Genomic DNA, 72,089 nt, shown 5'->3' on the forward strand with positions numbered 1-72,089 from the left:
CGATTTTATTGGGGAAATCGTAGTTTTTATCACAAAACATTGTCAATTGCTACAACATTTTTCCTCGTGGGTTTTTTTTCCTTCCAAAATTATCTTTTTCAATTTTTATTTAATATTAAATTAATAGAGAATTTAACTCTGTAACTTTTTTGTCTTTTATTAACAGAAAAGCTAAATCATGTTGGGAAAATACTGTATCTTTCTTCATATAACACTATGAATTGCTACAAATTATTTTGTTTATTTTCTAAATTTTTGATCGTCAGTACAACTTTTTTTTCCATCATAAAATATTTGGTCCATCATATCTTTAATTTATATTACTTATTTAATACTAGTTCATAATTATAATATTATTAAGTATATTTATTTTATAAGCCCATATCAGCACATGGACATGCCACCTAGTGTGTGTAAACACACACACGTGTCCAGTGTTTTTTTTGTCAATCAATTCCCTTCCATGGGAAGGAAGGTCTCTTTTCTTTTTCTTTTCTTATCTCGTGATTTTCAAGAGAAAATGTCAAGTTTGATTTTTCCGAAGTGGTAAGGCACGAGTCATCTTCTTTATATTTATACTGTATTTTTTTGGTATAGATAATTTCCATACTTTATCTGTTAAGCTATTCGTATCTATATAGATATTTATTTTATAATTATTATTTATTATTCAATAAAAAAATAAAATAGTAATATATATATTTGAAGCATATATATTAGTATATATAATTCTCAATTTATTTTATTAATTATAAATATAAACTTTTTAATTTATAATTAAATTTTTTCTTGATGAAAAAAAAAAAACACTCGGCACTCATTTTTTAGGTTGATAAAAAAAACAAAATCCTCCCTCTCACAGCAGCGTAGCGTTAAAAATAAACAAGTAATAATAATAATAATAATAATGTTTTAGATAGCTACAAAACATGTGTTAGCTAGGAAATGAATTTAGGCAGTTAATGTCTTTTAGTGACTTTAATAATCTAGTAACAAATATTTTATATAATTTAATTTGTTAATAAATATATGATATTATTTGGTAAATATAATTTGATACAAGGTAATTTATTGTAAAAATGTAAAGTTGTGAGGGTAAAATAATAATCTTATTTACATTTTCAATGAAATATAATAAGCATATATTATAGAAAAATTTTGTTTCAATTAAACAAAACGAATATTATATATGAAGGAATTGTTTCAAAAGCACATTTAATAATTTTTAGGGATGTTAGAGAGTATAATAGTAATTACTTTTGAAAATATATTTTTTAAAAAAATGTATCAAAATAATATTTTTTATTTTTTAAAATTTATTTTTGATATTAACATATCAGAACGATCTAAAAATAAATATATAAAAAATTAATTTTAAGTAAATAAAAAATAAAATAAAAATTCTTTTTTTTCAAAAAATAAAAATATAAAAATAAACAAACCCTTCTTTTATATACACACACACACACACACACACACACATACGAATAAGAAAAAGGAGACAATAGCACTTGAGGTTTTGGCCTAGCGGTGGAAGGGGCTTGTTCCCTTCCTCTGCACCAGGGTTCAAGCCTCACTGTGCACGCCTGTCACCCCCGCGGTGCCTTACATGCTCACTGAGTTTGCAAGATGTTCAGTGGGCCGTGGGATTAGTCGTGGTGCGCGCAAGCTGGCCCGGACACCCACGTAAATAAAAAAAAAAAAAAAAAAAAAAAAGGAGACAATACACACACACGAATAAGAATAAGAAAAAGGAGACATTTTTGTTTTCTAATACTTTGAAATTGGATAGCCTACTGCTAGCTCATGTTCATAATTAATTATCTTTATTTTCTAGTTTTAATTCAACAATATGATTTGATTTATGTGGTTAATTAGTGATGTAAGAAACTTTTAGTACAACTTATTAACTGTGTGCCCTAATTTAGAAATTCCTTAATTTAATGAAATCCTAAATCAAAGTGTGAGGTGAATATATGCTCCACCAAACTTCTCCAACAAGCTTACCTATCGTTACTCTCTGTTTTTGTTCCTAGGGGCTCCACCAAACTTTGAAAGAATACTATTCCTCCTACCAAGAGATGCTTTATGGCTAACAAATTCCAACGCATTAACTTAATGGAATAACTTAAAGCGTTTTTGTTTTTTTAAAATGTGACTGTTATTATTTTTTAAAATATATTTTTTTATATAAATATATTAAAATAATATATTTTTTATTTTAAAAAAATTATTTTTAACATTAGTGTATAAAATGATCTAAAAATACAAAAATATATATTAATTTAAAGTAAAAAAAATATAAAAATTTTCAATATTTTTCAAAAATATTTTTGAAATGCAAAACAAAAACATTCAGTTCGGTCTAGTAAGTTAATCTGAGATTCATGATTAAAAATCAAGTTTTTAATTAAATTAATTAAGATATTAACTTGATAAAATCTATGGTTGTAATTTTTAATGATCTAGTTAATTAAATAGCTAAATATAGTAAAAACAGGAAAATAAAAACATAAGGGAGGGAGGGATCTAACTTCTAACATAATTGCAGCTGTATCATTATCCATCAAAACAAGTAAAACAACTTCAAATGTAATGTGGAGTCAAGGTAAGGTGCTTGAATGGTAAGGTGGTTGGGTTTTAATAAACATGTCAATTAAGGGTTTTTATATTAATTTTTTTATTTATTTATAATTTATTTTAATCATTTTAATATTTCTTGTTAAAATTGTTTTATAGAAAATAAATTTCATTAATGTTTTAACTCTAAAAGTGAGTGAAACCCACTTTAAATATATTCATTGACTATATTTTATTAAAAAAAAATTAAATATCCCCTAAAAAACTTGAGAGGTTTTAAAAAACTCTTCTAAAAAAAAACTAATAAAATTCATAGGATGAATTAAACGAAATAATAGATTAGCAAATTAGTACTCTAAAGGCCACACGATTACTTTATAATAATAAACCCAAATCCAAGTAATATGTTAGCAAAAACACTAATCCAAACCCAAATACATGATTTAAGACTAGGATCCAAAAAGTGGGGACTAAAACCCTACCTCAAGTGGAGCACCTGTATTTAGGTTAAATCAATACCATATTATTTAGGTTTATTTATGTCTCTACAACTTCCCCTTAAATAAACTTCAAGACAACAATGTATATTTTCTATGTGTGATATAAATTTTTGGGTTTTAATAAACATGTCAACCAAGAATTTTTAGATCAATTTTTTATTAACTATAATTTATTTTAATCATTTTAATATTAATTGTTTAAGAATTTTAGTAGAAAAATAATTTCCAACAATGTTTTAACTCTAAAAGTAAATGAAACTCACTTTAAATCTGAATTTAAATATGTTCAATAACTATATTTTATTAAAAAAAAATCTCAATATCCCCTCACTTGAATGAAATTATCTTACTAATATAAAAGACTTAAATATATATAGAGATAATAATTTGAGGAATCACTGCGTAAAGATGAATAACTTTTGGCTTTAATCTTTATTATTGAAATAATTTCAACATGACCCACAGTTATTCAAACAATAAATTCCTTTTTTGTTTGAATAAAATTCAATGGACAAGGGAAGATTAAACTCTCAACCTTCCATGTTTTGAATTTTGAATAAAATTCATTAGACCATGGAAGATTGAACTCTCAACAAATCCTGGGTGGCTCACTTGGCACTGGCAAGCTGGGTGCGGAGGAGCTTGGCAGCATCAACCATGTTCTTGAGAGCTGGCTTCACCTCGGTGTACTTGCGAGTCTTGAGTCCACAGTCAGGGTTAACCCATAAGATGTTTGTCTCAAGCACTGCAAGCATCTTGTTAATTCTGTCAGCAATCTCCTCGGTTGATGGTATTCTAGGAGAGTGGATATCATAGACACCAGGGCCAATTCCAGCACCATATTTCACTCCCTCACGGAAGACTGAGAGAAGCTTTTCATCGGAGCGAGAGTTCTCAATGGTGATCACATCAGCATCCATGTCGATAATTGATTGGATAATGTCATTGAAGTTGGAGTAGCACATGTGAGTGTGGATCTGCAGGAATTAAAGAGATTAAGCGAGTGCATAAATGAAAAGCAACTGGGAAAGAGACGCCTAACATGAATTTGAGTTGTGAAATTCCGAGTTAAGTGGATGACAAACCTGAGTGGTGTCCTGTACGCCACAGTTGGTGATCCTGAAGGAGTGGACTGCCCAGTCCAAGTAGAAAGCTTGCTCAGACTTCCTAAGAGGCAAGCCCTCTCTCAAAGCAGCCTCGTCAATTTGGATAACAGTGATGCCGTTCTTCTCAAGATCCTCCACTTCATCCTTAATGGCCAAAGCAATCTGGTAGCAAGTCTCATATCTGAAAATTGCAAAATGTATTCACATTATGAAAGATAAACCAGCTAAAAGCAACATCTTTTTGTATCTTATTTTCCCTATCTTGCTCCTTCTATGTTCTATACCTGGGTTGATCATTTCGAACAAAGGACCAGTTGAGAATGGTGACAGGGCCTGTAAGCATTCCCTTCATTGGGCGGGCAGTCATGCTCTGAGCCAAGGTAGACCAGAAGACGGTCATTGACTTGGGGCGGCTCACATCACCATATATAATTGGTGGCTTCACGCAGCGAGAGCCATAAGACTGCACCCAACCATTGGCAGAGAATGCAAAACCTGACAATTGCTCTCCGAAGTATTCAACCATATCGTTTCTCTGCAGTAATTAATGACCACATAAGTTGGATGTTCAAGATTAGTAGTTGAAGATACAAGCAATCTCTAAAGAAAGAGTTTTCTGTAACAGAGTGATCACCCAATAATGCTTATACTATATGAGTGTGTGCGCGCGTGTGCGTGTAAAAGTAAAAAGGCTAATTTGATGAGAAAAATTCACCTCAGGCTCTCCATGAACCAAAACATCAATATCAAACTCCTCTTGAAGTTTGACAACTTTTCTAATTTCCTCCTTGATGGCTTTGACATAGTCATCTTCAGATACCCTAAAAGAAGAATCATAAAAGCACATTGATAAACAAATTCTCGCCATAAAAACCAAACAGGTATGAAAATAACGAAACTTTAACTCACTTTTTGGCTTTGTATTCACGGCGGACTTTCCTTAGTTCCATGGTTTGTGGGAAGGACCCAATTGTGGTGGTTGGTAGGATGGGAAGGTTAAGCTTCTTTTGCTGAGCATCAAGTCTGGCACTAACATTTGTAGCACGGCGGTGATCAGAACCCTTCAAAGCAGCAGCCTGCAAAGGCCAGAATAGAAAATCAAAAATAAATACAAAAGAATGCCCCTGCTTGAAAGCATCAAAGCAAAAAAAAATATCTAGCGAAGTACATACAGCCTTTTGAACAGCCTCATTGGTGACTCGTGGGGAGGACTTTCTTGAGGCCAGGGCAGCAGCATTAGCAGAGAAGATTTCCTGAAAATTGAACCACAAAAATGAGACTTGCTATGATGATAATTTTTTTTTTAAAAGTATATAACAAGAAAACAAACTCTACGAGCCAATCTAGCAACGAATTCTTCATAGTTGTTCAAGCATGGATAGAAGGAAGATACCTCGTCCTTTTGACCGGCCAAAGCCTTGGCCAATGCATTTACTTCAACAACTTTCTGAGCAGCAAATGCAAGCCATGATTTGATTTCCTTGTCAAGCTTGGTCTCATTGACAAGATCAACAGCAGTGTGGAGAAGTGAGCAGGAAGTGGAGACTACAAGCTTGTCTGTGTAGATAAAACATGAATTAGTATTATGTCTTCAAACATATTTATCATTGTGCCAAAAATGCATGCAAGAAAAAGAAAAAAAATTACCTTTTCCAACAATTCCCTCAAGAGTTTGGAGGGTGCTGAAAGAAGCAGCAAGATCATTAGCCCAGATGTTCCTTCCATCTACCACTCCAGCAAAGAGATATTTTCCCTTAGGGAAATCACCCTTGATCAAGTCAAGGGTCTTGGTTCCACGAACCAGATCAAAACCAAATGCGTTAACACCCTTCAAAGAGGTGAGGGTCTTGTATTGCTCGGCAGGAATATCAGCAAAGTAGGTTTCGATAAGAACATTCAAGCCAGATAGAGTTGACTCTAGTGCAGAGTAGGCCTCAGTGAATGCTTGCAATTTGTGAGATTCAAGATCCATCACGAGTGTAGGCTCATCAAATTGAATCCAGGATGCACCAGCTTCTTTAAGCTCTGAAATAACCTCCCTGAAGATAGCAATGGAATAATTACACCATTAAACATATAGAGACCCGATCAATGATAAATGTAGAATATCATTTATTTACTTGTAGATTGGAAGGATTTTTCCGAGAAGGGAGAGGAGAGAAAAGCTTTTCTCCACACCCTTTGCAGGTTTGGATAGCAACAAGTAGGAGACTGGGCCAATAAGGACTGGTACAGTGTCTACTCCAAGCTAAATAAGAGACAGAAAAACTATCAGTTTAAACGGAATTTGTCAGGTAGTGCAATCAGGAATTTAGTATTAAGAAGCAAGTATAATCATGGTGAGTATAGGCTCTCTAAATTCCATATCAATATCAGGCCATTCTGAAAGTTAGATGGCTTTAAATAGACCAACTAAAAGATTTCAAAATGATTCTATCAACATTTCAGCAATATTTTGAACTTCGATTTTTAGATTGAAAGCAAATCAATACCATTTTGCAAACCTTGCAGCTGTGCCTTAACTCTGTTTCTGTTGCATTTATACTAGCAGTTGACAGATCATGATGATTAATTATCTAATTTATTAATGCATGAGCTATTAGACGTCTAGCACTGATATTATATAGAAAGACGTCAGCAAATGAAGGTAGAACAAGAGCACTTACTGCCTTAGCCTCCTTGTATTCAGTCACTGCTTTGTGAGAAGCATACGAGAACTTGACATCAGGACCCAATTCGGGGACAATGAAATGGCTGAATCAAAACATCATCAAATAGTTCAGTAACCTTTTCTCTTTTTTTTCCCTTTTTTCAGGAACATAATTCAAAACACAATTATTATATCAAATGCAGAACTAGTCACAATACCAAAGTACGAAGAGGAGGAATCACTTACTAGTTGGTGTCAAACCACTTGGTCATTTCCATGGCGGGAACAGAGGCATTTCCTCTAGCCATGGAGAAATAAACATCGAATCCAATCTCACCACCATTCCAGCCATATCTTGGTGGAACTGCACCGAGCATTGCGGTGGTGTCGAGCATCTGGTCATAGTAAGAGAAGGTGTTGCTCGGGATGTATTTGATCCCAGTATCAGCCATCTGCTTCCAGATGGATTCCCTGAGATCAGCTGAAACCTTTTGCAAATCCTCAGCACTGCTCTTCCCATCCCAGAAAGATTCCAGTGCAAACTTGAGCTCTCTCTTGGGGCCCATACGAGGATATCCAACAATGTGTGATGCCATTTTTCTGCTTCTTATGCCACACCAAAATCAAGATTCAGTTTTTCTTGATCCAAACATTCAACTTTCATAGATCTATCAAAATTAAGCTCTAAAATAACGATTAAGCTGCAAAAAGTAATCCGGTCCATTACATAGAAAACGATTTCCAATTAGAACAAATTTCAGCTACTTTGTTCATTATATAGAAAACAGTTTTCAATTGGAACAAATTTCAGCTACTTTGTTCATTATATAGAAAACATTTTTCAATAGGAACAAATTTCAGCTACTTTGAACAAGACTGCCAGTCACTAGTAGCAAACAATAAATACAGATCTAACACTCAACAAATGTTGAGAAGCACAACAAAGAAATGAAACCCAAAATGCAATCAACTTCTAATACGTGAATTAAGGAATGGTTTCCTCTAAGATTGAAACTTTATAACTTGTTGTCTGTTTTTATCATTTGCTCTCTCGACAATAAGCAGAACCCATGTATCGTGCATTCATTCTCGCTTTTCTTCTTAAACACCACTACCCAAAAAAACCACTTACTACTTCAAATCAGATCCAATGCAATAAAGTAAAAGATTGAATCAGAATGAGATCAACGAATCCCAGAACGACAGGGGAAAAAATCGGGCACTTCAAACATCGTTAAAGTCCAAATGGGCATGAGAGAAAACACAGAAAAACATATTTGCATGAAACAAAGCAGTAAAAGCAGATCTTGTATACTACTTACGTTTTGTTTCAATTGAAACTTAAGTTTAAAGAGAAAGAAAGAAACGCAAGAGGGAGAGGGGGGAAAGGAAAGCAATAGGGGGCTGTCAGGTGGTTGTCGTTGTTGGTTTATAATTGCATGGGAAATGACGGAAGAGGAGAAATAAAAGGAACCGCCTTACCTTACGGAGATAGAACAGGAAAGGTGATGAGACTTGTTCCTTCCTTCCTTTGTTAATATAAGAGAGAGAGAGAGGAGAGCTTGGCACGAAGAACGGTGTTTGAGCCTTTGGTTATAAATAGAGGGAGGGAACTGTTCCTCTCTGCAACTGGTACATCTGTGAGAAGTGTTTCTCTTTTCTTTTCTTCTATTACTAATTTACTATTAGTTTATGGTTATTTTTTATTTATTTTTTCAAAATGTCTTGCCATCCACGCGCTATTTGTGTTTGGTGAGGCACGTAGGTATAGTTTGGTGTAGATCTTGTGATCCCATTATAGAATTGGCTAGAAATTTTTTTTTCTTTTTAATTAGTTTACTCTTGTGGTTGTATTTTTATTATTATTATTATGTTGTTCATGTCATGGATATAATACATGCTAATTAGCAAAGAAGCCTAGGTTAAATTCACAAGTCAACAAGTACAATTATTTTTACTAAAAATATACTGCTTTATTTCAATATATATATATATATATATATATATATATATATATATAAAAAGAGAGAGAGTTGACCTGACCAAGTTTGGATAGATTAACCACGTCACGAGCCAACCCGACTAGGCTAACCATGTTTTATCAAGTCAATATATTTTTCGGGTCAAACTTCGGTCATAGGTTTTCTAAGTCAACTTGTAAGGGCAAGTCAAGTCTAACTATAGTTGTTCTTGTTGTGGTTCATTTGATAGTAATTTCTTTTAGTTATGTATGGTAAATTTTATATTAGTGAAAAGAAATAGTAAAATAGAGTGAACTTAATAATAACTATGATTAAATAATTTATCTAATTAATATTGTATTTGTATTTTTTTTTTTGTATATACACCAATAAATGATGAATTTTTAATTAGTTATATCAATCACATTAGTATAAGGTAATAATTTGTTGCTTTCTAGGCATGCAAATAGATGTTTGGTATCATTTGGAAATGAAAATTTTCGATGCATTTAGATATATGTTTAAAACAAATTAGTATAAGCTAAGTAAACTATAATAAAAATGCATTTGTTTGTACTAGCATTTTAAAATCAATTATATTGTTTTGAACCTAGTTCTATACTCAGTCTTTTCAACCTATGTACGAAGTTGATTGATTATTTTAATACAAGTACATTTATCAAAAAGAGTTGAACTAAGCTATTCATCATTACTTAATGAAAAGGAGAAAGCATCAGATTATATTTAAAAAGATTCAATAAGAAGATGCCCAAAGTAGAAGACTTGTTTGAACCAATTGCTACAAAGGCTCTAATTAGAGGAATGCATAACTACTTCTTATTAGAAAGATTATATGCTCTCCTAGATAAATCTCTTCTCAAAATCAACTAGCAATAAAAAAAACCATATTTGGATAAAAGCAACAAGTGCAACTAGATAAAAGTACCTATGTTTTCACAGACAAAGAGATAGTCTCCAAAACAAAAGTGACCTCCTGTCACCTTTCATGTATTCAAAGGTAACCTTAAAGGTCTAGTATGAATTAGGTTGATATATCATGAATTAATAACCACTCCTTCAAATACCACCAAAACTAAGGAATTAACAGTTATCAGAGGAAAAGACTTTGTCCATTATCCATCACCAATGAAGGGAGATGTTGGTAAATAAATCCTAAGAATATTTTTTTTTCCACAAAGATAAAGGGATATGACTGAGGAATGTTACTCTTAAAAAAAAAAGATAGAGAGACTTATCATCAAGGGATAATTCTAGTAATTTATAGAAAAATAAATAGAGTATAAGAAGTAAGGAGAAGAAATTAACCTTTCTTATGAGGCATTACTAAATATCAACGTGATCTTGAAAAGAATATCAGCATGAGAAGATTCTAATGGGAGCTAAAAAGTTTATGAGAAGCAAATGTTATTCTCCTTGTGATTTCAAAATTCATAGCATGAACCTATTATTTTCACTCTATAAGATATCAAGGGAGTAACCTTTTCTCATAAGGATATGTTAGCAATTACAACTTTTCTTTTTACCGATAAGGTGTATAAGGTGTTAGTGGATGATGAAAGTGTTGTCAACATTGTCTTAAAAGATGTAATGATACAAATGGGTGTTGATCCATCTAAAGTAAAGCTAATAAAGACTCCTTTCATAGAGATGGAAGGAAAATATATATCAATAGAAGTTAAAAAGCTCATAGAAAGTAAGTATTATTCTCCATGTGATTCCAAAATTCATAACATAACATATTATTTCCACTCTAAAAGATGTGGAGGGAGTATCTTTTTCTCAAAAGGATACATTAGTAATTACAACTTTCCTCTACAACCATAAGGTGTATAGGGATTTAGTGGATGATGAAAGTGTTGCTAACATTCTTTTTAAAGATGCAATGATATAAATAAGTATTGATCCATCTAAGTTAAAGTTAGTAAAGGCCCTTTTAATATGAATAAAAGAAAAGGGTGTACTGATAGACAGTGTGCTAAACTTACTAGTCATCATACATACTCATCCCAAGTGTCATACGTTACAACAAACTCTTATGATGATTTAACTGGATTTAGCATATAACATTATACTTGTATGACCTCTTATCCACAAGATAAATATCATGATCAATACCGAGTATTTGATAGCAAAGTTTCTAATAAATAAAAGAGTTGTGATTGTCAGATGGAATCAAATGATTAAAAAAATACACAGTCACTTGTTTGAAAGAAAAATACACTTTGTTTGTAGATTGAGAAGCATTTCTTAAAGAAAAAATGAAAATGTAAAAGAAAAATTATGAAAGATTTTAAAGAAGTCAATATCCATTCTAAAGAAAATGTTATCACTAAGATTGGATTTATTTTAGACAATGGGAAAGAGAAAACCCTCATAAAGCTCTTTAATATCTAAAACTATAATTTTACATTCAAACTGCCAAACATATCAGGCATCAGCCCAAAAATAGTTTGTCACCATCTAAATATATGTTTATCCTTCTTTCTAGTACAATAAAAAAAAAAATTTGATGAGGAACAATATAAAGTCATTTTAGAAGAGATAGACAAATTGCTTAAAGCTATGTCTATTGGTAAGGTAATGAACCTAAAATGGCTCACCAATATGGTAATGGGGAAGAAGTTAAATAGGAAATGATGCATGTGTATGAACTTCACATACCTTAATAAGACATATTCGAATTATAGTTCCCATTGCGTAAGATAAATAGAATGGTGGGCACCACAACAAGATCTTAATACTTAAACTCTATGGACACCAACTTAGGGTATCATCAGATACCCTTGTATTTAAAAGAAGAAAATAATATTTCATTCATCACTAATATATGAACATTTTACTATCGAGCCATGTCTTTTGATTTGAAAAATACTAGAGCTACTTACTAACAAATGATAAACAGAGTCTTCAAAGGTTAACTAGGCAGGGACATGAAAGCTTATATTAATAATATGTTGATTAAAAGCATGGCTTTTTGACAATATTTTTAGGATTTGTAAGAATTCTTCTCTTTCCTACACAATACTAAATAAGATTAAATCAAACTAAGTGTGCCTTCACAATGAAAGGAGGACAATTTATAGGTTTTTTTTATTATTATTAACAATAGAGCGACTGAGCCCAATCCTAAGAAACTCCATGCCATCATATACATGGATCCTTCCTAATATGTGAGAGATGTACAAAGGTTGACAAGGATAACTACATCCTTAAATAGGTCATCTCTCATTTGAGATTACGCTGTTTTTTTTTTTTTCTCAAGACTTTAAAAAACATCTCTAGCTTTGAATGGATCCTAGAATATCAACAAGTTTTTGAAGAACTCAAGTTTAATCTAACCTTTTTAAAACTACTCTTTTAGCTTAGGCAAGAAAAAGAAATATTTTTTATATATAGAAAACTTAGTAGTTAGTATAGTGCTAGTATGGGGAGAAGAAGGAATATAAAAGCTACTATATTATTCTAGCATATTTTTCCATAATGTTGAGACCATTTCCTTAAAAGTAAAAAGATGGTCTTTATGATTGCTCATTGTTGCTTGGAAAATAAAATCATATTTTCAAGCACATTAAGTGATTGTGTTAATTGATTCCCTAAGACATAAAAGGAGTAACTTTTTCTCAAAAAGATACATTAGTAATTACGGCTTTCCTCTCTAACCATAAGGTGTATAGAGAGTTGGTAAATGATGAAAGTGTTGTCAACATTCTCTTTAATCAATGATATAAATGGGTGTTGATTATTCTAAGTTAAAGTTAGTAAAGACCTTTTTAATATGGATAAAAGAAAAAAAAGAGTACTGATAGAAGGTGCACTAGACCTACCAGTGACCATACATATTTATCCCAAGTACCGCACTCTGTAATAAACTCTTATGATAATTAAAATGGATTTAACACATAATATCATACTTAGATGACCTCTTATCCATAAGGTAAATGTTGTGATGAGTATCAAGTATCTGATAATGAAGTTTCTAATAAATAAAAGAGTCATAATTGTCAGAGAGAATCAAATGATTTAAAAAAAAAAAATACACACTCACTTACCTTAAAGGAAAATATATTTTATTGGTAGATCAACAAACATTCCCAAATTAAAATGAAATATATAAAAAAAAAAGCTATGAAAATTTTAAAAGTAGTCAATCTCCATTAAAAAAAAAAGTTTTCACTAAGATTGGGTTTACTTTAGATGTTGGGCAAGAGAAAAAACCTTATAGATCTCCTTAATATTTATAAATATAATTCTATATTTATATCATCAGACATGTTAAGCATCAACCTAAAAATAACTTATTACCATCTAAATTTATGTTCATCCTTATCCCTAATACAATAAAAGAAAACAAAAATTGATGGAGAATGATAAAAAGACATTTTAGAAAAGACAAACAAGTTGTTTGAAGCTAGTTCATTCACGAGATAATATACCCAGAATGGCTCGCCGACGTGGTAATGGTAAAGGATAGTTTCTCACTACCTAAGATAATAGACTTGTGGACTTTGTAGCTCCCTAAACACTAACCCAGGATAAAATTAGATACCCATGCATTCAGAAAATAAAGAGAAAACTACGTTCATCACTGACAAGAAAACATTTTACTATCGAATCATGCCTTTTAGTTTAAAAAATATTAGAGCCACTTACCCATGAATGGTGAACACAGTCTTTAAAGGTTAGCTAGGAATAAATATGGAAGCTTATATTGACAACATATTGGTTAAGTGCATGACTTTTGAACAACATTTTCAAGATTTATAAAAGTCTTCTTTATCCTACATCAACATTAAATGAAGTTAAATCTTGCTAAGTGTGTTGTCCTAATAAGAAAAGAGGAAAGTTTTTAGGTTAATTCTTTACTAATAATAGAGGGATTAAGTCCAATCCTAAGAAACTTTAGGCCATCATAAACATGGATCCTCCCTAATAAGTGAGAGACGTACAAAAGTTGACAAGGAGAATTACAGCATTGAATAAGTTCATCTCTCACTTGAGATAACCTTAAAGAACATCTCTATCTTTGAATGGATCCTAGAATGTCAACAACCTTTTGAAAAACTCAATTCTAATTTATCCTCCCTAAAACTACTCTTTTAGATAAAAAAAAAAAAAAAAAGAAAAAAAAAAGGAGCCTTTTCTCTATATAGGAGTGACAAACTTAGTAGTTAGTGTAGTGATAGTATGAAGCAAAGGGAATCTAAAAGCTAGTATATTATACTAGCATACTTCTCTATAATAATGAGGTCACATACCTAAAAATTAAAAAGGTGGCATTTGCGTTGGTTAGTGTTGCAAGAAAATTAAAACCATATTTTCAAGCACATCAAGTGATTGTGTTGATGGATCAGCCCTTAATATAAATTCTCCATGAAATAGAATTGTTAGGATTCCTATTTAAATGGGTTATGAAATTGGAGAAATTTGGACTTTAATACAAACTTTGACCAACCATCAAGGTGTAGGCTCTTACAAATTTTATTATTGAATATACATTTACAAAATTATCTTTAACACCTAAACAACACATGACAATAAATTATAACTTGAGCTTAAAACCATGAAGACTATATAGGTATTCTAGCATTACTAAAAGCAGAGCTAGAATTATATTAAGAAGTCCTCCTTTTTGGAAACTTTTTTAATATAAATTTTTTTTTAAATTTCATTCCTTTAACAATATGGTAAAATATGAAGCATTATTAGCTGGTCTTAGTTTGGCTAAAAAGTTTAACGACTGCTCTCTCCATATGTATAGTGACTCTCAACTTGTGGTAGGATAATTTTAATGACCATTCAAAGCTAATGAGCCTTCAATAATCATTTAAACTTAAATAAAAAAGAAGGAAAATCAATCTCCATAAAAAAGATTGCATGATATAAAAATGACAAGGTTAGCCTCCTTTAAAGACTTTCCAGTAAGAACATAATTAAGCTACCTTATAATGTTTGGAAAAAAAAATATATATATATATATATATATATAAGAGATAGTGATCATCATTATATAAATAGAAAAAAAAATATATTAGATTACTCTACTTAAGTAGTACTTGCTTAGAGGAGAATTATAATTAGACATGGTAGAAATTATTAGATTAACGGGGAGAGTAGCTGGATACTATTTTCTAAATGGTAAGTTATATAAAATATAAACCACATCTTATTTATTAAGATGTTTGTCCCTTAAAGAAAGTGGAAATATGTTGTAACAAATTCACAAAAGAATTTATAGTATTCACATAGAATCTATGACCCTAACTACCTAAACCAAATAAGTATGCTTTTATTTCCCACCATTTTAAGGGATGTCATTGATCTAGTGAAGAAATGTGATTCATGTTAGAGATTTTCTCTTTTGCCTCATTAACCCTTAGCTAAACTGACCATCATTACATCTTTCAATGAAGAATGGATACTCTAAGACCATTCTATAAGACTCTAGGGGAAAAAAATCCCAATAATAATTGAGATTTTTACAAAGCAGGTGGAAGCAGAAGCATTAACAAAGATAACTACAAACAAAGTCATCTTATTTTTATTAAAAAAATATTATTTACAAGTTTGGACTCCTTGGTGTTGTAATTAAACATAAAGACACATAGTTTGAAAATAGAAAGAAGAGGGAACAATGTTAAAAGCTTTAAATTAAACACATGTTCTCTTTAGTGTTCACCCACAAACTAACAGATGAGAGAACTCACCAATAAATTACTATTAAATGAGTTAAAAAGGAAGATAAAGGAGTTAAAGAAGAATGGGCTAATAAAAAGATTAAAAAAAAAAAAAAGCTAAATAATAATGGGATGAGCTCCTTGATAAAATCTTGTGGGCTTATAAGACCATTAAAAAAACATCAATAAAAGAAATGTTTATTCTCCTCACTCATGTTGCTAAAGCTACTATTGCTACAGAGATAGGATTTCATATCCATCGGGTATTGTATTTCTCTTTTAAGAAAAATCAAAGAGAATTAAAGACCAATTTGGACTTGGTAAAAGAAGCTTGATTGACAACAAAAATGAAAATTAAAGCTTTTAGATATACATTGACCTAATACCACAATGTTAGGGTCTAAAATAGCTACTTGATGTTAGGAAAGTTAAAAGCAACATGAAGTGCCAAAAGAAAGTGAAAGATAACTCCTAAATATGATGGGTCATTCAAAGTGTAATGGTGATCAAGGCCAACACTTATCATATATAAGATGAGAATGAAAAAAATATCCCTCATGACTAGCACTTTGATCACCTCAAAATGTATTGCCATCGAGTTGTTCGTACTCTTTTTATGAATATAAGAGATTTCTTTCCATTTTGATATAATATCTTTAAGTGAAAAATCTATACCACACAAAATGTCTCTAATTTATAGGTTAAACTCTCCAAAACATATCAACAATCATATAATGGATCTCCAAATAACACATAAATATTATTAAAATAAGTTAAAAGATCAACACAAAGTTGAAAGTTCAATATAGAAAATTTGACCCCACAAAGCTGAGAAAGGATTTGATATAATAATATAAAAAGGCTAGTCTTCATGATCTCAATATTATTAAAATAAGTTAAAAGATCAACACAAAGTTGAAAGTTCAATATAGAAAATTTGACCCCACAAAGCTGAGAAAGGATTTGATATAATAATATAAAAAGGCTAGTCTTTATGATCTCTGACACGACCAAAAGCTTGATGTCTTTTCCCAAGTGCAGGAGTGTCGAAGTAATAAATAACCCGGCAAGACCGGGGTCGAACCACAGAGAGGTTAATTGTATAAATTATAAACAACAACAACAACAACAACAACAACAATAACAATAATAGTAATAATAATATTAACAGTAATAGTAGTAGTATTAATAATAATAATAATAATAATAATCAGTACGTGGCATTGTTATACCTGAGAATAATCTAAAAGATTGGGTCACAGGTTTCCAGCCTATATACTAAGTTTATGACAAGATCAAAGAGATATATTATATAATATAAATATATTTCTAATGCGAATGAACAAGGCAAGATCAACAATGTCAGGATCTTTGATCAAACATACAACATACTTAACGTACGTAAAATATAATAAGTATGTAAATAATAAAGAGAGGTTTGAGAGGTAAGGTTGATGTAAGGATTAAACAACTATAAAAACAAATGTCAAGGTTAGAGGATCCACTAATGGCACTTCAAACAAGTATAATATAAACTCTTATTACTCAATTGGAAACCACACATAAAGGAGGTTCCAATTAGATTATAAATTGTTAACATGATTACATTAGTTATCTTATTCGAATAAAGCTAATACTTGTAAATGTTGGCAGACATTCATGATTATAACTTATGTTAACAACAAATCAAGTTCCTTTCATAGCTCAGGTGTCGGTTATACCATACAGTATGGGCTATGAAAGTGCCAAGTATTTGTTGTACCAAGTGTTATACAACATAAATCTAGATTAACCATTTAACAAGCAAAGTATTAAAAGTGAACAAGATAACAAATATAAAACATGTTAGTATCAAACGTTAAGGTCCATGTTAAGTTTATATTATACTTATTCTCACACCATTAGTGTACCCTTTTCACCTTGACATAATTAACTTAGCTAAACATAATAAAAGAAAGAAACATGAATGAACAAGACAAGAACATAAATGAGAAAGAAGTTAATTAAGTAAAGGAAAGGAAATGAAGTGCATAAATTTGATATTAATGAAAGCAAAACATAAGCAATACAAAGAGAGAAAGCAAGAGCATGATCTTGATCTGGAAACCAAAATGCCTCAATACATGGTAAATGCCTCCTTTTATAAGCCAAAATTTGAAACTATTGATTTGTTGACTAATTGATGAGTAGGTGGCCACATCTTGACTTGGTGACAATCTTTATCTTCTTGTCTGAACAAGACGTCATTGCTAACATCATAATTTGCACAGAATCCTCAGGAATGTTCTAGAAAATTGTCTCAGCTTTCCAACAAAAAAAAGATGAGGTCATTTGGTGATACGGTTCAGCCATGTGATACAACCCAAGTAAGGTCAGATTCGGATTTTGGCGTAAAAAGCGCAACAGTCCAGGTTTACTGCAACAGTCATAATTGTCAATCTGACCGTTGGATCGGGATAATATTTTATGTGGACTCTCCAGACATATCTTACTACCTTGGGTTAAACATTCAGGTCAATCGGAGTTTTGGAAGGAACCACAATACTGGTCAACGGAGGCTGTACGGATTTTGTTATTTACTTCCATTTGACTTGTGGATTTCCTATTTGATTAGGATTCTTTTCGTACAAGGATGTGGCAGCTGGTTTTGGGAATTTCCTAGTTCCATAAGGATCTTTAATGAGCTGCAATATAATCTACAAGTGTGGCAGTGATTCATTAATGTTTCAGAATCCTTTTCTTATAAGGATTCCTTATTCATCTTAGCTACACAAGGAAAGAAGGGCTGGTGGTATTTAATGACAGATTAGTTATTTTTATCATTATCTTTAATGTTTGGGCTTAATTAAAACTTTGTTTTGAGCTAGGGTCCAAGGCTTGTTTGGATCAGGTTATGGGCTTTTCAGTTTAGGGTTTTGGGCCAGTTTTGAGTGGACCTCATATAAGTCCACATAAGGAGTCCATTAGGGTTAACTTTTCAAGAACTATTTAAACTCATGTAAGCCACAATTTCGGCAGCTTTGATGATTATTATTCTGAATTTTTCAGTTTTAATGTGTGAGAGTGATTCTTGCATTCTTCAGTTCTTGAACGAACTGAATCTGACTTATCGAAGATAAACTGGCTTCGTGGCGTCATTTTACTCATTCCAATAGTGTTGGTGCCTTGGGGAAGGTTTCCATTGTGTCGCACTCATATCAGACCTATTTCGGCTTTCCGGGATCAGATCTCAATCTTGATTGTGGGTTGCGTGACCACGTGATCATGAGGTTCACATCATTTGGACTTCTAGAACTCAAGATATGGGCTGGACACTGAACAGTGTCTGGGCTGCAGGACAGCTTCGGACTTCTTCGTTGTTCGTACAATTTGGACTTCAAAACGGTCTTTTTAAATCTTGGGTTCCTATGAAAGTTGTAGGTCTATGTCTTACCTTTCCATCCATATAAAATGAACCTAAATCTGAGATCTACAGATATGATCCAATTACCGAGCAATGTTCCGGTTTGGACTGCACCAGCATCTCTTTTCTAAGTTTGGCCATCTCTTTGTCCTTTCACTTTCAATACTTAAACTCATCAATCAATCATTTTATTTATGTGATAGACCTGCATTTAAGATGAGCATTTACCATAAATTAAGGTATCTTATAGTATCAAACTTGTTATTATAAAACATGTTTTAGTTAAGGAGTTATTGATACTTCAAGTGCAAAATGATGATATAAAACCTTGATAAACATGGACTTTTAAGTATTAATCAATCTCCCTTATTATCACTTACCTCAAGGAATGATATTCACCTCGGGTGGTAGCTTCAACATATGTTGGAAAAAGCTTGTCAAAACTAGGAATGTCACTAAGAAAAAAAGCCTATAAGAAAACAAAATATGCAACATGAAACTATAGAAAAAAAGGGAGAAAGTATGATACTCACTTTAAGAGGCATTTGAGTGGCATTTAATTATTCAGTCAGGTTGTGTCTAATATCAAAGTACTCAATAAATTGAGATATCCATGAAATAATGCATATAATTTCCATCTTATTTGCTATATATAAGCATGAGTTATCTCTCATTAATACCTTTAAGGTATTTTTATCAACCCTAACTATAAGATGTTATAAGGGTTTGTATAATTTATCTACTTGTAATCTTGGCATGGTGCACATGAACTAAAACTCATATATGGATAAAAACATTATGAATAGAAGTTAACTACAACAATATTTATTGGATAAAAGATTATTGAAAGAGAAAAAAGAGATATGAATGAACATCTATGAGTGCAAGAAGTTAGTCTATTAGTTGCAAATCTTAAATCTCTTTAGTCCATCTTCTTAAAAGACTTTCATGTCTCTTCTTCTATATCATATTTAGTCTCCTATTTCTCATGGAAATTTCTCCTCACTTATCTAGCAAAACATAGTCTACCTATACAATTTAAAGAAAACTCGTATTAAGAAATAATATTGGAAATCAATAAAGAATATAACAATCTTTACACTTCATTCACTCTTTGTCAAATAACATCCCTCTACTGAAAGTGCAATATTATAGATTATATGACTTTGTCTTAATTAATTACATAGAAGCTTTTCTACACTTATTAGAGATGGTACTGCATTGTACTCTTTTATTGAAATTCTCTAAGATGGACACCTTTACTTTTCATTGTCACCATAAAGTACAATGGATCTAGTGTACTTTATGATCAATTTTCCTCTATATTATAAAATGGATTTCATAACTCCTAATTTATTATTTACTTTTGTTAACCACTATCATAACCTATTTTTGAGTTATTTCTCCTGAATTTACCCTTTTTCCTTGTAAAAATCAAGAATAAAAGTAATAAGATTGGCGACATGGGAAAAGCAAGTTGAGAGAGTTTTGAATATATTTTGAAGAATCAAGTTAGAGTTTTGGATGAAATTAGAAGTTTAATCATACCTTATTGTACCCAAAACTAAAAAGATAATGTAGATTCAGGATTAAATTAGATTATTATTAGATGAATCTGCATAAAATTTAAGTTCAAGGAAATAATTAGAATTTTAATGGGTCAATTTGATTTAATCATGGGTCAAATTAAAAGTTTAATTATGTTTAACGATTAATTTGGGTCAAATTAAAAGATTTAATTATACTTTTAATGGGTCAAATTAATTTTATTAAAGACTTAATTGGTGAAAAATGAAGTTCTGGGGCCCAATTTGGGCTTAATTAAGACTATTGAAATTTTAGAGGACCAAACTTAATTTTTACAAAGTCAATTGATTGAAATCAGGGGTAAAATTAAAAGAAAATCAAAGTTTGGGGTCAATTAAGGGTTAAACTGAAGAAATTCGCAGTTAGAACAGTATTGTTTTAACCAAAACAATATCGTTTTGACCAGCAGAAAAAAAGAGAGAGAGAGAGAAAGCCAAATAACTTATCGTCTGATTAGTGTTCATCATTTTCTACCTTTGTACCTAAAAAAGGGTGCTTGGTAGCTACTTTTTTAGAGCATTCAATGCGTCATCTCTCAACCAAATCAGACAAACCATACACAACTATGATGGTCTGACATTGTATTGTACCTAACATAATTCTTATAGGTCGATTGCCCTTACAAACATCATAGCGCCGCCCCAAAAAGATCAACCCTATCAGCCTTTAGCAACCCAATTTTCACAGATCATGATGACAACTTTAAATTAATAATTGAGATCCTTCCTACTTGAATGAAGGACCAAGATTGGTCCCCAGTAAAAACAAGATGTTCCTTTTTCATCCCTTATAAATATGAGTGGATTTCAGATATTGAGGAGTAAGAAATTTGAGTGTGAAATGGGTAAAAAATCAGTCTCTCCCTAGTTTTTTTTTTTCATTACTCCTTTCTCTCCCTTTACCACAGCCTTAGCCACTACAACCTCACCAACACCAGTCTCCTCTATCAGCCACCATGCATCTCCTCCACCAATTCATCCTTTCCACCTCCCCCATGAGCAGCCACGCCACCATGAATTTTTTTTTATTCCCCCACACGATAATCTCTGCCAACCTCTAAAAACCAGCCCTCTTCACCTCTGGCTTTTCTACCAAGAGCTCCACCATGAAACGTTAGCAAGACCACCAACTAGCAACACCCTCAGCCAACATAAGCTTCTTCCTCTTTCCTGTTATTCTTTTTTCCCCCACACATGCATGATGTGAATTAATTCTCATCCTGTAGAAGGAAACCGAGATGGGCTAAACCCTTCTCAACCTAACCCAAATGACTAGGTCGGGTCCATCTAAATTAAAAAAAGGAGAGAAGATTGTTGGCTCCCAATCAGCCCAACTCAAACCGACCAAGCCAGGCTTGGGCTTTGGGCCCAAGTAGCCCATTTAGTTTAAAAATAATAATAATACTTCAAAAAATGTTTTTTTTCAAAAGACCATTTTAAAATTATTTGTGAGTTCATCGAGTGTTTATCTAACAATTTTGTTTAATATTGAACTGTAGACTTACATTGTACGATACGGACCCAGTAGCAAAATATTTGATTTCCCCCAATAAAAAAATAAAAAATAAATTCAAAGATTAAAAAATGAACTTTATTTTAAAAAAAAAACAAATATGTTTTGTTTTCGTGTATACGGCTATATCCTAAGGGTTTTTCAAGCATATTTTTCTAAAAAAAAAGATAAAAATCACATTTCTATCATGTTTTAAAAATAAAAATAAGGATATCATAACTGGTTTATGATTATCCATTAGGGTTTGATCAAAATATTATAAATTCCATAATAACTACTTTGTTACCTAGATTGTTAGGAAAGGGAAATAAATACGATGATAAATTTAGGATTTAGAACGGTTAGGATTTAACCTTATAAAATAGAGACTTTCTCATGAAAAGAGATTTGCCTTAAACCTTAGCTAAAGTGTACTAGAGGTGATGCGTCTTCCTCTTATATAATTAGTTCCCTTACCTAGACTATATGGACTGGTTAGCTCTACTCCTCATCGAAAAACTATATATATAGAATAAAATGATAAAATGGTGGACAAAACTCACTTGAAAAACAAGTAACAACTAAAGAAGAGGTTGACGGAAACTCAAGGAGAATATAACTAGAATTCTAAGTTGAAACAAGGTTGGTATATACATGTATGGAAGTGAAAAGTAGTACACACATAACTAAATTTTGTCAAGTAATATACTAATCAATTCAATTAAAATAACAACTTAAATCAAGTTTTAAATTTTAAATTCCTTTAATTAATCTGTCAAGCTTGTTCAGGTTTAACATACAACTAGATACTCAACTCGTGTTTCACCGCGGGTCAAATATATTTTTTTCAAATAAAAAAATTGTATACACGGGCTTTTTCAACACATTTTAGTAGTTAAGAAAATTTTAAGTGAAAATCAAAAAGTTTTTATATACCTATAATCAAATAAATCGAGAACTATGTGTGTTAATAAATGAAAAAAAAACAAAAATTATAACCAAAAATAAAAATGAAAAAATTAAGAGATAAATGTAGATCAAAATATTTAATCTCGCAAGCTGGGATATTTTTCTAGTTGTGTTTGCTAAATTGCTTTATAAAATAATGTTTTATTTACACAAACGGTAATAGAAATAGAGACAAAAAATAAATTGATTGAATAAACTAAAAAGAAAAAAAAAAAACTACATGTAAGGCTGCATATATTATAAATATTTTTTGAAAATATTTTTTTTTTATTTTCAAAAATAAAGTTCATCTATATAAAAGATTAAAAAAAAATCTTCAAAATTTAAATGTATAACAAAAAATTAATCATCATTTAAAAGAAGTACTCTAAAAAAAATAAAAGAGAGAATAGATATTAATCTAAATATAAATATAAATATAAATATTTAGAGAAAAGAACCATATAAAAAAGCATGAATTTTAAAAAAATAGAAAAAAATTAGAAAGAAAAAAGTGTTGTTGAGCCTGGTCTATTTTATTAAGGCTTGTGCGATTAGGCCCTTATTTTTTTCCATTGCAATTGAGATGGACAACATGTTGTCTTATTTTAAAAAAAAAAATTCAAACAATATGTTGCCTACTAAAGCAAACAATGTGTCATATGATTTGCCAAGATTCTTGACATTGTGGTGGTCGAAAGACATAGCTTATGTTTTTTAATAAAATCTCGTTTTTCAACCCATTTTTGACACAAAACACCTTAAAAATTGTGATAAACATATCCATGGCTTAAAAAACTAAAAAATCATCCTAAAAACAAAAAATAAAACCAAGCTCAGATCTGCGTTTTCATGAACTTTAAAGGTTAAAAACACTTCATATAAACTCATTTGTCAAGTAAAATCATTTGACACAAATATCAACTGTTTTGATGGTCTAAATCAGTGTTAACGACATTTTTCCCTCTTTATCACCAAAACTTGATGACCTCGTTCTCTCTCCTCTCTCAACTATTAGCTAAAAAATAACAAAAATAATTTTTCGTATCAAAATTGAATTTGAAAAAAATTTAGGCATTGAAATCGTATAATTTATGTTATTTTTAAAGTCAAAAGACCAAAATATATCTTTCCTAAAACTTTGCACGACACCTATGTTTGGTGTCTTTTTAATTTTGGTCCATAATTTTTTAATTTCATCATTACTTTTAGAATCCAAATTAATTAACCTTCAATCGGATCAAATTACTCAAAATAAATTTTTAAAAAATAAATAAGATTATTCACAATATTTTATGATGAGATGAATAGTATCAGCTGCACAATATGTGTTTTAAATTTTAAGTTAATGATCTAGTTATACTTTTTATGCCCACCAGCACTGGATTAGTGCGCGTGCTCGTACGCCCGAATAATTGGACGTAGCACATATTCAATTTTAAACATTTTCTTACACGTGAAACTATGAAGAAGTTACAGGGAGTTGGTGGGAGGTTGGTGACTTGGTGGCGGAGGTTGGTGGAGGTTGGTGAACGGGACTCTAGTGTACAATTTAGACCGTGGTTAATGATTAATTATTATTTAAAAAAAAAAAACAACCAAAAATGGAGCTGGGACCATTTTTATTTTAACATTCTTCAAAGTCTTGAAACACCTGACGAAATATATACATGTCGATGATGGCAACTAGCTAACTTGATTTTTTAAAAAAAAATTGTAGTTTTTGTAGCATTTTCCAAATCAAATTCCACTTGATAGATCGGACCTTGGAAGTCTAATTTAATTTAATTATTACTATATATACTAACAGAGTTGGGGTCGGTTTCAAGTCGTTCCCTAGCTCTCTCTCTCTCTTTTTTTTTTCCTTTTTTGTTATGTTTTTTTAATTCTATTCTCAAAATGTTTTAATTCAATCCTTTGATGATATGATTTTATGAAATAAAATTTTAATTATAGTGACCCTGGAGCTTGGATCCAAAGCTTTTGCTAAGTTTTTGTTAAATGTGTGAAAACTTGGAAGATAATGTACATACACATTTAATTAAATAGATTAAAGTAATGCAATAATAAACAACATAAATGATAAATGTATAAAAATAAATAAATAGAACAAATGCTTAATAATAAATTATAATAAAGGCTTTAAAAGATAAAACACATGTATATAGGCTTAACCTTACTGCTCAATGAAGTCTTCATGTTGTCGCTGCCCGATATAAATTTGAATCTTTATAAATTAAAAGGAAATGTGAGAAAATAAAGTCACTATTTATTCTTTAAGGAAACTAAGAATCCTAAAATGTACACTAGTTCTATTGATCCAAGCAAAGCATTGATTATTCTTAAGAAAAAATAAGTATCATCCTTACCATATTATATTCGAGAAAAGGTTGTATGTGTTTCTCTTAAATTCATTTTATACATCCCATGAACTATTTTAATTATATATGATTTTATTGTAACTATATATTTGATTTTTAGGTACAGGGTTATCTATATGTCAATACTTTCTATCCAAACTTGATTTTTTGATTTTCTAGGTTTGACGTCTATTTCGTTGTAGGTTTATGGATCTTTATATCACTAAACATACTCTAAGTCTATAGAACAAATTTGATTCCAGCATCATTCAATTAGTTTATCCTAATTTACCAACTGATAATAATCCAACTAACTACTTTAAGGATAAAGCAATTATAAGAACAAAACATATTATGGTTTCTCATATTAATGACGATGTCCTTCAATTAGCTCCTCGTGACGAACATGTTTATCTGAGTTACATATTCGATTTGAATCGAATGCCATTTCTTTATGGTTATTAAACATGCTAATAATATATTAAAGGAGTGTTTGTGTTTTAGATGTGATTTTCTTTTTGAAGTGCTTTTCAAATTATTTTTTACAAGAAAAAATATTAAATTGATATTTTTTATATGCTTTCCCATTTTTTTAATGTGTTTATGTAAAAACTGAAAAAAAAAATATGTCAAAAAAATATTAATTTAATATATTTTTAATTGAAAAAGAACTTTTAAAAAGTATATTGTACCGCATTACCAAACACAAACTAAGTGTAAGATGGATACAATTTCATAGAGAATTTGATGAACTTTAATATTATTAAATTAATTGTATATAAAAAGCTTCTAGACTCTAGAAAATAATAAATTAAAGATTTTTTTTTAAAATTAGCATTTTTTTACAAAAATATTAGAAAAAAAATAACACGATCAAAAAAAGTTTTGGAAAAAATGCATAGGTTGGTACATGTAGCAATTTTGACTAGTGAGTTTTAAACATGTTGTGTTTCCACCAAAAACTTAAAAATGTCGTTATGGTAAAAATGACTTTAAAATGTATCAATTACACACAACATTTTACAAGTTAAAAACCTAATCGTCTCTACTTTTTTTCCCACAAAACCACCGTTCTTCACCCTTCAAACTCTTCCAAACAACCCACTTTTCCTTCGTTATGGTTCTTGGAACATATATTACGTGGGGGCATGCCGAGCTTAAGCATGAGCCAGTTTTGTCTATTCAAGTTGTTGGGGTGCAACTATAACTCCATTAGGATCTAGGTAAATAAATTATTAATAATAATTATATCAAACTAAATTATAATTATATCAAATTTATTAATCATTTTATGTTTGTAATATTAGGTGGTGTGTGAGTGGGTTATTAAAAATAATCTAACCCATATTTTGCCCTTTTATGTAGTGAGCTGGATACATAACAACCTAATTATGTATATGTTATCAAATTTGTATCATAATTAAATTTGTAGTTTTGTTATTACCCAATTTTTTACCTATATTTTTGATAAAATTCTTGAAAAATCCAAAAATAGCAGAAAAACAATGAAAATCCCAAAAATATATTTTTTAATGTATTTGCATCATTTTTAGTATTTTTAGTATCATCTCAAAATAATTTAAATTTTCAAAGATATTTGAAACGCGTTCGAATTTTAACTTATTATTTTTAAAATCATTGATTTTCCTCATTCGAGTCAATGTTAATAAGAAAATCCAAAAAACAAAAATCAAATTTACAAAAAAAAGGAAGAAGTTGAGGGACCATATTTGAAAACCTAACAATATTTTTATCTATAAATAGGAGTTTCCAACATATACACTAGGGGGAGGCAATTTTAAAAAATAAAAGGGGAGAAACCTAAACCACACAAAAAAAAACCCTAAAAAAAAATTAACTATTTGTCTTCTTCTCCAAAGGCCGCTACTCCCTTCCTTGGAAAAGAAAACCCCAAGTCGGTCGCGCCCCCCTACTTGGCCAAACAAGAGAAGCCACACCCCACACCCCCCGAGTCTTGGCCTCATCCGAACCAACCTCTCCTTTCTCCACAAACCGATCTCCAGCTTCTTCTCCAAAACCACAATAGCCGCACACTCTCTCCTCCATCTCCCCGATTGCAACTCCCCTTCACTACCGCCATACCCACATCAACACCCCACAGCCATCACCAAATTCCCCCTCACAAAACAACAACTTCCCAGCCTTCCTGCACACAAACCTTCCTCTCAGTACCATCCCTCTCCTCTCAACCGACCCATCAGCCTCCCTCACCTAGCTACCACCGACAGACCACAACCCGACCTTCTCTTCCCCGTATATGTTCTTCTTCTGTTTTTTTTCCTTTTTCCCTGCGGATTGGCTCCACAGAAACCAACCGCTGCTCGCCTTCCTCTAACCAAACTCGTCGACCGGACAACTACCTCCCATCTCCACCGTAGCTCCAGCAGTCATGGACTTCAGCAGCAACCATATCTACCATCTGCAAAACAAAAATCAGACCTAGAGGAAGAGAGGACACAGATCTGGAAAAGAGGAAGATGTGAACCAATTTGGGCCAAAAAGAAAGAAAAATTAAAATTAATTGCTTGTTGTGTTTTTGGTTGTTTAGCATGTCACCGCCGACGTAGGGAGACAAAGAAGAGGAAGACAATCCCGATCCACCGGTTTTGCCTTCATAGATGGCGGCGCATGAACCCACGTGCCACCAGTGGTGATGGCGCGTAGAGAAACGCACCGCCACTGTTCCAGCACTGTTCCCAAGGATTTATTTATGTTTTTTGTAATTTTCAGACATTGCAGTGTATATTTAGATTACTGTTTGATTTATTTTGAACTTTTAATATTTTGTAACATGCAAATGTGGGTGAATGAGAAAAACATATTAAAAAAAGGGGATGTGTGTGTGTGTTTGTATTTTTTTTATGTATGTTATCGAATTATATATATATATATATATATATATATATATAATGAAAGTGAATGTGTCGTTTGTATTTTTTTATGGATGTTTTTTTATGATAAACTTACAAAGAATAAAGAAGAATTTAATATTTGGATTTGCTCACGGTCAAGAATTATGAACTTAATATATGATGAACTATACATTTTATGTATTGATTAATATATGTATTACTTGAATATTAGGTTAGCATGTTGTTACGAAATAGTCCAAAAGCTATCACTGATCTACTTGATCTTGAATATGATGACCTAAGATATTACCCCACATATTTTTTATTTGATGTTTGTCACAATTCACTTGATCTATTTTCAAGAGAGGTTTTGTCTTGATGATATCATAAATGATGATGAGGGCACTTAGATGATTGAAAATCATGTTATTAATGAAGTCGACTCATCTACTAATTGTCGTAAGCATAAATAAATTTGGTTATACATAAATAATTTATTATGTTGTGTTATTTTTTTATGATAGGTTTGCATTTTATCTTACATGTATTTTAGTATATTTTTATAATTGTTTTGTTGTTTTAAGTTGAGATTTTAATTTTTAATATTTTTTGAATTTTTTATATTTAGGTTGTTTAAAATTTCAAATCAAACATTCACAAGTGAACAAAAGCAATATTGTTATGTTATGTTATTACAAACACCAATTGTTGTTATATAAGTTACACTATGTTGTTATGATAATTAAATTAAAAACAAATGATCCACTTTGAGCCAAACATCAATAATATCATTAAAAAAAATTAATTATATGAAATTTAAACCCATGAAAGAAAATAATTATTTTAGATCATATTTTTTATATATATAAAGATGTGTAAATATTTAAAAATTAGATATGTAAGTTTTCAATAAAATAATCAACTTAGAAATAAATCAAACCATGAATAAAATAATATTTTATTAATTTTGTCTCTTACAAAAATATCAAAGATATGTGGACTTTTTAATGCAAAAAGTGCTTGTAATTTTCATCATAAGTTTTGAATTTGATAACTTTATTACTTGATTTATGGAGAGAAGAGGAGTAAGAATGAAAAGAGAGACAATGAGTGTATTTAAGAGTGTTTAATATTTATTTTTTAAAGTGTATTTTACTCGGTAATATATTAAAATAATATTTTTTTTATTTTTTAATAATTTTTTTATATTAATATATTAAAATAATATTAAATTCAAAAAAAATTCAAAAACTTTTAAGAATATTTTTGAAATGTAAAAATAAAACAATTTAAAAAAATAAATTTAAATACTGTTTAATACATCCCTTTTTAGGCTAAAATATTTGTAAACTGGGAAACACGGCTCGGAGTCCGTTGACTTTGGTGCAAAATAATGTCGGTGCTGGACGCAGAGCATGGAAATGTGCAGATTCAGATTCTGTTTAGTAGGGGCAGTGTCCGTTATGCTGCCGTACAACTGGCACCTCTCGTCACTCACTTCCATGCATACACACGCTCAACACGATTCGTCAAAAGCTAGTTTCACGCGAGTTCTTTTCCGTGAAAAACATGCTGCATCATGGAACGTATCGACAAGCAAAATAACTGAATAATCCAATTAATATAAATTAATCCGATATTTCAAACTAAAAAACCAATTAGAATTTTTTTTTAAATGCAACCATAAATTATTATTTTCAATTTCAACTTGAAAAATTAAAAATAAAAACCAAACTATTTTTTTAATTAAAAAACAAAATTCAACCATTTAGTTTGAACTAATTGTTTGATGTGTTTCAGTTCAGTTTAATTTAATTTTTTTATATAAAAAATCTATTTATTAAAATTTTAATCCAACATATAAATATATTTGATGCTTGCCCTAATGAAAGGTGAATGATGCTTGTTTTTGCAATTGCTCCTCTACATGTCAAGTTTTTCTGCAATTGCTCCTCTACATGTCAAGTTGGAACTAGAGGGATTCAATCCTTGTATGGTAGGTTATTTACTGATTTTTATTTTTGTTGGCCGATGATACTTGAGGTTTATAACTTATTATTGGAAAAGTGTATGAGACTGAAGTTTTTTTTTTCTACGATTATACCTAGTCCTAATAATCTGGGTCGAAATATACATATTTATCTTTGTTTATTGATTGATGAGTTGAAATAATTATGGTTATTTGATGGCTTTGACATATGAGTATTAAGGAAATAAAATTTTTAGATGAAAGCAAATTTGATGTGGACTATCAATGATTTTCGTGCATATATAATAGTTTTTAGTTGAAGCACACATGAAAAACTAGCATGTACATACTGTATAAAAAATAACAAGGCTTTTACATTAACAAATGATGGTCAAACATTTTTTTTATTATTGCCATCGACGGTTCCTACTAACGAATCACAAGTATATAAATAATAGAAAGGACTTCTTTGTTAGCAAAGTTGAAAAGGATGTTGTATCACCATTACTGTTGAGTTAAGAATTGTATGATATATGTTGTCGGAGTACGATAATATTGTGTTCGGTTTTCATTCCGGTAAGAAGAAGTATCATGGTTTTGATTTAACAAAGTGAAGTATTTTCTAGGATTCATTTACTTGAAAGTACTCAACTCAATTGAAGAATGACCTTTTAATATAAGTTTGTTTTCCCTTCACAATGACAAGTTAATAATTTTTGAAAAATTAATTTCAATTAACAAATGCAACTTCAAGTTTACAAATATTAAGGTTGTCAGAACCATAACATTGACGATGATATAATTAATGGAAATTTTATTATTTCAATGGAGCCAAGTTTCCAAATATCTTGAACAGAAACCTATGATTCATGCATGGTTCGAAAGGCTTAGGTTAGTATTAACTTAAATATTTTTGCATTATGTTAATTTGGCTAGTTTATTAACCTATTAATGAAAATTTTATTTTCTAAATTTTAACTACAAGGAAAAATTTAAATGGGATAAAGCTAACAATGTTATTGTAAGGAGGGTTTAGGATAATCATGTAGTAACTAGATAAAATTGAAATCAAGATTAAAAAAAACAATAATCCTTTTATTCAATTTTATTATTCATATACTATCAAATAATTCATTTTTACTATATAGGTTGCGTGATTTTTTTTACGAGGCGCAAAACAAATCCAAAAAATATATGAAAGAAAAGAACTTTCAAACTAGAAGGAGGCGACGGTTTGAAAGGATTGCAGACCACTGTAGGTCTTAAAGGCCGTGTGGGCAGAATATATTCAGCACATGACTTCCACATATTTTATGTGACAATCATACAGGTGCAAATTGATGATTGTTAAAAAGAGTGCAACAACTCATGGATAGCAAAGCTCAGAACTTTGTGGTTCTTTTCAATCATTTTTCTCTGAAGTTATTATTTTTTTTTAATTTGTTAACTTTTTTTCTAGGATACATATAATACCCGGTTAAAGGAGAGATACGATGACGATCATTTGACCCATTCAGATCTCGATCCGAATTTATGGTTGGAGACAAAATTATTTGGTGAACCCAATAGAAATTGGGTGTACGGTCTTTCTAACACTTTGGTCAAGGACTTGCAGACGGTCCATAGTATTTAAACCGTTGGATGCTCGCAATCAGTTCTGAGCATTCAAACTCTGGACTTTGAGGCAATTTTAGACTAGTTAGTTCAAGTCCAAACAATCCATCTTGCTGCTGATTATGAATGACTCAGTATTTTGCTCAAACTCTACCGATTAGTAATGGAAATGAAATCATAAATGGGTGGTACATGTGCTTTCTCTTACTCACCTCATAATCCCGGTGAAGACCCACCTCCTTCTCTTACTCCAACACCTTTATTCTATATTAAATGTATTTGAACACATAAATGTTTAAACTTATAAAAAATATTTTTATAAACATATTAATTTAATTTAATTATTTTCTATTTAGGTTTAATAGATTCTTTTTCAAAAATATTTTAAAAATTATTATTTACGGGGTTACCAATGAACTTCATTCATCGGTATATTTCAAAGAGTTGAAAAAGAATTACTACAAATGCCATAATTTTTCTATTTCTATTGAATAAGTTATTTTAGAAGACAAATTCTAAATGAATACTAACGAGATTATCAACTACTTAATTACATTGGCATATTCCACAAAGTTGGAAAAAACATTATTGCAAATATAATTGCTATTGATTACCCACTAATAGAATAACTTACGGTCTATTAGACAGTTATATGTCAAATTCATCAAAAAAAATACCAACAAATAAAAAAAATCACCAATGGAATAACATACGGGTTTTTATCGGTGATATTTTATATTCATAAAAAGAAATACTGATGGAATGAAGCGGGTGAAAAAAATTTTTGCTCACGTTTTCCTTCAATAAATCCATCGGTAAAATTATTACCGATGAACTCACTGATAAGAGTTTTTCCGATGAATTATATATGTCCGTGAATCCGTTGAGAACATTTGTGCCGATAGACTGTTAGTATAAATATCAACATAAAATTATTTCAATAAATCTAACAATTTTGGTAGTGTTCTAGACTTCATCCTTAAAAGTCATCTAAAAAGTTGATGAGAGAGAATTTCTTAGATCACCGAATTCTAGTACTAATAACTTTGATTTTGGAGTTTATAAATTCAATTTTGAGAGAGAAACTCATTAGAGGTAGTTTTTCACCTTTAATGACATTGAAAAAAGTAAATCAGACTTTAAGAAAAAAATTATATTTTAATGTGATTTTATGTTTTAAAACCAATTAAAATGCTTTTTTGTTTTGTTTTTAGAATTAGGGTTTTATTTGTCACTATGATTTGTTTTCATGTTTTTGTGTAAAAACATAGTTAATTTTTTTTTTTCATTCTAGATGCTATACCTTAATTTTCTAGTCACTAGAGACATGTTCAATAGTTGAAAAACTGGATAAGTAACAACTTATTATCTAGCTAAGAAGACGACTTCTCATTGAGAGTTATTTAAGAAAACTAGGAGGACAACTTGTCACCCACCAGGGGTGTTCACGGTTCGGTTCGGTTCGGTTTCAACCATAAAAACCAACCGAACCAAGTACCTCATATTTTTTAAATTTCAAACCGAACCGAACCGAATTCCGGTTCAAACCGAACCGGTTCGGTTCGGTTGAATCCGGTTTTGCAGCTAAAAAACCGGGAAACCTAATCATTAAATTAATGGGCTTTTTTACTTTTTTTTTTAATGGGCTTAAATTAAATTGGGCTGTTAAATTTTCTTGTTGGGCTAAATTTATAGGCTTTTTAATCAAAACTCTTTAAAATGTTATAATTTGATTAATTTTGTTATAAGCTTTCTAATGAAATTAAAATATTGAATTTTTTTTTGAAATGCTTAATTGCTTATAGTAACAATAAATCTGATATGTTTTATCTTACTATTTTTAATATACAAAGAAATATGCTATGAAAAATCAAATCAATGCAATATGCAAGATGCATGATCAAATTTGGACACCTCAAATTAAAAGAGGTGTTCACACTAAAAAAAAATTTACATTAGCAAATAGCAACTAGTAATAAATTATCAAAAACATTCTGCATAAGTTGAAAAAAAAATCCGACACCAGCACTACAGCAGCATCCAAAACTTCCAGCAACAGCAAAAGCCAAAAGATCCAGCAAGGATAATGCTATAAAAAAACACTAGCAAATTAGCAACATATTATTTTTTGACAATTAAAAAAAATTAGAAATGCAAAATTTTAAAAGGAATTAATAAGGCAAAGTAAATTAATTACCCAAAACAATTATATTCCAAGATTGCACCAACATCATCAATATAACTTACAAATAATCAGTTGAGATTTTTTAAACTTTCACCAAATTCTACAAAAACAAAAATTAAAATGTTAGATTAAACATATGTAAAATAATGATATTATAAAATAACTACATTTAAATTTGTTAAAAGAAATTACCTGATTCAATTATCTCAGAATTTTCAATATAATCCATGTAGTTTCCGATGTTGATTGGAATTGATGCTAAACTCAACCAATTTTGACAACAAACCAATGCTTGCACTGTTGATGGAGATAAAGAGCTTCGAAATGGATCTAAAATACGACCACCAGTACTGAAAGCTGCTTCAGAAACAACTGTAGATACTGGAATAGCTAACACATGTTTGTGCTACCTTAGAAAGAATCTTGTATTTTGTAGCATTACATCTCCACCAACCCAAAATATCTAATTTAAAATTATTAGGATTCTCACAATCATCACTCAAATACCTCTCAACCTCATTTTTTTTTTGGGCACCCCCTTCTTCCTCTAAATGTTTTATGAATTCAGAAGCCAAGTCATCCAACATATCATCATTTACCGCCATTAAATCAACATTAACATTTTCATTTATACTAGTTACAACACTATCAACCACCTCAACATTCTCATCAAACATTCATATAATGCTCAAACAACCTTAGCAAAGTATCTTTAACCTTAATTGTAAAATTATCAGCCTCTTCAACATCATACAATCTTCCAAAACAAAATCTCACATACTTCAATTTGAAACGTGGATCTAACACAACAGCCACATATAACAAAAAGTTTTGTGTATCTTGATCCCCCCAATATTTTTTATACTTTACCATCATATTCGTGGCCATTTTACTTACATAAACATCTTCACTTCTACAAAGGTGAGATATGCTTGTATGCATGGAAATCAATTCATGAAAGAAAGAATTAGATGTCACATACAACGAGCCAGAAAATTTCAATGTAACCATGTAAAAATAGTTTCAAGAACTTGACAAAAGATTTAGCCTTTTCCCAATCTTCTAATGCAGGAGGACCTAAGTTTTTTGTTTTTCCTTTTGAATTAACCTCAAAGTAACTCAAATACCTGGGATCTGTTTCTTCTAACCTCATAAAAACAACATCAAATTTAGCAGCCGCATCTAGCATCATATATGTAGAGTTCCATCTAGTTGCAACATCCAAGCAAACAGATTTTTTTACTCCCAATTTTCAACCTCTCGGCACATTGGTTAAAAACAAGTTGTCTAGAAGGAGAAGATCTAACAAACCTCACTGCATTCCTAATCTTAACAACTGAATCATCAATATCTTTCAATCCCGCACATACAATAAGATTAACAATATGTGCACAACATCTAACATGCATAAAGTCATTTGACAATATATTAGTTGCCCAATTACTTGTTACTCTCTTCAAATATTTTATTGTCAAATTATTTGAACTTGCATTATCTACTGTAACTGTTAAAATGTTTATCAATTCCCCATTCCAACAAACAACTCTCAATTGCTTGGCCAATCGTTTCACCTTTATGATTAGAAACTTGACAAAAATTTAAAATTCTTTTATTCAAGTTCCAACCTTCATCAATCCAATGGGCAGTCAAACACATATAATTAATATTTTGGATTGATGTCCAAGTATCGGTTGTTAAACATACACGTTGATCCTTAAGAGCTTTCTTTAATTTTTCTTTCTCAACTACATAAATTTTCAAACAATCTCTCCAAATCGTCAAACGAGAAGGAACATCAAATCTAGGTTGCATTACTTGACAAAATGATTTAAATCCTTGGTTTTCAACAAAGTTAAATGGTAGCTCATCAAGTATAATCATTTTTCCTAGGGCTTGCCTACACTCTTCATAGCTATAACCCACTGCCTTAACAGTCACCAGATTTTCCTCTCTATCATTACCCCCTTTTATTATAGGCTTAGGTTCTAAGACTAAAGTTTTTGTTTTCGATCAATCATAAAAGGAAATTTTTTTGCATACATTTAGATGACTCCACATGTTACTAGTCCCATTGAGTATAGTATGGCATGCATAGTCTTTTCCACAATACATACATGCAGCCCTAGGAGTCTTAACATTACCATCTAGTTTTTTAAAGTGATCCCAAATTTGAGATGTTTTTCTTTTATTTGATCTGGAGGCTGGATTACCTTCACTTTCAGTGTTGCTATTTGTACTAGAAGTAGCAACTGGAACTGGAATTGGAATACGAAAAGAATTGGGTTCCGAACTTGAAGGATTTGATTCAATTGGGGTAAGATCTTCCCGATTATCCATCTGAAATTAAAAAACCAACAACAACATCAATCAAACAATTCTGTCGTACATTCCAATAAAAGACCCAACAAACTTTAAAAGCTCTAAGCCAATTAAAAACAATCGCACAACAAACAAGCAGGACACGAGACTTTGAAGTAAAAAATTATTATAATGACTAGCACATCGTGCTCCTTGGAGGTGACAACACCAAATCTTGTTTAAATGATTCTCCTCCGATAAAGATTCAAAACACAAAATATTCTGAAACGCAAAACCTGGCCCAGGCTAGTAAAGAAATTAAAGAAATAAACCAAACTGTGGGCTAAAAGCAAAAACCATGGGCGTTAAAGCTCACATGCAGATATGCCTGAATGGAAGCAAGATATTCTATCCAAAGCTGTCAACTAGTGCTGTAGGCTATAAGTTGGTGGGGGAGAGAGTTAGTTTGGAGTTAACAAATCTGCTGATGATGTCGCTTTTATTGTGTCCAGCTGCAGCATCAACAACAAGCCCAAATGTAAAACCTGGCTGCCAAGATAAGTGTGGGAATGTCAGTGTTCCTTACCCCTTCGGGATCTTGGAACGAAGGTGTGCCATGAATCCTCACTTCTTTCTAAACTGCAGTTCAGACGATGAACTGTTTTTTGGAATAAACATGCCTGCTCGCAATATATCAGTGCTGGAGGGCACTGTCACTGTGGGCATTGATGCAGCATTCGACTGCTATAACAAAACAGGAATATAACAGATGATTTCACACAGCATATCAGACTTGGATCAGGCCCCTTCATGTTCTCAGACACCCGAAATGTATTCACAGCTATTGGTTGTGATACCTTTGCTCAGGTGACCAACAAAGATCGTACATACGGAGCTGCATGTCTCTCCATATGTACAGAATATGTGAACATGTCAGATGGAAATCCTTGCACAGGTTCTGGATGCTGCCAAACCTCGATTCCCAAGGGCCTCAAGTCACTTAACATTTTAACTTTCAGTTATAACTACCACGCGAATGTTTCGGACTTCAATCCTTGTGGATTTGCCTTTTTAGCGGACAGAAGCTCCTTGAAGCTTTCAGATTGGCTGCTCTCTCGCAAGCCAAAATATGGAAATGATGCATATAGATCAGATACTGTGATTGAATGGGACCAATGGGTAGTTGAAAAATAAGACGTGCGAACAGGCTAGAGCTAATAAAAGTGCTTATGCAAAGAAGGGTTCGAAGGAAATCCCTATCTCCAAGAAGGATGCCAAGGTAAACTGGTTATTTCTTTTCTTTAGGCTTTAATCACTTGTAATTATGCTCATCTTGTTCCATGTGGTCTCTAATTGTCAGTGCGGTGTTCATCACGTACGTTGATATTTCTTTTTTCCACTAATATTTTTAACATTTACAACAGATATGGATGAATGCAACTTGACCCAACTTGGTCTCTACACGGCTGACCACGCTGTTTCTACATATATATATATATATATATATAAACATTTCTTCTAGCAAAAAACCATACATTAATCATGAAATAAACAAGATGAAATTTACCTTGCTGTCGTTGCGAAAGATGGAGACGGGTTTCTGGGAAAGATGAAGATGGAGACAAGTTCTGGAAAATAAAAATATGAAGATGGAGATGGAATAGACTTGGAAATTTAGAAAATACTTTTAAAATTCAAACCCATGAAACAAAGAATCAAAGAAGAATGAATTAAGTCATTTACCTTACTGTAGTTGCTTCAATAAAGAAGGTTTATGGGAAAGGAAGATTTGTGAATTAATTATTGAGAAAGATTGAGTTTTTGATGGAAATGGAAAGGAAGATGAAGACGGCTGAGAGAACTGAGATGAGAGAATATGTTAGGTTAGAGAGGGAGGCTAGGTTAACTTAACTATTATAGTATCTTTTTTTTTAATGGTTTAGTGGGTCCGGTTCGGTTTGGCTCGGTTTTCTGGGTCAAAACCGAAACCGAACCGGACCTGTTAACATTTATGGTTTTTTAAATCGGTTTAATCGGTTTTTACTTTCGGTTCGGTTTTTTCGGTTAATTTTTCTTCGGTTTTCTCGGTTTTCTCGGTTAATCGGTTATTTTGAACACCCCTACCCACCTGGTTTGTTGAAAAACAATTGGTTCCTAGGCCTAGTTTGCCAAGTGTAAGCGCAAGGGTTTCTGTTTGTCCTGAAAAGGCTCGTGGACTATATATATATATATATATATATATATATATATATATATGGCGGAGCCACAGGGGGCATTTGCTCTCTTAATCTTTTTTTTCTTCAAAATATTTTTTATATTAGAATATTAATATAATAACTTAACAAGTTTAATTTTCTTTATTAACCTACTAATTGATCCAAGCTTTTCTCTCTTTTTTTTGAATTATTGTTCCTATCATTTTTCCTTCTACAAAATTTCCCTTCAAGTTCTAAACTATTAATTAGTTAAATAAGTAACCTTTTATGCTTTATGTTTTAGGTGAGTTTCTTTTATTTTTTTCTATTTCTTTTATTTTCTAATTTTAGTTTTATTCCTTAATAATTAGTTATTAAAAATGTTAGAGTTTATGATAATTTATGAATTTGTTAAATTAATATGTATACGAATAATATTATATGCATATGAATATAAATTGAAATGATTTTTGATGAATTAATATGTATTTTTTTATGAATTTAATATGAAAAATGATGGTGATCAACTTACTAGTAATTAAGAATGAAGTACTGAACAACTAAAAAAATTAGGGACATAATAAAAAAAAAATTAAAAGTATATATTAATATTTATATTTAACCCACTTGTATAAAACAATAAGTCAATAAAGAATTGTTGCCAATAATTTTACTAGTTCCTGGAAAATTTAGAAATAGATTAATAAAAGTTTAATTATATATATTGAAAAAGAATATTTTTAATGAAATTAAAAATAAAGTCATTATGAAGCGTTTTCAAAATATAAAAACTTAAAAAGAAAAATTATAATGTAAGTTTTTTTATTTTAAAAATATTCTTAAATTAATTTTGCTTGACATGAGTTAGTACATGCATTCAAATTGATTTCTCTACATATAACATATGTTTATATAGTATAAATATCAAGTATTTGTTTAGTAATTTGCCCTCCATTTAAAATTTTCTAGCTCCCGCCACAACACACACACACCTTTTTAATTAGGACTATAAAGATGAAATTTATAAATCAACCAATTATGCCTTGCTTTCCAAAGAAGATTTGATATTTCTAGGGTAATATTATCAATTAATTTATAAAAAGATATTACATAAATTTAATATGCATAGTTTTTTAAAACTTTTTTAATATAATTTTAAAATTTAGTTATTATTTAAATTTAATATTGTTGAGTTATAATTATTAGAATTAAATTTTTTTTTAATTTTTTTTACCGATTAAAATTTACTTTGAAAATTGTTACGCGGTAGCATGCAAGTACACGACTACTGTATTTTTATATATCTTACCCTTTTAGTTTATGATTACATAAATTTACTATATGATTACTAAAAAACAAAAAACCTGAGATCAATCATGGTAGGCTTACATTTTCAAGAAGTCATTTTTAATTTATATTTAGTAATATTTCGAAAGAAAGACAGGTTTTCTTATACAATAGTAGTGTAGTGGCAAATAACACGTTAGGTAGTGACCTTTCGTGTGTGGCTCGATCTCTTTCTCAGTCAAGCTAGTTGAAAATAAATAGGTAACGTCAATACTCCGCAAGCAGAGCAGATGTTGCCATCCCTAATTATCCATGCACAAAATAGACATTTGTTATGTAGTCTGATGTTTATCATATATAAGTGAATATATATTAAAAGGAATTTTGTTTTTTAATATTTATACAAATAATTTATTGTTTAGTTGACATTTTGAGTGCAATATGTGGTGATTTTCCAAAGTAATATAACGTGAAAGAATTATTTTAATTTAATATCTTAAATGAAAATTTTTAAACTTGTTAAATTTAAGTACTTAATTTTTATTAAATAAATAAAAATAATAAGATTTAAACTTGTGATCATTTGGTTATTAAGATTTTGATACCATGTCAAAATATCATTTTAATATAATAATTTAAACTATTAAAAATCCCAAAATTTAATTTATAATACTCTATAATCTTTCTTTATTTTATTGACAAGTCTTAAATCCTCGAATCACAATCAGCACTAGGTGTGCCCAATATGGCAAGAAACACAGCACTAAGAAACAAGACTCAGAAGACAGCTTCAGTAGGTGAAGACTACCAGAAACAGCCACCAACCCCAACCTAGAGGGAGAGATTTTACGGGTGGTGGAATTCGATAAAGCTCCCTTTCACCACCAACCCCAGCCGAGAGGGAGAGATTTTGCGGGTGGTGGACCTCGATAAAGCTCCCTTTCACCACCAACCATCGATGGCTACATTTTACAACTCTTTTTTTTTTTGGTAAGCTACATTTTACAACTCCCCCTTGGCTCTTTTCTACACATTCTCGACCACTAAAGTCTAAAGTTTAAGCCTACCATGTGCATTATGTTTCTTATTCAGTTAAATGGCCAACAATTATCTATATAATAAAGGCATCGGCTCCTCCTAACCTCCACGATTTTCCAATAATATTTCTACATTTGCATGATGCTTTTGAGTCTTGTTTCGTGCATGCTGCTCTTATGGGCTGATCCAAAGTCAATGTGGGCATCTCCTTCGGCTATGTCTATGAGTTTAGGTGGTCTTTATGCCGCAAGCAGAAATGCATCTATGCACATAAGAAGGATCTCGCTGTCCAGATCTGTCTTTTATTTTATTTTATTTTATTTTGCTATGGTTAGGCAATCCACAGCTCTAGGGTTCGAGAGACCGTGCAGCAGTTTTTCTTACTGTTATTATTATTATTATTATTATTATTATTTGATTCAATAAAAATAAATAATTTCTCCCTAATTTCTTTTTTTTTCCTTAACTAATTATCGTGGCATCCGGTTGATGATTATTAATTTGAACCATATTAATAGTAACTTATATATATATATATATATATAAGAAAAAATAAAAATGACAAAAAAAATTGCTAATAAGAAGTGTAGAGCTATTTTTTTGGGTTCAGTTGTGGACCCAAGTACAATTCACTCAAGCCTGTAGGGTTTCATGGTCTATGGGCTTATAAAACCTAGTTGTTTTTTGTGTCGGCCTTCAAAAGCCCACTTTGATTTTGTCCGCTTGAACTTGGATATACAATTATTCATTTAAGTTATTAGTCTGAATTTAGTAATGTAATAGTTAGGGGTGATTATTTTTTGTTTGGATTGGTTTTTATTAAAAAAAGTAACAAAACTGAATTTTTTATTAAAAAAACCAAATCGAAAACGGTTCAAACTGTTTTGGCTCGGTTTTTTTTGTTCTTTCGGTTTGGCTCGGTTTTTTCTGGTTTGGCTTGATTTTTTTGGTTTAGTTCGGTTTTTCGGTTTGGCTTGGTTTTGACTCGGTTTTTTTCTGGTTTTTTCGGTTTCGGCTTATAAAAATGAACCTGTCGGTTTTTTCAAAATTTTAATTGGTTTTTTTTGCACAATTCAATTTTTTCAGGTTTTTTTCTGGTTTTCTCGGTTTAATCAATTTTTCTATTTTGTTGCTCACCCCTAGTAATAGCTTTTATAATTGAGGTTTTAAAAAATTAGATTTAGAAAAAATAATTTTAATTATAGTTTTAAAAAATATGTATTTAGTTTAAATTGTTGTTGGATGAATTTTTAAATGCAAAATAAATAAAAATAAGTTATTTTAACTTTTTAAAAAACCAAGGTTTGAAATACAGTTATATATTATTTTTCTCTTAACCATTTATCAGTTCTTTATAAACTCTACCCAACTATTTATAACCAATACCATTATAGAGGTATACCAATATTTTGTTTTTAAATGGGTAACCTAGTTTATGAACAAATCAAAAAATCAAGTTTCATATCCTTGTGTTTGTGCTTGTATATAAAAATAGTTTAAGCTCATTTTTTCCTTGTATTAATCCCAACCCTTAAGTTTAGCTCATGAGATATCAATTGAGTCAATTAATTCTCATATTATAATTTTATATAATTGCAATCATCTAAAAGCTTATTGGGGTGTTTAAAATTGAGTTTCAACCTGTTTTTTTGTTAATATATGTTTTTTAAAAAAATTAATTGTTTTAGTATTTTTAAATTGTTTTGATATGCTAATGTTAAAAATAAATTTTAAAAAAAAATAAAAAATATATTATTTTAATGTATTTTTTAACAAAAAAAAACTTTAAAGAATAAATGTTGTCACACTCTTAAACACTCCTAAATCAATTAGCAATATTTTGAAGATGATGGATTGATTTGTTAATGAGTGTATCTATTGATATGTTAAATATAACATTGACAAATTAATGAGCATCTCTAAATACAAATTTACCTCTCAATAAAATAAAATTTGTAATGGATTATTAAATCAATCATATCCATTATTTAGGTCACACACCCTCACTGGAATTAACAATTTTTTATTTTTGAAATTGATTTTCATTTAACTATACCCTAATTAGATGCATGGGTTTGTTTTTATACAAAAACAAACAAGGAAAAAATAAGGAAAAAAAATAAAGGTGCCTAATATAAAAGGTGGACTAAATTTTTAAAAGTTTTATAAAAAAAATTAAAAATTAAATCAAACCAAGAAAATATATAATTATATTTTTTCAAATCTAAAGGCTCGAAGATATCATTATTATAAAACCCAAGTCATACCATGCTTATAAACTTAATAGGCTAATCTGCAACGCTTATAAACTTAATAGGCTAATCTGCAACCTAGTTGACTCGGGGTTCAGCCTAGACTAGGTTGAGTATAAAAAAATAAGAGGAATTGATAAGTATACTTGCTCAAAAATCCAAGTTAATTTAAGATTAATTGCCACTTATTTTATTCATAGTTCATAATTTAACTTAAACTGGTTTTAAATTTAGTCTTAAAAGGGTAAAATTAAAAAAAAAAGAATTAAAAAAAAAAAAAACATTGAGTACACAGTGAGACCATAGCACACTCAGCGCACGGAGTGTGTGCCCATAGTTCAGCACAATAACAATTTACTACAAGAAAAAAGGCCAAATCGTGCAGTGTTTTATATGATAATAATGGATCCATCCATGTTTCCCCTTTTAATGGTTGGAACTTGAAAGGAAACAACAATTCAGGACTGCTTATTACTGCTGAAATTTCTTAATTAAAATGATTAAATCAATGCTTTTAGGAGGACAGATCACATGAACAATATGGTGAGCATTCATGTCATTATTGCTTACAGACCTTCTGTGGTGAATAAAGGGATCAAGCAATCCAATGTCATTTGGAAAAACAAATTGAGAAAGAAGATATCTTTCATGTTTGTGCTCATTTTCAGCCATTAGAGACATAGCTTCAACGCAGAGAACATCTCTTTTTTCTTAATTATATGGTCAAATCCATCACATTTTGTTCCGTACAACATATTCCACATTTTCGAAGATGTTTAACAACATTCAGCAACAAAAACCATGGACACAGAACATTATGCTTATTTATTATTAATATCATTTTGGATTTACTCCATAGAATATTGAAATGGACAAGCCTTTTTGTTTTTCCTGTGATAGCACTGGTAGACAGGATCTCGACATCTTTCACCCCAACTCGCCGCCTGCAAAGACAAAACCACATTTATTTAAAAAAATTGCTCAAATGATTTGTTACCGGTGATTTAGCATCTATACAACAAGGGGTTCGCCATTTTTATTTCTATTTTATCTTAAAGCTTTAAGTTTTGACCTTGACATAATTTAAGAAGCACGGCATGCCACAGATCCTGCATATATTTATGATGTAAACGAACACCTGCAGCAGAAATAAAGCGTAGCTGGAGAGAAGAAACATGTATAAATACCTCATATTTAGAAATAGTGGAAGATTTTTAATCGCTGTCGCTGTCACTGCTGCTATGGCCATCATGACCATGCTTCTTCTCCTTCTTCTTTTTCTCCTTCTTCTCCTTCTTCTTCTTCTCTCCTTCACCATGGCCATCCCCATGGATCTTCTCAAGAAATCCTTCCTTGTTTCCACTATGTTCTGGCTTGTGCTCACCTTGGGACTCCCCCTTGTGTTCACCTTTGTGCTCATCAGGTTTCCCACTCTTTTGCTCTTCTTTTTTGCCTCCAATGTGGAGGGTCTCCTCAATCTTGTGCATGATTCCAGACATTGTCGCTTTCTTTCTTTCTTTTCTCTCTCTTTTGATATGAACGGAAGGAAACAGGTGACTAGGGTGCATCTTTATAGGCAGAAGTGAAGGGAAAAAGGGCAAAAAACACTATGGTCTAATTTGAAATTACAAAAATGTCCATGGACGTGTGAACCCCGTGTTCACTGAGTTGGTGACAAATGTAATAAACACACACCACACGTATTACTGCCTTCTTGAAGGCCTCAGATCTAATCTCTAATCTGACAGGGTCAATGTTATGCTGAAAGTTCTTAGGTCACTATTTAGAGGCACCAAGTAAGGGAATTCATTATATTAAATATATATGTTTATACTTTAACTCGCATCCACTTATCATGCCAGATGTTATAAAGGTGAAGAGTTGCTTCACTTGTGGTGTCCACACAATGTTCATCATTTGCTCCTTTGGAAAGATAAGGATAAGTTTAGGTGACGTTCATAAATTTTCTGTGGGTAACGTGGTATGCACGATGTTGAAATGATTAAAAACTTTTTGGATCTTGAAAGTAACTTTCTAGATCTTGAAAGTTTTGGATTTATTGGGATTAGAAATGAAAATATAGTTGGAAGGGTCGAGGAGTGGAGTTGTCGATTAGTATATTATGATTATTAGAAAATATATTGATTTATAAGAATTCGGGTAAAAAAATTAATTATTCATGAGAAAAATATATAATTTCTGTGTATTCTATTTATGATAAACTGTATTATTAATTAATTGTTTTTTTAGATTATTTTTCTTTTTATTAATTTATCTAAAATTCAAGAAAGATTTTTCTTAATAAAAAAATTTGTATATATGAGAACTCAAAATAAATCTCCTAATAAAAAAAAATCTTTATCTTATCAAGTTAAAACCTAATCATTCTAAGTTTTAAATTTTAATAGTGTGTTTATATCTATTTTGTATCTTTAATACTTATTGATATACTTTAAAGTGTAATTTTATACCCTCAAATATTAAAATCTACAATTAGTTTCTAACATTTATTTTTGTCAATTTATTTAATTTAATACTAAAAATATGTATTACATTGTAAAATTTATACCTCAAATATTAATTAAACAAATTATTTTTTTATGGTGTTTTTAAAATTTTGACCAAATCCTAAAAGATAATCACAAACTTGTTATAATACTCATTAATTGATTTTTTGCATTTTTCAAAGTACGATAAAAACACAATTTATTTTTTATCAAATATGCATAAAAAATTTAGAATTTGGTCGTATGCATACAAATAAAAACATGTTTTAATATTTTTTAAATAATAAAATTTTGAAGAAAAACATATATATTTAATATTGGATCAATATCTCACGGTATAAGTTTATAGCCCAATTATTAAATGAAATGGTTGAAAAACATGTAAGGAATCCACATATAATTTTAAAATGGTCCCCAAAGTTTTCTAAAAAATTTTGAAATCATTTTGGATTTGTTTGGCAAAATAAGAAAAAAACATTTCAACAAAGAAAACCGTTAAAATCTTGTTAAGACATGTTTGTCAAATACGTTCTAAGAATAAAAAAAAATGCATTTTTTCCTTTATAAAACTTTGCACAACCAAACATTAATGGACTCAGCCATCCATATGAGCTAGGCTTCTCGATCTAAAACCCAAAAGCCTAAAAGCAAAACCCACACTTGGAAACAAAAGAAAGAAGATTAAAAGAGATTTTTGTTTGAAATTTTGCCAATAACATAGTAAATAAGTGGAGGCATCCAAAAACTAAATTGAAAATTTCAACCAAATCTTGTCAAATTAAAGGCAAATAAACATTAACTATATGGAACAATGAAACATAAGTTGCATCATACAAGAAAAACAAACTAAGAATGACTTGAAATTAAACCCAACAATTATAGATATAAACCCAGATACTTAAAATTTAAAAAGGATTAATTAGCAAAAATCAAACTTCAAATGAATAAATTGATGGCAGAGAATAATCATACATAGATCTCATTTTCAATCTAGATATACAAGGCAAGCTAAAACACTGATTTATGAGAAATCAAAATCTGCAGCTTAAGAACATTCAAATAAAAAAAAAAAAAACCTATAAATGTCTAAACCCAAAAAACAGGCATAAAAATAGGAAAAAAAAAGATTTAAGTATTGTAACCATAGCTTAGACATACTGCATATAACTTATTTGAAACATTAGAAACAGTACGAAAGTTCAAAAACAACAATCAAAACCTATTATGTATATCAAGTTAGAAATGCATTCTTTTAAGTATAAATCATGTTCTATTGATCATTCCCTTTATTTCTAAACTCAAACATTATCCTTGTAATTTCAGACAAAACTAGCTAATCAATGACAACATCATACTTCAACATATCTATATCCACACTATTGATTAACTAAACATTAAAGCATGCAAAACAACATTTTGTATTAACATTTATCATCTCTTAAACATTAAATAAGGCACCAAACAAACTTGAACATACACAAGCTAACTTCTAAGGTATGATTAAACTCCTCAAAACAAAAATACGTGACATTTAAACTAAGAAATGACTATAACATATGCATAATAAACATTTTAAACAAAAATTTAAAAGACAAAATCGATGGGGAAGGGGTGTGCTCATTGAGCTACAACCCTTCATCAAAGTTTGAAGGTATATTTTGTAAAAGGAATATTGATTCCTTTCTTGATTATTTTCATCTTTCCTCTTAATTTTTAGCTTCTTTTCTATCTGAGATTGATCGTGATTCTCTTATTTCCTTCTTTCTCAACTTAGCATATAATTATTATAGCTTATCTCTTAATATTTCTACGTTTCCTCTCTTTTCTCTTTGTGATTTTCTTCTCAAAAATTCACCCCTTCTATTTAAGAACAAACACCATTTTATGGTGGTTTTTGCTAAGAGGTTGTTAGGGAAGATTCTTCTTGTTTCTCTTCCAAAACCTTCCTCTTCAAAAATAGATGGTGTCTAGTCCATTTTTATCTTCTTGTTAACCAAAATTACATATGAGAAAACAACACTTGAGTCTTTTATGTAAAGGTAAGATTTTCTTCGATCATATATAATTAGGTTGGGTACTTTGTTAAAAAAAAAATTATTTTTTTCTAAATATAAGATTCTTTTTTGCAAAATAGGATTTTATAACTAATTTTTAATTTTTTTTATATAAAGACTTATTGTTTAAGATGCATGAGATAAACTTATTTTTCTTGAATCAATCCATTGATATGATGAGTATGAATAGAAAATGCTTTGATCAAATTTAAATTCCTAGTCTTTGAATTTTCTAAGAAAGAAAAAAACAAGTTTCAAACCATTACTGTTATGACAAGTTTCGGAAGGAGTAATCATGTCAATAAAAGGAGTAGGAAGAATAACAATATGATTAATATTAATTGTAACAACAAATAAATTTTTAAAATAAAATCCATTATTAAAAACTATTTTTCTGAAGTGCTTTATAGAAATCATTTTGGTGCTATTCTTTCTTTAATACAATTCAAATTTGCACTTGTATCAAACAAGATAATAGTGTATTTTTAAATCATTTGAAAAGATCAATTTAATTTTTATGATATACTTTTTTGAAGTTTTTTTAGTTAAAACATGCAGAAAGTCTTCAGAAACATGCTCAATATTTGAAAATGCATGACTCTCTAGGGTTTGTTCTTCTAATTCTGGTTCAAAATTAAACTATCTAACTTTGTAAGAAGGTGTTGTAAAATAGTAGATTCTTTTGTTGAGCTTGTTTGAGATTTTATAGCTCAATCTTAAAGTTTTTTTTTATTTCAAACGGTAGTTCTGGTATAGTAACAATAGGTTTAAATTTTTTTTCTTGTTAAGGATTTTGGTAAGGTCATATGTATTTGTGTTGGTTAATGGTAATAATGATTGTTTTTTAATAGGTGGTGATGTTTCTAGTTTATCACAAGTACTCACGCGTTTATTTAGATTAGTTTTTTTATAATTGAGAATCATCAAGATTTTTGATAGCTTCAAGAATAAATTCTTGATATTTGGATAGGACATTTATTTTTTTTGAAGTAGTATGGGTTACATATTTTTAGTCAAATCTAGATGTTTATAACTCATCTATTTTGAAGGGTTCTTTAGAAGAGTTGGAAGAGTTTGTTTCAGAATTAGTAGCTTCAATCAAAAGGGTTTAAATATGATGAATAACTTCTTTTTATAATTGAAGTTTATAGAGTTTGGTATTTATTCGGCAAAACCTAAAGGTATGACCTTTTTTTACCACATTTATAGCAGGTAATGTTTTTAGATCAAATTTGGGGTTGGGTTTTAACTAAGAAGGTTTTGTGGGTTTTATATTAGTCTTTTTGTAGTAAGGCCAATGTTGGTATAAAACTTTTTATGTATTTGTATGGTGGTTTATTGAGTTTTCTGTCGAGTTTGGAACAGTTCCACCATAGGTTGGCTTTTATATGGACAAGACAAATTATTGATAAAATATACCTAGTCTTATCTAGATCGTCTCATCTCTCAATTAAGGTGTTTTTAGAGTTTAAGATCTTAACAGATCTAAAGACCTTCCTGTTATGTAAAGCTAACAAACTCACCATAAGTTAATTGGTTATTTGGAATGGTTTTTGTAACAAAGATGTCTTTGATTTTATTTTTTTTACTCTTTCTCCTAGAAGGGTTGGTAAACCAACAACGAATTTTTCTTTCCAGAATGGTTGGTTTGAGTCTTCTCAAAGTATAACACGAGTGAGCTTAGGCATTTAACTCATTTTGGATATTTTCTGTTACAAAAAAGAATGTTAAAGAGGTTGGTAGAAAAGGTTGGTCATTGTTTGTATATAGTAGCTTAGGCACATTTGTAGTACAATCTGTGTTTTGGAAACTAGTGCAAAGAATATCAGATGTCAATTTCCTACATGGGTTTGTATGGTAAAGCATGTTTATAACATGAGGAATCTTAAAAATTCTTCTAAGATTTTATTATACTTGATGTAGAAGATTCATCTGAGAGTTTAGAACTAGTTGAATGTCTATGAAAGGATAGTTTAACTTTATCATCATTACACTGGATTATTTGTTTGGGTTGGATATTCGGTTATGGTGGTTGTAAATGTTCATGTTGGGTGGCACCTTTAAGGATCTAGTCTTTTAATAGAGTTATATCTTTCCACTAGATAGATTTGGGTACAACTATATTTGATCTAGAAATGTTTGTTTTGATGAGTAAGATTTCACCTTTCTAGGATTGAAATTTATGTTTACTGGCAAAAACAAAAAACATTGCTTTGTAATGAATTTTGAATATCAAAGTTATAGAAATTGATCCTTCAAGCATATTGTAGTTATGGGTTTTGATCTATAGAATCATACTTTAAAAAATGTTTTTATTTTTGAGGGATATAGTAAGGTTTGAATAATAGTCAAAAGAAACACGACCACTACATAAACTAGACTATATGGGACTTAGTAATGAATCTTGAAAATTTTAAAATCTAGCATCTCTAAGGACAGCTAGGATGAAAGTATTTAAACCTTTTTTTTAGAAGTATTTGATCCCAACATGTACGATACCAATATGGATATATTTATAGTTCCATTATTGATGTTTTTGTAAAGATTTTTTTGGAAACAAGTTAGATGATTTAAAAATACTTTGTACGTTGAATATCATTTTCTTTTATTTTTATTGTAAAATTAATTTTGAAAATATTAAAAGAACTTTGATAAATCTAGTTTTTTTAGAATTTTCAGATCAATATTTTTTTGTAGAATCTTATAAACACACACATAGTCATGATCCCACGTGTGTTACATGAATCTTTCCATAAAGGTTCTAGTTCTTTGTAATATGATATCAAGCTATCTTATCTTTTAATATTGGATAGGTCTTCATATTGTCTAATAAATATTCTATAAATAAATATTATATAATTTGACTAATATGTAAGTGTAAATAGTGTCCCATTGTGCTTAAGGATGAAAATTAATGGATGGTGAGCTTATGACTATTCTTATGATGTATATAAAAAAAAAAAAATACCCATGAATTTAACGTACAAGACAAATTAAAACGTATAAATTTGCAAGAGAATTTTAGGGCGTTACAAGACATGTCATAAAAACCGAATATATCCACATATCAGTCAACACATCCCAACAAAACACATGCAAAAATCACATCCAAGAAAATCAAAGTACACCTATGCGTATAAAATCAACAACACATCACAAGTTAATCAAAACAAATAAATCAATATGTTAAGGTTTGAAATTAACATTTAGATAGTCGTTAGAGTGGTTGCGAAGCTGCTGGAATGGCGGTGATAGTTGTGGACAATGTTGACCAGGATTCACGTGCTGCCACCACTGCGAGTGCAGTGTTGTCGCTATTAGGGGTGCATCTTTGGGCAGATCTAAAGCACCTCCTCTTCCTCTTTCTTCCTTTATCGACAGTGCTTCACAACGCTACTTGAGAAGAGAGATCTAGCTAGGTTTGTCGCTGGCTTTCTCCTCGTTTCTTTGCATCACTGCCTTGTCTAATGTTGTTTTCGTTGCTTCTTGTTGTATTGCTCGGCCCGTCATGTTAAAACTGGAAATCAAGTGGTTGACGATGAGAAAATCCAAGTGATGGTGGTTGTTCTTATGTTTAGGATGGAGGAGAAGTGGCGTGAGTGTTGTAATCAATGGTTGTGTATCGAGGCTAGTTAGAAGAGACTGGCAATGTGTGGTGGTCCATGGTTTGGTGGTGGAGAGAGGGAAACGAGGGTTGTTTTGTTGCAAGTACAGGAGATTTGGCCGGAAACCCAGATTGCGGGAGAGGGAGAGAGGGTGGAGCCCATTTCTTTTTTTCCAGAAAGAGTTATTCTTTTCTATTCTTTTTTGTTTCTTTGCTCTCTTTTTTCTTCTCCTGAATTTCTGTTTATTAGTCTTTCTTTATATGTTTTTCCTATCTCTCTGGTTTTCCCTCTGGTCTCTTGGTGTGTTCTTCTCTCTTTTTTTTTTTACGTGAATTCTTCTTAATGTGATCAACTTGTGAGTTCGGGAGGAATTGAATTATTATATCCTGGGGTAAAGGATTCTAAACCCCATCTTCTTCAACCTTCTTCAATTTGTACACATTAAAGCTTTGCAACACATATGAACAACCTCTTCAAACTATGTTTCCTTTTGTTCTGCGGCTGATTCAAGCATCAAAAGATTTTCAATCTCTGAAAGAAACTTGTTTTGCACGAACACCAGCACACCAATCACCATTCTTCCATGAAGATCAAACCACATCAACTGCAAGAAAGAAGCCACACTCTAGAAGTTTCTTGAACTCGTCACACTGCTATTCAAACTTGGCGACTATTTCAACGACAGCAACTATGATTATGCAACTAGACTGCATATGAGCAACATGCTCAAGCACTGTGTTCAGCACTACTCTTCATATGTTTAGCATTACTCTTCATAAAAAAAAAATTACTTGACAATTAGGCTTTCTAACAAAAATCAAATGAATTGAACTATTAAGTTCTCTTCCAAAAAGTTTTATAGCACTCACAATTTTCTTGGGATATGAACTAAAATTTTGATGGATTGTCAGCAAAGAAACTGCAGCTATGAAGGACAAACTTGGGATAGATATCCACTGCAAAATAACTTTCAATTTCAGCCAAAACGAGATCTTATACAACTGAGAAATTCTTTCCTCAGCACATTGTTGATTATCCAAGTGGGTTACTTCTATCATTTTGAACTGGGAATGCATTTCTATTAAAAGGGTCATTGTGGGCATTAGCTTGAAGCTAATTATTAAATGCATAATAGGTGAAGTCATCCAATTTACAGCAGAGGTTCCTTTTCCCAGCAGCTTTGGCCAGCCAGTACGCTGCTGCATTTATTTTTTCCTATTAAGAAGGGGGTGAAGTCTCCAACTTGCTGATTTGTATATAACCATTGACACGGTCCAAACAACTGACAGACATGAACTTGAACTAAGAAAAGTAATGGAGTATAACCGAGAGAAAAACCTCGTTTTAAAGGGCCTTGGGACTAAATATTCATGCCAAGTTGTCATATTACCACTCTAAACTCAAATTTTGGTACCATTAGTCCTTGAAATACCCTTGGCAACTCTCCACCAAGACCGTACAGCTGAACAACAGGCTAAGTTTTCACCTGTATCATGTAACATATGACAACACATCTTTGGTCACAATAATCTAAGTACTGTATAAATCCCAAGTAAAGGGATGGCCTCAGAAAACAATTATGGTCAACCATGTTTTATGAAATCTTTCCAATTCATTTTGTCAAACTATCCACAAATTAAAACATAAATAACTTAGCACATATATCCATTTCTGAAGACAAAAGGATGGAAATGAAATAGATCACTCACAAATGAAAATACATCCACGTATTCTGGCACACAGTCTTGCACCAATTTTATCGAATTGCTCCAACCAAATTGGCACCATCAAGCCTTGCATCTTCCAAATGCTGTGGTAGAAACAAGATATTAGATGTTGGATTGCAAAGCAATCCCTGCAAATGCGAATCAAGACTGGTGATCTAAACCAGAATATGCACATGGCGACCAAACTCTGGATCACATTAAACCTTCTTTGACCTTAGAGCTCTCAGCTCAAAAAATCAATCTTAATTTGTTTATATAAAAAGCTTGTAGCCAGTCTCTATCACAAAAACTAATTTCAAGTAGGATTATGCAACTTGAGGAATTTGAGGTCGATCCATAAAAAGCGTTATTTATTTATTTTTATAAAAATGAAAACTGGTAAGCAGAGAAATTCCAGCATACTGACATGTTACGCGTAAAAATCAGTGTTCTTCATATCATTGTGGTAATGGCACACTACATTGACAAACATTCTAATTAATTATCTGCTTTCTGGGTAACGGAACTCACACATTGTCTGAATGGTTAGAAAGTCTAATTAATCTAAATTATTGATCCCTACACTGGACAGAGAACAAATACTAACCAACAATGCCATGTTCTTGTTCTTTGACATTATTGCACTTCAAATGCACCATCAAAATATCTTTGATTCAATGCAATTTATTTTCTGTATATATAATTTCATTATACAAATTTCTGCATGTACAATTTGGTTCAGTGGTGGCAAGTTTTGCTGATATTCAAGACCTAAGCACTATCATATGTTGTGACACAAATTATTAAATCTTTATTCTGTCTCTGTCAATATCTCTACAGAAATATTATTTATCTTGTGAAAATATTGATGCAATCCAACATGCAGTAAAAATTTTAGCATTCCCCATGAATATTGCACATGTTTAAATGTTCACCATTATCAGCATTGATATCAACATCAACAGACCTTTCTTTTTTCCTTTCCAGGAATTGGAACGCAATAGGTTTAAAGAAAAAGAGGTGTTGACCAAATGATGCAAACGATCACTTGAGCAGATTAAGAATCTAAAAATCATTGACATCATAGAAGCAAATTTACTTTAGGCACCTCGGAATTCAAGAACAATGCCATTCCATCTCCAAGTAAAGCACATATTGATTGAGAGGCCAAGTAAAAGTAAGGTTTTCTAAACACACAAATCAGTTGTTACTTACTGTATTTTGAAGATTGACATGTCGTAGATAAGCCCGTTGAAGATTTGCACCCTTTAGATTGGCATTATTCAATTTTGCACCCTGAAATATGTCAGTTTTAACAAGTTAAACTTAACAGCTGCACAAGTTGGGAAAGAAACTTGATTTTGCAGGGAAATCCCTTCCTGCAGCCATTCATATTCTGCTACATCCACTAATAAACTGGTTCAGGCCCCATTTTTTTTCACACATTTGATTTCGCCTCAAAAGCACACCTTATTATCATTTTATATTTACATTCATGGTTTCCTCATTGCAAATGTTTCTACCTTCAGATTGGCTCCTTCTAGATTAGCTCCTTCCAAGTTGGCATTAGTGAGATCAGCAGTCTGAAATTAGGTAACTGAACAGGTTAATATATGAAAACAGCCTCCAGGCCAGAAACAAATATAGGCTCATGCCTCATGTTTTAAATTATGCGTAAATCCATAAACCATTTCAATTAGATTCGCTTCTATGAGCCATAAAGAGCAATATCAAATAACCAAATTATGGTAAAAAAAAAAAACACAAGGAAGAAGAGACCCATTCCTATTGATATTTCTTCTCCATATGAAGCACGTTATCATTTTGCCTCCTAATAACAATATGGACTTTTGTTTGATAAATAAGAAAGTAAATGTTTCTAGCAAGTATTTTACACATAATGACAATTGAGTTCAAGGAATAATAAGATGCTTTAGATATTACATTAGTTGGTGGTACACAATGATTATCTACGATTCTGCTCATCCAATATTTTACTTATTGGATCCTTTAATCAGCAGGTTGAACTAGATTTCTATTCAAGCAACCAAAGCACAGAGTGTGAACCAGAATCAAGCCCTGTTCTCCCAGTCAATAAACATTGAAGGAATCACACCAGAATCACCAGCTATTTAGTATGGTCAATCAATAGAGTGAAGAGAAAACAGGTGCAGATATGAAATTCAGTTACTTCAAAGATTAACAGATGCTGAACCTGTAAGTGTGCAGAACTCAGATCTGCTCCGCAAAAACTGCAATCAACCAGACAAGCATCTGCAACAGAACATGAAATGAAAGTACGAAGTAGTTTCCTACAGAGATTTCTATGAGTGTTACAAATTAAGCAATAGCATCTTTGATAATTATTAAAGCAAATCACACCAAGAGGATGGGGAATTTCGAAGAGGAAAAAAAAAAAAGCAAAATTTTAATGTCAATAATATTAAGCAGGCCTTAAATGGTCAGGTCAAGGTTTCCACTTGAAGGTATGAAGAATTTGTATACAAAAAAAAAAATTAATGTTCAAGAAAATCTAGTTAGGTTAAATAAGATGCTAGAATAGTCACATAAATTAGTGATTGGATTCGAGAAATAAATTATATGTCATGGAATTGAAGCCACAAGCCTGTTAATATGCAACAGTGCAATTGGCGACAGTCATAGTAGCCTTGAGTAGAGAAACTGGTTAAAGCATCCTATTCAATAATCAATATCATAAGAATTACTAAAAATATTACCTTGTAGGTTTGCACTCTTAAGGTTGGCACCTGCTAATAAAGCTCCTCGGAGATTTGCACCAGTAAATTCACATCTTCCCTAGGCATGAAACAGTCATCAAGAAAGCATTCTATAACACTAGTTTACAAATGGATCCAGTTTTGGTTTGAGTGTCTTACTCCCGCAAAGTTGCATTGTGGAATATGGAACCCTCAGCATCCACATCCTGTGATGTCAATTTAAAGGTTTCAATATGATCCATTAAAGAGATGAAGGTGGTAAAGGAGCTGATCACAGATAACAACTATGTGATATTTCTCAGATAGCTAAAAGCAGCGTGTGGTAAAGGAGCTAATCACAGAGAACAAGTGTGTGTGTGTGTGTGTGTGTGTGGGAGTGGGAGTGGGTGTTGGTGAGGGTGTGTGTGTGGGCATGGGCGTGTGTTCATCAGAAGAAACACATGATCATCAATCCAGAATAATACTGCCCTCCCCAATCTTGATTCCTTTTTTCCCTATCTCGAATTGAATATCCACAATGATAAAGTCAAATCATAATTTATCCCCAGTTATTATATGGACCGTGCTAGAACTTTTGTTCTTTCTTAGAAAATGAAAGTAAACATGTAATGGGAAAGACCAGTGACTGCTTCAGCTTAACTAATGAACACAAGAATTCAAGACATGCATTATAAGGTAGAGGGAATTCATTGCAATGACCATAGTGTAAGTTCCAGGGAAGTACAGTGAAAAGACAATAATGAAGTTGTTCAGGACAGAGTGCATTACAGGCATGTGAAATTACACTTACCCGGAACTTTGCACACTGTAGGTTTGCACGAGAGAAGAATACATTTTTCAGAGATGCATAGCTGAAGTCAACATATGAGAGGTCCTGCATCTCAATAACCACACATCAGAGGATCCAATCATTTACTTTAAAATCTAAGCAAGCCAGCTTTCTGTGAATTTTATTTTATTTTATTTTATTTTTTTTGTCCTTCACAAATTTTTCCTAAAACAGTTAAAGTTGAAGAAGACAGCATGTAATCACAACTGTCTTTTGACAAAAGTTATACTTTCTCTAAAAAAACTCCAACAGAACAAATAACAAATGAACCTATTGGTTGATTTCAGAGAGACACATCTGCCAAGGATAAACATAAGAAAGCAAGAGAAACCTTCCAAGAACTTCGAACCCAAAAGACTTACCAGTTTAGAGAGATCAAGGCCAGAAAAATTAACTCCTCGAAACTTCACTTTCTGATATTGTAAACATTTGATGATATCCGCCCGTGTCAATTCAGCTTCCAACTCGTCACCTTCCCTTCTCCTAGTCTGAAGAGAATTGATTCCTTCTACGAGCCCCTGATATATACGGTCACAGGGGCAAAAAAAGGAAAGTCAGAAACATTAGGGATATGGTTGACATTTCTTTTCCTGAGCATTTCTATACACATGAATCTAAATGCATGCATATGGATCTCACAGTTTTCAGGGATGAGCAACAAAACTCATTACAGAACGATGCAAAGTAAAAACAGATTAGCAGAGAAAATAGAAAACATAAAAATTTGACTCCACCAATATAATAATTGGAAACAACTTTCCTATCAAAATCTCATGAACTGGGACAGAAAAAAGCATACAACGCATATGTTTGTGAAAAAAATCCATTTGTTGCTTGGATCCAGTAACATATGAAATTTAGGACACACAGCAGCATCTTCCAAACAAAGGTTTATAGGGAAATGGCATGAAGAAAAGTGTGTGCTCCTTTTTTAAATTCCTGTGTGCCATCTCAGGGTCATACTTTCCCACATGTCAAGAACTGCAACCTAGCACTACATGTCACGCAATGACTTTCAGTTCTTTCAAAAATTTATGCAGATATTTTAAAAAGGTGTTTACAGGGGAAGTCGTGTGAAGTTTCTAAAATCTGCATGCTCTTTCTTGAAAAGCTTGCATGCGAGCTCAGCACATCAACAAGAGGCTTGTTCTTAACACACCATCCTTCTATGAATAGGCAGGACCCAAAGGACCAGAAAATGGAATATAAAAAAGGAAATAACCACAAAAGAACAAAAGTCTAGTTATAACCACATACAAGTAGCTGATAGTATACTGCCTCTCGCATAAGCTCTGAATATTCAGCATCAGTTAGTGTGGGAACCACACCATCCCTCAACCAATTCAAAATATGCCGAAAGTGTTTCCCATCCCTATCAATGAAGACGTATCCCTGCAGAATCAAAGTTCAGAAACAATTGATTACTTAACAAGTAACATCGTCCAACATGAAACTTACTAAAGCAAATTTATAGTCTCCATTTGATAAAAAAAAAAAGTAGAGGCAAGGGACACAGATGAAACCAAAAGGGAATGAGCAAAAGTCATTTCCCTTGTTCCTTATGCCTTCCTTTTCTTCTCAACATAAATAAAATATACGTTCCTTCCCGCATTAGTTCCTTCCCTCTCAGAAAGAATGTGTCATTCCTTAATCAAGAAATAATAATAATAATAATAATTGGCCTGGCTACACTTCTATCTTCAACAACCTAGCCTAGGCAGTCATCCCTCGGAGTTACAATAAAAGCCATTACACGAAACTTAATGGAAAAAAGGCAAGTTGCAAACAGATATGAATCAATTGTTAACTGGGGAATCCTTAATTCCTCATAGCTGAGGCATTTACTGCACATTATTTCTCTAGACAAGATCAAACAACCAATGACCATAATTCAATGTTACCTTATCAGGATCCTCAGACACAGTGTGTCTTCCACTGAACATGGCCGCAAGCATGGAATCAGGCTCACGCTGTGTTAATGTATCAATTGTGGTGCAAAATTTCTTCCCTCCTGTAAAAATTATTTTAACCGCATAATTGACTTAAGTCTCCATGCTAAACTGTTAACAATCAAGCACAATGAATTAAACCGATCAAAAAAGGCAAAAGGAAGCAGTAACAAATAAATAAATCAATAAATAAACTTGATCCAAGTGCTGAAGTTCAAATTTGGGAGTTGAGAAATAAAACTTATAACAGTGTGTGATGTTAAAATAGAGAGGTAGAAAGAGTGAAATTGTTTTAACAGATGGGTTTATTCAAGGATCTGAAAATGAAGATCTCCTACAAAGACAAATTCATAGATAATTGAGAGAGAGAGAGAGGTGACCAATGTTGAGACGAATTAGAGAAGAGAAGGGGTGGTCTTTCATCATTTGCTTTTTGCTGTGGAACTTGCTAGAGATACAGAGACAGAGAATTTAGAGATGGGTAGTTTTGAGAAAGGGAAGGTTTTCAGGCAGAGGTGATGAAGACAGGCAAACAGATACACTTTTTTTTTTTTTTTTTACTTTTTGGGAATATAAAAAAATAATAAAAGATGAATATGATAAAATGGGAGATTTTGATGACAAAATAATGCATTATTAAAACCACGATTATAAGAAATGAATTGATACTTGACCTCTCCTGTGTGCTAGTGACGTGGTTTAAAATGTTTTTTTATTTAGAAATATATTTATATTAAAAAAATTATTTTTAATATTATTATATTAAAATAATTTAAAAATATATAAAAAATTATTTTAAATAAAAAAATTTTAAAATTTAAAAAAAAACACGATTTATACCGCGTTTCCAAACAAATTCTCTTTCATTAACAAGTTATTAGGAAAGCTTAAAGTAATAAATAACTAAAGAGGATGATCATAAATTTGGTTAAATGACTACTTAATAAAATTTTATATTTTTCAGATATTAATTGATTGATTTTACTAATATTGAGCTAAATCTAATCCCTACTTTTTTATATATATTTGAATAATTATCAGTTTCAATCACTAATTTTATTTATTTATTTTTTTATACATTATAAAATGGTTTTGATTCGCAAGCTACATCATGTTTGTGTAAACTATGTTAAAAAGTATCTTGTTTAATTTTGTTAAATTAAAATTTAATTTTATCAATTAAAAAATTAAACAATAGAATCAAACTTAAAACGACAACTCTTTTTTTTTTTTTTTCAACTCATGGAGCACAAAAACATATAATTTGATCATGAAATTTTTGGTGTGTATTGTTTTAGGTTTTCCATTTTGATCTTAAATTTCATTTATTTTACAATTTAATCCTTAAAATTTCCAAAAACAGAGAATATCATTGAAAAATAAAAGGGAAGATAAGTGGTGGATTAGCTATTTTAGAGAGAGGTTCAATGAAGTTTATATTCCTCTTTGAACATGTTTTAAAAAAATACATCGAGACTCAGAGTTTTTTATCTGATTGGATTTTGATTTAGAGTGATATAGGTTTTTTAGAAATTTAAAACAAGGTTATTAAAGAAATTACGATGTGTTTATAATATTTTCAAGTTAAAACAAATTGAAAATTAGATTTGTATAACTTTAGGTGGTCTGAAAGTTAATAAAAAAACGATGAGTTATCTACACAAATAACCAATACAACATCTCTATTTTTAAAAAACAATTTGTCATTCATCCATTTAAAATAATCATTTTTTTTTTTATGATTATCAGTTGTTTTATGAATAATTATGTATTAGCCTAATATATATATATATATATATATATATATATAAACAATTAAAATAATTTGCTCATTAATATTTAACACAGATATAATATCTATTTTTTTTAATTTTTATTGAAAATATTTTATATAATTTTCTCAAAATTATTTTTCTTAAAAAGGTTTTCATATAGGTGTATAAAAATAATCTATTCATGATTTTATTTTTTTTATTTTTTAAGTAATCATAATAAGTTTTTATTTAATAGAGAATAATATTTTTATCAAAATAAAAAAGAAATGCATGAATAAATAAATTAAATTCTTAATTAAAAGTATACGTTTTTTTAGTTCAAGTCTTTTAGAATTTTTTTTCCTTATTGCTATTGCTTTTAAAATAATGAACTATGATGCTAATAAAAGAATTATTTTATTATCCAAATATAAAAAAAAACATGAAAAAAAAATAATTTTGATGAAAAAACCATTTATTGCACATCATTTTATTTGTTATTTTTCATGTGAATATTTATTTTTATTATTATATAATTAAATAAAAAAATTCAAAAAAACATTCATGACAACACACTAAGGCAATATCACTAGTTAACTTTATAATGGATAAATGTGTAGATCATGGCTTCTTCTTATATTTGTTCATTTATTTAGGTAGCATATCAAATTGAGGAGATACTAGTTATATGACTCGTGTTTCGCCGGGGTCAAATAATCTATATTTTATAAAAAAAAAATGCTTCTAAACAAAAAAGGAGGCTTTGTTTATTTTTTTTAGTTTTTTAACCCGTTATGTTACTTTATTTTGTATTTAAATCAAAAATATCTATTATTTCATATTAACAAATCATTTTTTTTTTTTTTTTGTGAAAATACAACATTACACTAAATTGCTTCAAATCTTATATTTTTTCCCTCGTTTTGCACAAGCATTATGGGGTGAGTTCTTTTCAGTTTGAATCTTGATTCGTTCAATCTCAATGAACACTCAAAATGTTGTGGATTCTTCGACTAGTTTCTGCAGTCCATGAGCAAAATTAATGCTTGTAGACGATCGATTGGACTTGTCATGATTTTATGTCATCCATCCACAGCTAGCTTTATATAGTGTGATATTAATCCATATATATTAGCTATGGATCGACAAAAGTAGGGCTTGAAACAGAGAGTTTAACCCTCATAATTAAGTGATCATTAACTAAACTTTCTTTAATTTTTCTGGAGATTTGTCCAGCAACCTCAATGCACTTTGCTCTGATATTGGCTTCAAGTCCAAACTACCATATGCTCACCGGTCAAGAGGCGGCTCACTGTTCATCTTACTCTTAAACATGGAGGTCGGGCCTCTCACTATCCTCATAGTTTATTCTGAAATCGGGATTCTAGGTCGAATACCATATGATATTATGATTGTTTGAGTGAAGTCTCTCTGTTAATTCATGCCCAGATAGTTTGTGGACATTGAAGAACTTAATTGATGTTCTCTAGGTGCTTAGATTCTGAAAACATCTGGTAAGCTAATGATTATAGGAAGAGAAGAAAAGAATCATTTGCAAGATTGCTTTTGAACACGTCTCATTTCATATTAATTTCTTAGTTACATTACTTAAGCCTCGATCTTAATCTTAATCTGGGAACAGCAACTACAATGACAAAAGGTATTTTATAAGAACCGAAGTTACAAGAGAAGGTGGGAAAACTGACAACACAGAAGGTGATTAATTAGGCTTCAAGCTAGAAATCTTCTGTTTTCCTTTAATTAATAAGATTGTTTTCAAGGTAAAGCATGTTTAATGCCTGCCACTATTACCATTGCCAGAAACAATACCAGATCCCTGGCCGGCACCTGCACCAACTCCAACTCCAACTCCTATACCAACGCCAATTCCAACTCCAAATGCTCCACCACCACTTCCGCCACCTAAACCACCACCAGCACCACCTCCTACACCTCCACCTGCACCAAAGCCACCTCCATGGCCTGATCCTCCACCTATACCTCCACCTCCTCCTCCTCCTACACCTCCACCTGCACCAAAGCCACCTCCATGGCCTGATCCTCCACCTCCTCCTCCTCCTCCTCCTCCACCAGCACCACCTCCAGCTCCAAAGCCCCCGCCATGACCTGAACCACCACCAATACCACCACCACCTCCTGCTCCTCCACCACCTCCGCCTCCAAGAGTGATTGCACTCGAATGAAGAACAAGGCACAAGAAAAGTAGAAGCAAATAAACCCATTTTGAAGACACAGCCGCCATTAATGCAACTTTATGTTTATGCCAAGATAAATTGCTAGCTAGCAACAAGCTTCTCCGCAATGTTTGCTTGCTTTGTTTGCAAGGAGAAACTCCTTTATATAGGGTTTATCCAGTGGCCAATTTGGCAAGTCAGCCGAAAAGAGCTTTAATGCACCATCATGATCGCAAGTCAAATACTTTCGAAGCCCAAAGGAAAAGCAAAGCAGCTAGCTACAGTGTGGCAATAATATAATAATAATAACAAAAACCAAAAAAATAAAATAAAATGTGGGGAACACTTTAGCAGCGCCCAGTGTTTTGTAGAAAGCCCACATGTTTTAGAGTTTTGTAGCTACGTGATCCCCGCCCGCTATGCTGCTAGTTATATATTTTAATTTTGTTAAAACAAATTATGTAGGTTTTTTCAATGTATTTTTATAGTTTAAAAAAATATAAAAATTTAAATATATATATTTTCATGACAACTATGATTAGGAAACCTGACTTGAGAGTTAATCCAGTCAAAAAGCCAGGTCCAGAATTACACGGGTTGACTTTGATCATATCGGAGAAATGAAAAAAAAAATTTGAGATTTTAATATTTTATATTAAAAAAATAAGAAACAATTCATGTGGATTAATGTTATACATGTTATAAAAAATTAAGTTTAAAAGATTACTTTAAAAGGTTTTCATTTCACATTGAAAAGATACTATTTTATTCTTTTAAGTTAAAGTATTTAAATCAAAATGGTTTTTTATTCTATATTAAAAAATACATAACTTTTTTGCTGTGAATATAGAGTATATATACTAAAGGACTTCAAATCTCACATTAAAAAAATAAAGCATTCTTCTAGTATTTATATAATAAACTTTGAAATGAGTTAGTAACCAACTAAAAAATATGAATAAATAGCAGTCTCTAGGTAGGAGAAAAAAAAAAATTTGACAGAAAAAAAAAAAAAAAAAAGACTAATGATTTTTTATTGGGTCACTTGAGTTTCGAGGTGACCTAGCAAGTCCATTGGTTTGTTCTAGTACAATTAAAGGCTCGAATTTTGAATGAAACAGGCTCAGTCAATGCTATTGGATCCTATTGAAAAACAGGGCCCACACTCCTTGGTCTTGCTGACAAATAAGGCCCATCGTTGCTGAGTCCTAGTGGCCAAAGGATCTAAAACTAGCAGGTCTTAGTGAAAGCTGAGCCCATCTTTAGTAGGTCATGATGGAACTTGGGCCCACTACTGTTGGGTTCTATTGTAAAGTTGGGCCCACCATCATTGGGTTTGGCAGGAGAGCCACACCTAATGAACTTTGGTTAGTTGCGGATCCAAATGCCCATCGCTGCTAGGTCTTGTTAGGAAACCAATCTACTATCATTAGGTCTGGCAGTAGAGTCATATCCAAGAAACTTGGATCAGACCGCAGATCCAATTACCCTCTGTTGTAGGGTCTTGGTAGAGCATAGCCTAATTTTATTAAGTCATACTTACTGCTGGGGCCATCGCTGCCGGGCAGTCAAACCCACTATTATTGGGTCTGCGCGGCTGACACATACCCAATAAACTTGGGCCTTGACAAAAGAACCCAGCAGCTGGGTATCCATATGGGCCCATCATTGCTAGGCAATAAGGCCTAGCATCATTGGGTCATGCATGTTAGAAGGACCCAGCAGCGGTGAGTCCTGCTAGTAGGTAGAGCCCAATACTGCCATGAGTCTAGCTATGCAACCAAACACAATTTTAGTATAATTTTTTAAAAATAATATTAAAAGAAATAATACAAAAAGATCAAAAGAATATTAATTTGAAGGGAAGAAAAAAAATAAACTTTTTAAATTTCTTGGGTCTCCCCTCTCAGCCAAACACAATCTCAATATTTAATATATATATATATATATATTAAAAAATATATAAAAATATTATAAAAAAATTATTTTGAAGCAAAGAAAAAAATTAAAATTTTAAAATTTCTTGGGTCTAGCTCACAGCCAAACACAATGTCAACATTTAAAAAAATAATACAAAAATATAAAAAAAATATTGATTTGAAGTAAAGAAAAAAAGAAATTGTCAAATTTTTTTTAAAAGAATTTTTTAAACGCAAAATTAAACATGATTTAATTAGAAAATTCAACTCAACCTGAAATGAAAAAAAAAAATTATCATCACTCAACTTTTGGTCAATATAAAAAAGTCACATCAATTTAATTCAAAAGGCAAATTTAAATGAAAGAAATCTAATTTCAGTGCCTAAAAATATTAAAAGAAATAATACAAAAGAATCAAAAGAATATTAATTTGAAATAAATAAAAAAAAATTAAAAATTTATAAATCTCTCGGGTCTCTCCTCTCAACCAGACACAATCTCAATATATATTTTTTAAAAATATATTGAAAAATAATATACAAACATAAAAAAAAATTATTTTAAAGCAAAGAAAAAAAATTAAAACTTTAAAATTTCTTGAGTCTAGCGTTGCAGCCAAATGTCAACATGTTTTTTTTTAAATAATACAAAAATAAAAAATATTAATTTGTAATAAAAAAAATTGAGAAATTATCAAAAAAAATTCACAGAATTTTTGAAACGCAAAATTAATTAGAAAGTTCAACCCAACCTGAAACGGGAAAAAAATTATTATCACTTAACTTTTGGTCGATATAAAAAAGTTCCATCAATTTATTTTGAAAAAAAAAAAATTAATCAGAGAAATCTAATTTCAGTGCCTATTGGAGTGCCACTTCCAAGCATTTATAGTTCCTTATAAGCCCATAAGCTATTTGATTCCAAGAGAAATGCACATCCAATTTATGAAGCAATCAAGTAGGCATGCAAATCGGGATATCCCTTTTTGGTTTTGAAGCTTTTCTTTGCCTTGTAATATTGATATGAATGAATCTCTCTTTTTTAAAGGAAAAAAAAGACTTACAAGATTATTTATAGCATGTATAGTTGCCAATGTCTGCTGTCTGTCAAGTACCCTTAACTAACCAGGACTTATTAGCCTTGGCTCTAGTAACACATATTGGATCATGCTGGAAGGTTGGGCCCACCACTGGTGGGTCCTACTGCTTGGCATGGCCCAAGCTATTGGGTCCTTGTTGGAAAGGGGCTGAGCAATGTTAGGCCTGGAGGCAGCACGACCCATTTTAGTGGTGGGTCCTGCTGCAAGCAAGGCCAAACATTGTTAGGTCTTGCTTGTAGGCAGGGCCTAACGCAACCATGGATCTGGCTACATAGCTAAACCCAATCTCAATATAATATATTTTAAAAAATATATATGTTAAAAAATAATACAAAAATATCAAAAGAATATTAATGTGAAGTCAAAAACAAATTTTTTATTTTAGGTTCTGCTAGGTAGCAAAACCCAATAATTGACACTTTGTTTTGAAAGACCCCAATAGCTTTTGACAGAGAAGGCAACACCTCTAATTGCAATTCTTGACCAAAAACACAATAGAGGAACCCTGGTGCCAACGATCTATTGGGGGCAGCTTTACGTTGAATATAAACAAATAGGAATTAGCACAGAATCTCTCTGTGTATTGGAATCACTCCAATGAAGACTCAAAGCAGAGCTCGTAGGATGGCAAAGAACTATTTGCCTTTGTATTACGTTCATCCTCTTTAAATACTAATACAGTCTCCAGTTTTAACTAGGAGACAATAATAAACTAGGAAAAGAATAACAGAATAAAATTCCAAATCCAACTAGGAAACTAATAAACTAGAAAAGTAATAACAGGAAAGAAATAAAATTGCAGACTCCTATGTTGATAGAGGCTTTAATCCTGGAGTCGTATGAAGTCTTGTGTCCTAATTTGCATCAACTTCCTGGAGTCGTATGAAGTCCTGTGTCCTGATTTGCATCAAACCCCCCTCGGGCGTTATAGCAAGACCCAATACTATTGACATTTGTTGGAAGTGTTATAGGCCTAACTTGGCAGCCAGACTCAATAGCTTTTGGCAGAGAAGGCAATGTCCTTAGGCGCTACAATGTCGTTCACAGTGCAAACACTATATGTCCATAATGCAAAAGCAACTATGCAAGTCCATAATTAATTGTCTCTTGATCCATAGTGCATGTACAGTAAGTTCACAGTAAATTGTCTTTGTCCAAAGTACATGCATTTACAGTAGAAATCTCGCATGTTTTAGAGTTTTGTTAATAATTATGAATAGTTTGAAAAAAAAAATACTTTTAGAAGTTCCATCTATTGAACGAACAACTTTCTCCTATGAGGTAGGGGTAGTATAAGACACGTTTATCTTTGATTTAGGAAAAATTAGATATTTGATTTATGTTATGTCATGGATCAGATTATTTAAAAAAAATATAAAAAAATGTATAAGTACAGGACTTATTAACATGGTTTTTAACATAAAAGAAATCAACCATGAATTCAAAATTTGATGCATATTAGACGATATCCTTTTTGAATACTGAGAATATAACATTATTAGATGACATTGTTTTCTTTAAAAAAAAAAATATTGAGATTTCAACATATTAAATCGACCTAGACCAACCCTAGCTAACTTGTAAACCTTGTGACTTGGGTTATGAAACCATAATAATTTCATATAAAGCAGAGCAAAATAAATTAGAAAGTCCAATTTCTAATAAATAAAAATATTGAAGGATAAAAATTTAATATATATTAAATTTTAAAAAAGAACAAGAAAAGAGACTTAAATTAACTAGAGTAAACCTGTGCCATTCAATTCATAAGAATAAGATTATCCCATGAAAAAACAATTAAAAGAAAATATGAAGCCCAACTTTTAAGCATTTCATTTTGAAAGACGGATCATAAAAGAAGCAATTTAAAAAAAAAATGAATCAACATAAATTAACTAATCAAACTTGCGACTAAGATCATGGGACCTAGATAACTTAATAGAAAACAAATTAAAAAAAAATCATAAAGTTGAACTCTCAATCAACTAAATGTTAAATGCCAAAACTAAAAAGAAAAATAATTATATAAAAAATACCAAAAAAACAAAATGATTCATTAGGCTTAGACACCGTTTGGCATTGCGTTCCAAACGGTGTTTTGCCTAAATTCAAATTTTATTTTTTTTTGCTAAAATTGAGTTCGGTTTGTACCTTTTGGATCGTTTTGATGTGCTGATGTCAAAAATGATTTTTAAAAAATGAAAAAACATCATTGGCATGTATTTCGGCACGAAAAGCTATTTGAAAAGCAATCGCTACCACACTGCCAAACACGCTCTTACTCTTCAAGCCCGCAACTTGCTTCGTAAAACTGAGATAACATGTAGAAAACAAATTGAAAAGAATTGCAAATCTTAAACCAGCCTAAAGTTGAAGGGCAAAAAAAAAAAAAAAAAAACTTGAATTAACTCAAGTTAACCGGTCAAACTTGCAGCCCAAGTCATAAGATTAAGATAATCCCATTAAAAATAAAGCAAAATAAAATTACAAAACCTAATCTCAAACCCACCAATATTGAAAGATGAAATTAAAAAAAAAATAATTCTAAAAAAAAAACTAAAAAGACAACTAGAGTTAATCCTGACTAACCTTTCAGACTTGTAATCTAAATCATGAGACTGAAATAACTATGTAGAAAGTAAATAAAAAAAATTATAAAACTCAATTCTCAATTAACTTAATAATAAGAGATGCAATTGCAAAAAAAAAAAAAAAAAAAAATTCAAAACATAAAAATAAAACAATAATTAAAAGAATAAAGACCGGATTTGTCAAAATAAAACAATAAGATATCTTGCTATTTTGGAGAAAATTGGTTTGAAAACAAAAAAGATGAGAGAGAAAATAGAGATGAGAAGAGAAAATAAAACAAGAGTAACCACGCGCCTCAACTAACAACACGCACTGCACTACCGTGACAAACTCCGCAAGATGCTTATAGAAACACCAAGGACGAAGGCGTTACGAAATTAAAGAAAGCAGCACAGGCGTCAACAATGCAATGGGTTCCTTTATGCATACGCACTAGCGCATGCAAGCTCATGTTTGCCTTTTTTCCACCACCTGTTTACCCCAATCTCTATTATTATTATTATTATTATTATTATTATTTTAAATCAATAAAATTAAACCTTCTTTTTTTTAGCAAAATCGAGCATCAACTGTTCGTCAAAAGCTAGGCAATCAAAAAACATTATTAAAAATAAACTCGATTCTAAAATATGAAATTAAAAAAAAAAACCATTGCGTGACCAAAAACAATAAAATGGGGTGGAATCTTCCCCTAGCCTTGCAATTCAATCCCTGATTTAACAGCCTATTCGAAATCAAATTACATGCTGAATTAAATTCAATTTATAAGCAAATAAATTCAATTCATAAGCAAATTTGAATTTAATTGCAATCAGGTTAACCCTCGGATGGTTAATTTTGGAACACAATTTGAGGGATTTTATAAATCTTTATAGCTGAATTCTACTTAATTTCTAACCCAAAAAGGGCCTCTGCTATACAAAAGTTAAGAGTTCCTGGAAAAACTACATGCATTGTTTATTCCGATTGCCTAATTTTCTTTCCAACCATGTGAGCTTGTTACTGAGCCACTTGAATAAATCTACATAACTTGTAAATCTTCAATTCAATTTGATCTCAGCGGAACACTTAGAATTGAAAGAAAATTTGCAGGTTGGCACCTGAACATCTCCCGGCATCACAAACAGATCAATTTCCAATTGCAAGCATACATCAAAGACTGAGAAATCAACATTACTTGAGGCAGATTATAGGTGAGAGTGGTTAAATCATATCCTTTATCCAGTCAAGCAACAGGTACCATGGTGTCCAGTAACTGAAAGTCCCTTAGTGTTGGTAAAGTTTTGAAAATTCCCGACAGCCTCAAGACCAGGGAAGGGGGGGATACAAGTCAGACCTCAGATAACTCGAAGTAGTTTCAGATGAGTTCAATCCTAGAAGTAAGCCTCTATTTTACTAAAATTGCACATCTAATATATACAGTCTTCAGTTATAGTAGTTCAGCAATGTGCATATTTTTAACTTCGATCCCCTTGCATACCTGTAATTGATGCAGTTCTGTGATCCCTGGAACTCCAATTCCATGTCATTAACAACACTGATCCCTGATTGTCATCAATTTCCCCTTGCCTTCTCAAGATCAGGAAGATCTGCAAGCAATGTCTCATACAGTCAGATATGGCATCACAAGCAATAGAAGAAATGAAATTAAAGGTAAAGGTGCACAGACAAAAGCAATTTTTTCGTTTGTACAATGCATAATTTGACACTTGAAATGATATGGACTGCAAAATAGTGGAATAATGTTTTTTTTAAAAAAATTGTCATCGTAGTTTTGGAATAAAAAAACTCGAATTTTCCATGTGGACTGAAAGTCACAAAGCATTCTTTTCATTACATGCACTTAGGGGTTTGGAAGTTCATAGATGATAATGCATATAAAGATTATCAAAATTACGCACACACTGCTTACTACATTGTTGCAGAATCCTATCTATGCATGTGACGTACACACAGAGGATGGTAAATATGATGCAACCAAGGTCTAACTTACAAAGCATTCCTTCATCATCACTGCTCCCATCATCTTTTTCATCCTGCAAAAGAACAAGTGTTAAATAATCAAGGAGACTTGAAGTACTGCTATAATCATTCTTTAAATTAACAGAAAACCAAACAAAAATAGAAAACAAATTACCCCAGCATTATTGTCGTCAGAGGCATCAGCTGCAAGGGACAACAGAAATTTGATATCAGATTCAATCAGAAACTGAAGCTGTAAATTCTTGCATACTGAACCATATATTCTTGAGTTATTTAATACAAATCATAAAGCAGCCTTGTTATGCAGTGAACAACGAGAAATAAGGAAAAGTTCATGCATCCCAGATTGCTAAGGATTGTGCTGGGATGCAATAATGGTTGAAAGAATAGAGACTTTATTTTCATTGAAGAGCACAAGTGCTAACAAAACTCAAAAGCATCACCATCATGGTATTGCTAATAAATTTCAAGAATTGTTCAGTCATTTCATGCCACGCAGACCCATGGTGCACAAAACAGTCACGGCTTGCAAACACTTTGAAAGGTGTAAAAACTAATTAATTTTTCTATAAACATTGGAATTACATATTCTGCACATTATGGTGCTCATAGTGAGAGATAATGAATGTCAACCATACAATAGCAATATCAACATCCATGGTTAACACAATTCAATGGCTAGAATCAATCAAAATGACTCTTGAGAGTCTTTTAGCATACAATTCTTCTTCAAGCTAGGAAGATATCTAATTTCCTATATGCCTACGGTGAGAACAGGTAGAGGTAACAGAATTTTCCTGGCTAGTAGAACCTCACTAATGTGCACTCCCATTTTTCATGTGAAGATAGAACAATACCTGTTCATCAAGAAACAGAAGCCAAAAATACAACCCAAGAGAAAAACACTAAGCTATTCAGGGGAAAACAGGACCACACACAAATTAGAGGAAGATAATTTAACAAGGCAAGTCCAACTTGTGCTAGGCTTTTACATATTAAACCACCCAAGTTAAATGCATTAAACAATCAAATGACAGGACTTTGGGACAGGATTAGATATCATGAAGTTCAATCAATTATAGTATACCCTAACTAAGGGCAGAATCGTGTTTTGAAAACTTGAGCCCCATATAGAACTTTGAGAGACCTCATATCATAACCCGAAGAACAGGTCGTGAGAACTTACAAGCTGACTTTTCATCATCCTCATCACACCACTTGTTCCAATCCACCTTAATGTAAGGAGCAGGCTTCCCTTCAGATTTTAACAGCCTTTTCCACCAGACTTTCTCTTCTTTCTGGATTGAGCATATAATGTTCCTCAACCCAACCTTAGTTTTAGAACCCTGCATAGTTAACATCAAAGCCTTAAAGCATGAGCATTATAACATTTCAAAAGTTTGCAATGAAAAAAAAAAAAGGGGGGGAATTACTAGGAATTTTCATATTTAAACATTGCGATTTAGAAATACTACGCGTTGAAATGTCATATGAACAAAATTCTCAATTATGTGGCACCGGGTTTCTCTAACTTGAGCAGGTCAGTTACATTACAAAAAAAGCATAAGATGTAGGAGACAATTCTAAGTATTGGATATTATATGCTACATGAAAACCCTTTGAGTAACAGATCAGGAATGGCATGAAAAAAAAATGAAAATTTTGAGATACAAGCATTTTCTTATATTCAATGCTTATGGACACTCAACAATAATTCTAGAAAATATTCCTCAGGATGTTCTTGACGATGTGATGTGCACAAAAACCTAAGGAATGTCTGCAAGCACAACATGGAACTTATCCTGAGTAGTAATGTTTCATCAGAGTGAATTGGAAGCCTGGCTTCAAAATGAGGTTTCATGCTAACTTGTCCATCAGAGTATAAGTGTAAGACTGACTGGCTCTATGCTAATTCATTCATAAATAGTTAATCATTTACTTGTAAGCTAACCAGAGGGAGGGAGGGAGGGAGGGAGGGCGAGGAAGAAGGAGAGGAAGTAACATCTCTTTGATTAGAAAGGCGTTGATTGATATTGAATTAGCAGCAAGAAATTTTTTCTGTGTTTAAGTTTTATCCTTCTGTTTCTTTTTTACCCAGGAGGCGTTTAAGCAAAGGCATCACATCGGAAATGGTTCCAGAGCTAGTGGCAACAAAAACAGAATGAC

General features: G+C 31.2%; 3 protein-coding genes and 2 long non-coding RNA genes across 10 annotated transcripts in view; all 5 read right to left on the reverse strand.

Annotated features, from left to right (window-relative positions):
- Window positions 1-3,483: 3,483 nt before the first annotated feature.
- On the reverse strand, window positions 3,484-8,479 carry LOC118027772 (5-methyltetrahydropteroyltriglutamate--homocysteine methyltransferase 1). Of its 3 annotated transcripts, none has more exons than XM_035031232.2 (12): window positions 8,319-8,479; window positions 7,083-7,436; window positions 6,853-6,940; window positions 6,307-6,434; window positions 5,834-6,225; window positions 5,580-5,743; window positions 5,359-5,439; window positions 5,096-5,262; window positions 4,902-5,007; window positions 4,471-4,721; window positions 4,166-4,367; window positions 3,484-4,057 (listed from the first exon to the last, which is right to left on the reverse strand). In XM_035031232.2, the coding sequence occupies exons 2-12, from the start codon at window positions 7,430-7,432 to the stop codon at window positions 3,689-3,691; spliced, it is 2,298 nt and encodes a 765-aa protein (XP_034887123.1). In that variant the 5' UTR covers window positions 7,433-7,436; window positions 8,319-8,479; the 3' UTR covers window positions 3,484-3,688. The 3 variants fall into 3 exon arrangements, with proteins under 3 accessions (XP_034887123.1, XP_034887124.1, XP_034887125.1); XM_035031233.2 differs by having other exon boundaries at window positions 7,083-7,442; window positions 8,319-8,475; XM_035031234.2 differs by having other exon boundaries at window positions 7,083-7,439; window positions 8,319-8,471.
- Window positions 8,480-33,594: 25,115 nt separating this feature from the next.
- Window positions 33,595-34,001, reverse strand: LOC140955097 (uncharacterized). The gene is made up of 2 exons (XR_012168819.1): window positions 33,935-34,001; window positions 33,595-33,826 (listed from the first exon to the last, which is right to left on the reverse strand). It is a non-coding gene; the product is annotated as an uncharacterized lncRNA (long non-coding RNA).
- Window positions 34,002-43,676: 9,675 nt separating this feature from the next.
- LOC118027771 (uncharacterized) lies at window positions 43,677-44,775 on the reverse strand. Its single transcript, XR_012168816.1, has 2 exons — window positions 44,180-44,775; window positions 43,677-43,936 (listed from the first exon to the last, which is right to left on the reverse strand). It is a non-coding gene; the product is annotated as an uncharacterized lncRNA (long non-coding RNA).
- A 6,691-nt stretch (window positions 44,776-51,466) lies between these two features.
- LOC118027769 (FH protein interacting protein FIP2) lies at window positions 51,467-58,957 on the reverse strand. Of its 4 annotated transcripts, none has more exons than XM_035031229.2 (12): window positions 58,761-58,957; window positions 58,333-58,442; window positions 57,689-57,823; window positions 56,794-56,949; window positions 56,393-56,476; window positions 55,762-55,808; window positions 55,603-55,676; window positions 55,080-55,138; window positions 54,388-54,447; window positions 54,080-54,160; window positions 52,868-52,968; window positions 51,467-51,762 (listed from the first exon to the last, which is right to left on the reverse strand). In XM_035031229.2, the coding sequence occupies exons 1-11, from the start codon at window positions 58,804-58,806 to the stop codon at window positions 52,915-52,917; spliced, it is 906 nt and encodes a 301-aa protein (XP_034887120.1). In that variant the 5' UTR covers window positions 58,807-58,957; the 3' UTR covers window positions 51,467-51,762; window positions 52,868-52,914. The 4 variants fall into 4 exon arrangements, with proteins under 4 accessions (XP_034887120.1, XP_034887119.1, XP_034887118.1 ...); XM_035031228.2 differs by lacking the exon at window positions 51,467-51,762 and adding an exon at window positions 52,389-52,644; XM_035031227.2 differs by lacking the exon at window positions 51,467-51,762 and having other exon boundaries at window positions 52,736-52,968.
- A 10,131-nt stretch (window positions 58,958-69,088) lies between these two features.
- LOC118027768 (co-chaperone protein p23-2) overlaps window positions 69,089-72,089 on the reverse strand; it is a 3,912-nt gene continuing 911 nt past the window's right edge. Inside the window, exons 3-6 of the mRNA XM_035031226.2 lie at window positions 71,110-71,269; window positions 70,078-70,106; window positions 69,934-69,976; window positions 69,089-69,529 (exon numbers count right to left, since the gene is read on the reverse strand). Coding sequence (XP_034887117.1) covers window positions 69,495-69,529; window positions 69,934-69,976; window positions 70,078-70,106; window positions 71,110-71,269 — 267 coding nt within the window. The 3' untranslated portion in view covers window positions 69,089-69,494. The remainder of the gene's footprint in view (window positions 69,530-69,933; window positions 69,977-70,077; window positions 70,107-71,109; window positions 71,270-72,089) is intronic.

The sequence above is a fragment of the Populus alba genome, chromosome 19, assembly GCF_005239225.2.
Source record: "Populus alba chromosome 19, ASM523922v2, whole genome shotgun sequence".
NCBI classification, from domain to species: domain Eukaryota; kingdom Viridiplantae; phylum Streptophyta; class Magnoliopsida; order Malpighiales; family Salicaceae; genus Populus; species Populus alba.

What these genes read in the sequence shown, in the direction of transcription:
- LOC118027772 (XM_035031232.2), bottom strand. Translation starts at nt 7,432, where the DNA reads ATGGCATCACACATTGTTGGATATCCTCGTATGGGCCCCAAGAGAGAG. An exon ending in CGTGAATACAAAGCCAAAAA is followed by an intron (nt 5,008 to 5,095) that starts GTGAGTTAAAGT and finishes TTCTTCTTTTAG; the next exon opens with GGTATCTGAAGATGACTATG. An exon ending in GTTCGAAATGATCAACCCAG is followed by an intron (nt 4,368 to 4,470) that starts GTATAGAACATA and finishes TGCAATTTTCAG; the next exon opens with ATATGAGACTTGCTACCAGA.
- LOC118027769 (XM_035031229.2), bottom strand. Translation starts at nt 58,806, where the DNA reads ATGATGAAAGACCACCCCTTCTCTTCTCTAATTCGTCTCAACATTG. An exon ending in CACAATGCAACTTTGCGGGA is followed by an intron (nt 55,677 to 55,761) that starts GTAAGACACTCA and finishes TGCCTAGGGAAG; the next exon opens with ATGTGAATTTACTGGTGCAA. An exon ending in TAAGAGTGCAAACCTACAAG is followed by an intron (nt 55,139 to 55,602) that starts GTAATATTTTTA and finishes GTTCTGTTGCAG; the next exon opens with ATGCTTGTCTGGTTGATTGC.